A 72089-nucleotide genomic window follows, 5' to 3' on the forward strand; every position below is an offset into this window, starting at 1 on the left:
TCACTTTCACTTTTCACTTTTATGCATTGGAGAAGGAAATGTCAACCCACTCCAGTGTTCTTGCCTGGAGAATCCCAGGGATGAAGGAGCCTGGTGGGCTGACGTCTATGGGGTCGCTTAGAGTGGGACACAACTGAAGCGACTTAGCTGCAGCAGCAGCAGTGTTTAAGAATTCACCTTGCAATGCAAGGGACACCAGTTTGATCCGTTGTTCAGGAAGATTCCACATGCCGCAGAGCAACGAAGCTGCATATGCCACAAACTGAAGCCTCTGTGCTGAAACTGAAGCCCAGTGCATAGAGCCCATGCTCCACAATGAAGGCCCCACTCACCACGATAAGAGAAAGCCCTTGCAGCAACAAAGACCCAGCACAGCCAAATAATAGAATAAATCTTATATATATATGTGCATATATATATACTTCAGTTTTTCAAAAAGTGGTTGGTATTCTTTTCCTGTAAATTTTCTAATCCTGCCAGTATGTTTGCCTAACCCAGGGGCTACTTTATGTTTTCCCTGTTTCTGTCTAGATCACTCATTTCACTATGGTTCTGTCTTTCTAAGAATTAGTCATGAGGGTATTTGGCCAAATGTCAGACTTCTATCTTACAGATCTCAAATATGATATAAAAAGCTTCTAAAATGCTCTCAAGCACACAGTTTATAAAAATAAGTAACTCAAGAGGCCTAGAGATTTGGAGTCCTGCCTGGACTTCATGCACGGAAGCTTGGGCACCTCTACTGCCCTCTGCACTCTGCTAGCCTCCCAGGCCTCCTCCTTGGCCCACAGGAGCAGCAGACCACAGAGAAGAATGTCTTAGCGAGCTGGGTGCAGGAAGCAGGTTTGATACCTTGATGGTACATGAACAATCCAGGGCGCAAATGGATGACAAACACTGCCTCGGGTGAGCTAGGGGCAAGTGTATCATGCCTGAGAACCCAGAAATAATCCCCTCCTGCCTCATTCACTCTTAAAATGCTGCTCATCTCTATTAGTACCACTCAGCCCTTCCCTGGGCCCCTTTGCCATTTCTCTGTTCAGCCCTAGGCTCAAGCCCTTCTCTGAGCTTTGGCTTTTCGTACAGACTCTATCACCCAACCTCCACCTCAGCACAAGGAACCCTTTCTTACACCCCTGAAGCTATAGTGAGTTCACTGGTATAATAGAAAACAAGAGCTGAGTATGCTTTGGACATCAGTTAATGCAGTGATTTTTAAACAAGGTTCAAGAAGCCCTGGGGATTCCTCAGTGGGGAGGCCACTGAGTATGTGCACGTGTGTGAAATAGCAAGTACTCACAGCAGTAAGTACATCATCCCTCGGTCTCCGCAGGGGATCCGTTCCAGGACCCACAAGGATACCAGAATCCTGAGATGCTTACATCCATAAACTGGCGAAGTTCTGACCCTCTGCAACTGCCAGTTCAGCATCCACTGATTCTACCAACTGATCCCCAGTTGGTTGAATCTGTGGATGCAAAGCCCATAGATATGGAAGGGTGACTCTATATGGAAAAACAGAGGCTCTGAAAGTGTCTTATCTGTGCATACATATTTATCAACCAGAACAACAACAATAAAAAAAAACTTGTCTGTTTTCTGTCTGGGGCTACTTCATTGTGTGATAGGGGATTCTATTACTTAAAAAGTGGTTCCTATCTACCCTTTCATTACATGTAGGTTTGTGCCTTGGTGGGGTTTCCATGCCTGCATTACTCCACACAGATGTGATTACTCCTGGTTCTAGCCCCAGACGATGAGGATAAAGCCGCATGACTCCATCCAGGCCAAGGTGGATTATTGCCAAGAATAACCCAGCATCCAGGGACTCAAACCATTTGCCTAAAATCTCCTCCATTCCAGTAAGGGTTGAGATGGAGCTGTCACAGGGAAACTCAGCAGGCTGAAGACAGTAAATGCAGTCTAGCACTTGGCTGGAACTAGAGCATGGCTCAAAAAAAAAAAAAAAAAAAAAAGGCATGCAATGAATAAACCATGGTAGCAGCAGCTTTATTTAAACAAACATGCATGGTGCTAAATCCTTTTGCATTAGGACTTGAATTTTGTTTCCGTACACTCTTGAATTCTTAAGACTCACAGGAATCCACCTCAGCTTGTACCTTTTTCTTCAAAAAGTATTTCCTCAGGAGCCTAGATGCCTGTGTATTATTAAATATACCTGCTATTCTTTGGAGAAGGATATGTATGTTCTTTAGTCTCAAAGCAACTCACACAGAACACTATGTATACTAAAGAGAACCCTCATGCACTGCTGGTGGGAAGGTAAATTGTTGCAGCCACTGTGGAAAACAATATGAAAGTTTATCAAGAAACAAAAAATAGAACTACCATATGATCCAGCAATTCCACTCCTGGGCATGTATCTGAAAAAAATAAAAACACTAATTCAAAAAGATACATGCACCCCAATGTTCACAGCTGCATTATTAACAATTGCCAATATATGGAAGCAAATGTGTATGTGTATGTATGTGTGTATATATATATATATATACACACATATATATATACACACACACACAATGGAATACTACTCGGCCATAAAAAAAAGAGTGAAATTTTTCCATTTGCAGCAACATGAATGGACTTGGAGGACATTATGCAGTCAGACAGAGAAAGACTAATCTTGTATGATCTCACTTATGTGTGGAATCTAAAAAATGCAGCAGACTAGTGAATATAACAAAAAAGAAGCAGACTCACAGACATAGAGAACAAACTAGTGTTTACCAGTGGGGTGCTCTGGGGGTAGGGGACTAATAGGTACAAAGTCTTGCTGCCGCTACCACTGCTGCATCACTTCAGTCGTGTCCGACTCTGTGTGACCCCATAGATGGCAGCCCACCAGGCTCCGCCGTCCCTGGGATTCTCCAGGCAAGAACACTGGAGTGGGTTGCCATTTCCTTCCCCAATGCATGAAAGTGAAAAGTGAAAGTGAAGTCGCTCAGTCGTGTCCGACTCTAGCAACCCCATGGACTGCAGCCTACCAGGTTCCTCGGTCCATGGGATTTTCCAGGCAAGAGTACTGGAGTGGGGTGCCATCACCTTCTCCAACAAACTCTTAGGTATAGAATAAACTACAAAAATATATTGCACATCATGGGGAATATAGCCAATATTTTACAATAACTACAACCTTTGAATCTGTGAATTATTATGTTGTATACATGTAACATATAATATTGTACATTAACTGTATTTCATTAAAAAAAAAATAAGACCACAGTCCCTAAGGGAATCCCAGGCTCACCCTGGATCTGTAGTGATTGCTAATTCATGAAACTCAGAGTATGATCATAATGATGATCCTAATAATATCTATGGAGCCCTTCTATGTACTTGATGCAATGCTATGTACTGTATATTTAACATAAGAAGAAACATTTCCAAGGTCAAAGCTTAGATGTGGCAGAAATGGGATTCAAGCAAAAATTTCCTAATTCCGGAAACCATATTCTTTTTTTGATTTCTTGAGCTTTTTATTTTGTATTGGGGTACAGCCAGTTAACAATGCTGTGATAGTTTCAGGTGAACAGCAAAGGGACTCAGCCATACATACACATGTATCCATTCTCCCCTAAAATCCCCCTCCTATCCAGGCTGCCACATTACATTGAGCAGATTTCTAGGTGCTATACAATAGGTCCTTGTTGGTTATCCATTTTAAATATAGCAGTGTGTCCATAACCACCTCAAACTCCCTAACTGTCCCTTCCCCCCAGCAACCATATGTTCATTTTCTAAGTCTGTGAGTCTCTTTCTCAAAAACCGTATTCTTAATTTCAGCACTATGTACTGTATTGTTACACTGCCCTCACTGGAACCAGAGACAGTCCTCACTAAATGGTGGTGATCAAAATGAATGTGTGAGAGAGGAACCTCACCTTGACTTAAACTTCTCTGGACTTCTACTCTCAACAGAAGACTCCATCATTGACTAATAATGAGGAGATAAAGAGCAGCATGTGCTCAAGAGATTTATTTCAGATCCAGCAGCCCTTTGGCATGTCCTGTTGAAATAGTCAAATATCTAAGGCATTGCTCAGACCCAGCTGCCAGGGTCTGTCCCACAGTCACTAGATCATAAAGCAAAGAGATCCCACCTGACACAAGCTAAGAGAGCCCCTCAGCCAAATTAAGGAGAAAACAAGGCTCAAGAAACATGGATGGCATCTGAACAGCTCACACATTCAGCTGTTGTGCATTGAGTACATAATTGAGTGCTGAGCTTTGACATCTGATGCAGCTCCTCCCTCCCCCATCCTCACCCCTCCATCAGCCAGTTGTTGTCTGGCCAACTGCAGAGACAACTGGTGGCCCCTCTCTTTCCCCATAAATACACACACACGTATATATACATATACACATATAAATTTGACTCTGAATATACATTAATTTCACTTTGTGAATGACATGAACAGGCTTTATGGTAAAGAACTAATAACCTCATTTCTTATGAGATAAAAGAAGGACGGAGTGCATAATAAATATCCTGGTGTCAAGGCCTTTTCAGGCATATATCCCTGAAAAGGAAAAATGCCTAAAAAGGGGATCTATGTAGAGGTGGGGTAGAGCAGTGGGCCACAAATTTTAAAACACACAAAAATCACCTGAAGATCTTATTAAAGTGCAGAATTTGATGCATTAGGTGGTGCCTGGGATTCTGCATTTCCATCAGTGAAAGTGAAAGTTGCTCAGTCGTGTCTGACTCTTTGTAACACCATCTGTAGTTCAGCAGGCTCCTTTGTCCATGAAATTCTCCAGGCAAGAATACTGGAGTGGGTAGCCATTCCCTTCTCCAGGGGATGTTCCTGACCCAGGGATTAAACCTGGGTCTCCTGCACTGCAAGCAGATTCTTTACCATCTGAGCAGATCCTTTACCACCTTTCTTTACCAAAGGAAGCCCTATTTCTATCCAGGTAATGGCACTGGGGCTTGTCTGAGGACCATACTTTAAAAAGCAGAGGCTTAGTCTAAGAAGGGGGTGATAGGGATCAAACAAATATGGAGGAAAGAGATGGGCGAGCGGCCCCCTAAAAGACTCCCGAATTGCTACAAAACAGGGAAAGTAGGACAGGACTGATGTGTGCTGTCTTATTCTGGCAAAATTACATATAAGAGAATTACAGGAATCTAATTGTCTTCAGAATTTGTAGGCTAATCTTATGTCTTGGTCCTATATGGAATATTACTGTAGAGTGGTCTAGACCAGTGCTTCTTAATCCCAGTTGCATTTTAGAATTACTCGAGTACTGAAAATTTATTTGTGTTAAATTGTCGCTCAAATAATTAAATCTTAATACTGGAGGAAGAGCCCCAGCTCCAAGTTTGTTGGTTTGTTGGTCTAAGTGTTTCATGTGGCAAAGCTTACTCTGGACAAAGAAGTCCATATTCTGGCTGGAACAGAGTTAACCTCAGAGTCTGACTCAGTGGAACAAGCCCTACTTAGCTGAAGAACTGAAGCTTGGTCATTTTTCTATTTTGGGATTGCTTGTCTGTACTTTCCGATGATTTTCAGAGTGATACCAGGTAGGCTTATGAATGTAACATTCCAAGCCCAAGTCTGGTGACAAGACTCCCATGCCTTTCTTGGATAGTCTGTTTTTCCCTTTATTGTTTTATTTGTTACCCAAAGTCATGCTGTTTGAATAAATTTTCTCTTAAAAGTCTGGGGGAGACTACTAAGTCTTCAGTCATAGGAATATCACTCACATCCAATCCTTGGCCTCCAGATCTTATTGATCCAGATTTATAGGAATTCCTCCCATTCCAGATCAGACCTAGAGATTTGAGAGGGCAGGAGAGCCCACTCCTCGCTCTGGACTCATACCCTAAGGAGCTGTATGACTAGGGAGTGAGAAGATAGTTGAACTCCCTGATTCATTGCTTCATCATGATCAACCCACAGAAGTTCTCCGGAGAACTCAAGGTTCACCAGAGAAGCAGAACCGATAGAATGTATAGGTATACAAGAGATTTACTCTGAGTTGTTTCACAGGATTATGGAGGCTGAGAAGTCCCAAATCAGAGACCCAGGAGAGCTGATAGTGTGTGTGCGTGTGCTTAGTCATGCAGTCGTGTCTGACTCTTTGTGACCCCGTGGACTGTAGCCCGCCAGGCTCTTCTGTCCACGGAATTCCCCAGGCAAGAATACTGGCGTGGATTGCCATGCCCTCCTCCAGGAAATCGTCCCAATCCAGGGATTGAACCCAGATCTCCCACATTGCAGGTGGATTCTTTACCAGCTGAGCCACAGTTTAGTCCAAATCTGAAAGCAGGAAAAGCTGATGTTCCAGCTCAAAAACAGGCAGACAGAGAAAGCATGAATTCTCCCTTATTGACCATTTTTTATTTCATTCAGGCCTCTAGAAGATAGGATGAGGTCCACCTGCAGAGGAGAGGGCAATCTTGTTTAGTCATCCTACCAATTCCAATATTAATCTCATTCAGAAACACCCTCACAGAAATATCTAGGGTAATTTTTAAATTAGATATCACCCTGTGGCCCAATCAAGTTGACACATAAAATTTACCATCACACATACATAGAATCTCATAAAAAGAGGATCTGGAGCCAGCTCCACTATTTACTGTTCCCTGAGAAAGAGCTGCCAGGAAGGACTGAGCAATTTGCAACGAGACTGAAGTTTAAGTATTGGGTTGGCCAAAATGTTTGTTCAAGCTTTCTATAACATCGTACATGAAACCCAAATAAATTTTTTGGCCAGCTCAATATTATTTTAGACATTATCTTTAAATCTTTAAATACCTCCAATAGGAATTCTATCAAAATATGTATGTCTGTATGCATTTGGTCTTTTACCCCTAATTTGGTCCAGCTTCTAGGATATCGTCATGAAAAGACCATAAACCTCTGCTGCAGCCAACATTCCTGGTTTTTGTTTATGCCCTATATATGCCTTCATCTCCCTCTCCCTGCCGCTGGTCTAAATCCTATCTGTCCTCCAAGGGCAGCTTGTATTTCCTCTTTATGAAGCATGTACCAGTTACTCCAGCTCACTATAATCTCTGTTTCGTTGGATCTCATAGGCAATATTACTGTCCGTATGGCTTTCTTGCCACTGTCACATACTACCTGATCCTTCTTGTACTGAAGCAGTAAGTCAGAATTATTAAAAGCTTATTTGACATTGTAGTCAAATACGTGCATGCCTGCTAAGTTGCTTCAGTCGTGTCTGACTCTTTGCGACCCTATGGATTGTAGCCCTTCAGGCTCCTCTGTCCATGGGAATCTCCAGGCAAGAATACTGGAGTGGGTTGCCGTGCCCTCCTCCAGGGGATCTTCCCAACCCAGGGATCAAACCCCGCATCGCGTATGTCTACTGTATTGGCATAAAGGTTCTTTACTACTATCGCCACCTAGGGAGCCCCTGGAGTGAAATACATCTAGGTTCAAATCTGACATTGCCAATTAACTGGTTATATGACTGTGGGCATGTGTTTAATTAACTTTCTTAATTTCAGGCTGTGTATTAGAAAACAAGAATAATAATGACCTGCCTTACAGAGTAGTAGAGAAGGTTAAATTAACGAGAATAACGATTGTACAACCTTACTTTATATGTGATTCATATGATTCACGTGTGATTCATATAGCCCTATCTCAGAATGTAATTATCAAAGAGCAAGGTCCAATTAAAAAACATTAGCTTCAAAATATCTCAACTTTTTACTCACATTTCTCTATACCTGGAAGGAATATATAGTCCACCAGAAACCCTTTATAATCCCCCCGTTTCCCTATATGTTTCCCTTACACCCCACAGCTGCTTAGAACCCTTCTTTCCATAACTTTCAACTAACTCCACTCCAAGTTTTAGACCATAATAATCTGGCATATTACTCGTACCCCTTTCCTCTCTTCCAATTCTGTGTCTGTCTCCCCATTCCTACAGGTCTCCAGAACAAACACAGTTGATATGACAAAGGCCGGTACTTTCACACACACACTTGGAGGGGAGGAAGGGGGAAAGGCCAACAAGCACAGGGAGAAGGCCAAACACTCTCGGGTTATTTATGTTCTGCCACATGCGTAAAGAATTTAGCACGACTTGGCACATCATACATGCTCCCCAAAGGGCAGCCCCTCTGATTTTATTACTGTCATGTATTGCTGAATAAAACAAGAATTATACTTTTATGTATATATGCAGTCTCCTCAACTAAATTGCAGAATCTTTTAAAGAAATAACTTTGTCTTATACTCTTTTTTTTGAAGTATAGCTGATGTACAACATTTTGTTAGTTTTAGGCGTACAACAAAGTGATTCAATCATATATATCCTGTTTCAGATTCTTATCCCTTATAGGTTATTACAAAATCCTGAGTAGAGTTCCCTGTGCTATATAGTAAGACTATGTTGGTTATCTATTTTATATATAACTGTGTATATATGTTAATATCAAGCTCCTAACTTATTCCTCCCCCCCATGCATTATACATTTTGACACTCTATAACAGTGATGCTCAGTAGACCTTTCTGCAACGATGAAAATGGTCTACTATCTTTGCTGTCCAAGATTGTAGCCACCAGCTACCCTTGAGTGTTGGGTACTTGAAACACAGCTAGTACAACAAAGGAATTTTATTTATTGAATTCATCCAATTTACATTTCAAAGTCCAATGTGGCTAGTGGCTCCCATTAGCCACAGAGGGCAGAGCAGATAATGTCTGCACTTTTTCACAAAGTAGACACATAGTAACATTTATTGGCTGGGAGGATGGATAAGTGATTATATGAACCAAACTCTAAACTATACACATTACAGTGCTGATACTTTTCTATTAGTACAAGCAGATAATTTTACAATCTACTGACCTAAGTGGGCAGTAGCTACTTTCCAATTGTTTTATTCTTTGGAGTAGCTTTCTTGCTGTAGGAAAATTATTAATAACAAATGCTAAAACAAATAAAGCAGATTCTACATTTAGGCCTCACTTTGTCTCTGCTCACTATAAATTCATTCTGACTGTGAGGTCATCCTCTTTTGTTTTTCAGAAAAAAAAAGCAAAAAAACCTGTGATGTACATGTTTTATTTAATGGTGGATTCTTGTTATGACATTTCCCTTCAGGAATGAAAGAGGAAGAGATAAGTTATTGTCGATGCAGCCACAAGCAAATTCAACCATCTTCCTCGGCACTGAAGAGAAATGTCAAAAAAGATTAATCATGCATTAAAGATGCATGGACATGTTAGCCCTCTTATATATTGAAGGACTGGGTTGTGTTTAAACACTTATAGTCCATCATGAGATAGTCAGGGACTTGGCAGCCTTGAAAAAATATTTATATCAGTAGCTCTATGACCTCAACTGTCTCAATACAAAGATAGAAGAAAATATTTCATTGATAGTTCATCTGAATTACGGTTGTTAAATTTTAAGGCTATTGAGATTTGTAAAAGAGTATCTTCACATAGTTGAATTTATTTCTTCATCATTTTATGTTTTTAGAACATCACATTTGAAGAAGGCCTTGTGTGTTTAGGTCAATTTCTCTTCCAGGATGACAGTTAAGAAGTCACAAAATGATTCCTAAAACAGGAAGGGAAGGAAAACATATCCAATCTGAACAGAAGTTCAGTTCAGTTCAGTTGCTCAGTCGTGTCCAGCTCTTTTCGATCCCATGGATTGCAGCACACCAGGCTTCCCTGTCCATAGCCAAATCCCGGAGCTTGCTCAAACTCATGTCCACCGAGTCCATGGTGCCATCCAACCATCTCATCCTCTGTCATCCCCTTCTCCTCCCACCTTCAATCTTTTCCAGGACATATCAAGAATTGAGTACCCAAAAACATTATGCTAAGTGAAATAAGCCAGTTGCAAAAGGACAAATATTGCATTTTCTACTTACGTGACATACGTACAATAGGCAAATTCTTAGAGATCGTAGATTCCAGGTTACCAGGGACTGGGGAGAGGAAGGGATGGAGCAGTATTGCTTACCGGTTACAGAGTTTCCATTTGCAGGGATGGGGGCGGGGGAGGATGAAAAAAATTTGATAACAGTGGTGACGGTTGCACACTATCATGAATGTAATCAATGCCACTAAATCTTACACTTAAAATTTGTTAAAATGGCAATGTTTATGTTATATTATTATAATAACAGAATAAAAAGAATTGGGTAATGCAGAAAATCCCATGGGCAGAGGAGCCTGGTAGGCTGCAGTCCATGGGGTCGCTGAGAGTCGGACACGATTGAGCGACGTCCTCTTTTCACTTTCATGCATTGGAGAAGGAAATGGCAACTCACTCCAGTGTTCTTGCCTGGAGAATCCCAGGGACGGGAGCCTGGTGGGCTGCCATCTATGGGGTCGCACAGAGTCAGACACGACTGAAGCGACTTAGCAGCAGCAGCAGCAGCAATAGGTCTCACTTTAAAAAAAAAACAAAACACTCTTTGGGAGAGGCCAAAAGCCAAGTTTAACCCAGGTATTTAGCTCAGCAAAGTTATATTGAAAACATTTAACTTCCAGACTTTGATTTTGACAAGTAACAGTTTACAGGGAAACAAGGATGTCCTCCAAACAGCAGCAATGAAATGATATCCAAAGGCACTACATAGGAGGCAGAGAAGGATGTTCATAGGGTTTGGAAAAGGCTGCTGGAGGGCATCCTTCACCTTTAGGTGATACACTGGAGTACAACTGTATCCTCCCACAAACAGCTCTTAGGGCCACGGGAAGAAAAAAGAATCATGGGCTGGAACCAGTGAACTGACTTAATGTGGCATTTCTTGAGTCTTTATGTGGTTGTGGTATGACATTAGTACTGGAAAGAACTTTCACAACCATTTATTCATCCCTTCACTTGAAGCAGGATTGCAATTAAGCCATCTCAGCTGAGAATTTACACTTATCTTAAAGACCTCTGAAATTCCCTGGCTATCTAATTGACATCCCCTATGGCACCCCACTTCAGTACTTTTGTCTAGAAAATCCCATGGATGGAGGAGCCTGGTAGGCTGCAGTCCATGGGGTTGCTAGAGTCGGACATGACTGAGCAACTTCACTTTCACTTTTCACTTCCATGCATTGGAGGAGGAAATGGCAATCCACTCCAGTGTTCTTGCCTGGAGAATCCCAGGGACGGGGAAGCCTGGTGGGCTGCCATCTATGGGGTCACACAGAGTCAGACACGACTGAAGTGACTTAGCAATGAAAGCTTGGGGCTTCCCAGGAGGCCCTGGTGGTAAGGAACCCTCCTGCCAATGCAGAAGATGTGACAATCGTGAGTTCCATCCCTGAGTCGGGAAGATCCCCTGGAGAAGGGCACGACAACCCATCCAATATTCTTGCCTAGAGAATCCCATGGACAAGGGAGCCTGGAGGGCTATAGTCCATAGAGTTGCAAAGAATAGGACAGCACAGGAGAGTGGTTAAATAAGTTATGGAGCAAACATGCAATGGAATACTATATGGCCTTTGGGGAAAATGAGGCACAGTACTATATGGAGCCAACCCAGTGTTATTTTGTTAAGTGAAAAGGGCAATGTGAGAATAGTGTGTATGGTACCATTAAACAAGGGATGCTCATAACGTCTCTTGTCTCTGGGGAAAATGAAGAATGTATGTAACCTTTGAATTTTGTGCTATTTATTTGTATTGCTTATTAGATAGATAGAATAGGTAGATAGATAGACTCACATTTTAACAATGATATGTTCTGTGATACAGTGTGATCTGGAATATATTACCCCGAAATCCTCTGCTCTTGGTAACAAAGGTGCCCAGAAGAAAGAAATGGTAGTTATCATGCTCAGACACTCAGTTATGTCCGACTCTTTGTGACCCCATGGACTGTAGCCTGCCAGGCTCCTCTGTCCATGAGATTTTCCAGGCAAGAATACTGGCTGCTGCTCCTGCTAAGTCGCTTCAGTCGTGTCCGACTCTGTGCGACCCCATAGATGGCAGCCCACCAGGCTCCCCCATCCCTGGGATTCTCCAGGCAAGAATACTGGAGTGGGGTGCTATTTCCTCCTCTAGGGGATCTTCCCAACCCAGGGATCAAACCCACATTTCCTGTGTCTCCTGCATTAGTAGACAGATTCTTTCCTACTGAGCCTCTTAGGAAGTTCATGAGTTTAAAGATAGATTCAAATTACCTGTTAGAAATGGTTCTTTCTTGAGACACCACCTATTCAAACCACAGAAAAAAGTTCGCTTTTCCAATCATCAAAATCACTTATTAAAGAGGGGAATATTGTTACTAATCTAGATCACTGAAGAGGCGTATCCTGTACCCTGTCTTTTTCCTGGACTGCCTGCTACAGGAGGAGTGGATTTACTGTGCTTCTCCTTTGTAATTCATTGTCTCTAAATTACATTTTCCTCTTTCATTCCGCCCATATGTCTGACAGGTGCTTAACTTCTGGAGTCCCTCACCCAGTCGCCACATGTTCTCTCTTGTATGTAGTTGTCCAAGGCTCAGAAGTGAACTACATTCTGTTCAAGAGTACAAGCCATTCTTGTGCTGCACAAATCATGGTTTCCAGAAAAGAGCACATCCCTGTGGGCTTTGGGTTGATACTAAATTCCTGGGAGCAGGGAAGGATCCTTCCAGCTCTACCTTTTCATTTACTCCTAGCTGTTTGGTAGCTGATGTCCTCACTTCAAATCCTCGGCTATGATCATTGCAAAAAGGACTCTGGGGCACAATCACATAACAGGGGTGTTCTCTGGGATGACATGGACCATCTCTTGATCAAGATTCAGAATCAAAGGCACTGGAAACTATGACTATGTTGGCATCTTTTATTAACTGGTTTTTATCTTAACCATCTTTTATTACATGGTTATTAAATTTCTTCCTTCCCAGTCTTGCATTTTCTTCCCTCACTGACCCATATGTGTGCAAAAGGACATTCACACTTTCATGGAAACCTCAGTTCTCTCCCCAGCACTGTGAGCTATCAGTTGCTTGATAGAGAACAGTGCCCTGGAGGTGAGGATTGTACTGGCACTTTCACACATTTGGGCCTTCCATTTGCAACCCTGTCTATAATTTCCTGTTATTCTTACAGTGAGCAACTGACGTATTCCAGATTTTATCCCATTAGAAATGGGTCATTTAGCGATCACTGTGGATCACAATAAACTGTGGAAAATTCTGAAAGAGATGGGAATACCAGACCACCTGATCTGCTTCTTGAGAAACCTATATGCAGGTCAGGAAACAACAGTTAGAACTGGACATGGAACAACAGACTGGTTCCAAATAGGAAAAGGAGTACGTCAAGGCTGTATATTGTCACTCTGTTTATTTAACTTATATGCAGAGTACATCATGAGAAATGCTGGACTGGAAGAAACACAAGCTGGAATCAAGATTGCCAGAAGAAATATCAATAACCTAAGATATGCAGATGACACCACCCTCATGGCAGAAAGTGAAGAGGAACTAAAAAGCCTCTTGATGAAAGTGAAAGCAGAGAGTGAAAAAGTTGGCTTAAAGCTCAACATTCAGAAAACGAAGATCATGGCATCTGGTCCCATCACTTCATGGGAAATAGATGGGGAAACAGTGGAAACAGCGTCAGACTTTATTTTGGGGGCTCCAAAATCACTGCAGATGGTGACTGTAGCCATGAAATTAAAAGATGCTTACTCCTTGGAAGGAAAGCTATGACCAACCTAGATAGCATATTCAAAAGCAGAGACATTACTTTGCCAACAAAGGTTCGCCTAGTCAAGGCTATGATTTTTCCTGTGGTCATGTATGGATGTGAGAGTTGGACTGTGAAGAAGGCTGAGTGCCAAAGAATTGATGCTTTTGAACTGTGGTGTTGGAGAAGACTCTTAAGAGTCCCTTGGACTGCAAGGAGATCCAATCAGTCCATTCTGAAGGAGATCAGCCGTGGGATTTCTAAAGAAGGAATGACGCTAAAGCTGAAACTCCAGTACTTTGGCCACCTCATGTGAAGAGTTGACTCATTGGAAAAGACTCTGATGCTGGGAGGGATTGGGGGCAGGAGGAGAAGGGGACAACAGAGGATGAGATGGCTGGATGGCATCACTGACTAGATGGACGTGAGTCTGGGTGAACTCCGGGAGTTGGTGATGGACAGGGAGGCCTGGCGTGCTGCGATTCATGGGGTCGCAAAGAGTTGGACACGACTGAGCGACTGAACTGAACTGAAAGAATGCCCAGGTGGTGCTGGGGTGAAGAATCTACCTGCCAATGCAGGAGACACAAAAGACGTGGGTTTGATCCTGGGTCAGGAAGATCCCTTGGAGAAGGAAATGGCAACCCACTCCAGTATTCTTACCTGGAAAAATTCAATAGACAGAGGAGCCTGGTGGGTTATAGCCCATGGAGTCACAGAGTCAGACATGACTGAGCACACAGTCTTCTCTTCTCGTTATAAATTCCATGAAGGCGGGGATTGTTGTGTCTGTTCCCTGCTGTATCCTCTTTGTCTGGTTCAGAGTAGGCACTCTGGAATGGAGGCATGAATGAACAGTTGTGTAGTTCTCCTTCCTTCATGTTAGATGGGCTAACCTACAACTTTTCCCTGAGGCATGAAAATGGGTCAATTCAAAGGAGTAGGAACCAATACTTAGGTTTCAATGGCTGTGTTCTAAGCATTTTGCATTTTGACTCTCACTGTGTTGTCTTCCCAGTACCATCCCCACACCCACCATCCCCACACCCACCGTGAGCAGTATTTGGAGACTGCTTTCCCTTCCTCTGGAAACTTCACCAGGCCAGCTCCATCTGTCTGACCACCTTGGAGCCTCCATTTTAACACAGCATGACCTTAGATCCAGCCCTCATTTTGTTGGGTATAGGAGTCGACTAGACTTCTTGTTCAAGCTAGACAAAAGATCTCCCCAGAAAACTTGGAATCCAGACCAGGGGATCCAAACTCAGGCTGGTTGTGCTAATGAACTGAGAAAATAGAAACCTGGGAGCTACTGAGAGCGACCACCTTTTCAGTTATGCAGACTGGCAAACAGAAAGCTGGTCTGCAGTAAAGAGAAGAGTAGACGGATCATGCAGAGAGTCACAGAGATGTCAGACCAAACGTGGTCCTGATGCCCTTGGAGTCCCTGATTACAATGTACTCTTGAGAATCAGCTATACTCCCATCTTCGAATTTTAAAAATACCCTTATATCCATATACTGCATTCTCTCTTTCTTTTTAAAAGCTCATTAAAGGTGATTTCTGTCCCTTATTAAGAAAACTACTCATTAAGATAAGGGTAGAGGATTAAGAGGTACAAATTATTATGAATAAAATAAATAAGCTACAATGATGTATTATATAATACAGGAAATACAGCCAGTATTTTGTAGAAGCTAATGGGATAGAACCTTTAAAATTTGTGAATCACTCTGTTGTACACCTGTAACTTCTGTAATATTGTACAGCAACTATGCGTGTGTGCTAAGTCGAGTCAATGGTGTCTGCCTCTTGGTGACCCTATGGACTGTAGCCCACCAGGCTCCTCTGTGCATGGGATTTTCCAGGCAAGAATACCGGAGTGGGTTGCCATGCCCTCCTGCAGGAGATCATCCCAACCCAGGAATTGAACCAGCATATCTTTGTCTCCTGCATTGGCAGGCAGGTTCTTTACAACTAGTGCCACTTGGGAAGCCCATACAGTAGCTATACTTCACTTTTTTAAAGAACTGGAAAAAAAATAAAACTTTATTACATCATTTAATGTTGAGAGAAACCTGTTGGGGTAACTAATCTCTCTCTGATTTTACAGATGAAGTTTTGGGATGGTTAAGCATCATGTCCAATTACTACAGGAAAGTAGCAGAGCTGGGATTTGATCCCAGACCAGACAGATTTCAGAGCGTGAGTCAAGATTTCCACTTTGTGATTCTGTCAAGTCCATTTGTCTTTTAAAAATTTTATTCTATAGATTTTACACTCATAACGCAGACAGACTAGTATGATTCCCACATGAACTGATTGACCAACTTCAACCATTATACACGTTTACCACTCTTGTTTCTTGATTGCCTTGTAAGCTGGGGGCTGTCAGAGAGAAGAGAACTCTTTAGGGTTTGAGGCCTTGGAGTGGGGTCCACAGTATGGTTGTGTGGTGATCCTCCGTGGAGAACTGCAGAAAAATAAGAGGTGTTGAACTCAAAGAAGCACGGCCGCGGAGAGTAGAGAGGTCTACAGTGCTGTCAGAGGCAAGAAGGTGGGTTGCATCACCCCAGATGGTGTTTTTCCAGCCTCAGAGGAAAATGCTACATATTGGAAGACCCTTTAGAGTTAAAAGAAATGCAAAATGTAGACCCCACCCCACTTCTAAACATATGGCCTATTTGTGATAGCCAAGTATGATTTATGCTCAATTGTTACCACTGAGATAAGGTCTTGAGAGGCCTCAGGATCAGGATTCATTTGTTTTAATCTTGCTCTGGTTCCTCTCTGCCCTGGTTAATGATTTACAAGCGACACCTTGGTAACAGCTAAAGGACTCTCTCTCCCTGTTCTCGTTAAGGGCAGGGAGTAACCCTGAGCCTGGGGACAATCCCATCACCCATGATTAGAGATGCACCCAGGACACTGTAGGAACTGACCGGAGCTTTGTTCAATGAGATGGCAGCTCCACAGCCTGACACTCTGCTGACAGCTGCTGTTTCCCTTCTCTCTCTCTCTCTCCCTCTTGCCAGAAGGACATTTATGTAAGCGCCACTGGCTGGGTACTGAGTAAACCAAGATAAGAAATGAAATGGCTGGACTCAGCAGGGTAGCGGAGTGTGTTTTCCCACACTAAGAAGCCCAGCCCCAGAACTGCCAAGATGAGCTAGAGTCATTCTCAGGAGATTCCCATGCTGGGGGCTTCTTCCCCATCACGACTCTTTGGGCCCACGAAGTTATTCCTGGGATGGAGGCAGATGACAGCCCTAATACTCATCTCACAGGAAATTTAGGAGATCAAATAAGATTGTGATGGGGAGGCATTCTGTGAACCTCACAATACCATGCAACTGTAAAGGACTGACATTTCTACTATGGTTTAACATCATACCCGGGGAACCAGCCTCCCACACTCAGACCTTTTTCAGCCTGAAATCCAGGTCTCATTCTTGGGGAAGAAAGCTTCATTCAGGATCTATTTCTAAATGACAGTCACTCCTGAAAAGAATCCATCAATATTTATAATTCACATGCAAAATGTGTCAGGCATATTTAGTAAGCTTCTCATGAGTTCCTTGTGCCCAGCAACCCAAACAGAAAAAGCAACATATGGAATTCATAGTTATCTGGTACCAACTCGATCTGAATGAACAAACTTGTCTATTTTTCCAAATGCGAACCTGGTACAAGTATTACTGCTTGTGTGGGGGGTAAATTATGCTCTTGCTACTTGCATTTCATTATCTCTATTTTCCTCAGAATGAACTATTTGTATTCCTGGCAAAGAGAGACGACCATTGAATCTAGTGTGTACAACCTCTGATGTTCCAACACAGCTCTATGCCCTGCCTTTTCCAATTTCAAACCCTCAACTCCAAGAGTTTCTCTTCCCTCCTGAGTGCATTGTATCAGGCACCATCTCAATAACAATTTTTTCCAGTGGAAAGCATGTAGCTATTAACTCCACTACTAGCAGTGAACCATGTGAGTCTGAATGGGAAGAAACTAGAGAAGAAAAAACAAGCACCTTTTCTGCTGGGCTCTTGTCTGAAAGGGTAGATTTCAACTCAACACAAGGAAGAACTCTGAAGCAATCAGAGATGCAGAATGGACTCTCTTGAATGAAACCAGTCCCTCACCAGCAGATGTGAGCAAATACTGAAGAAGGATGCTGTGTAGGGAATTCAAATATCTGAGAAGAGGCTGGACTAACTGCATACAATACCACTGCCACCCCGGGAGCCTGTGAGTCTATGAGCGTTCTGAATGGCTGATAAAAAGTAGGAAGACCTCCTACACTGTGGGTGGGAATGTAAATTGGTACACCCACTCTGGAAAACAGTATAGAGGTTCTTCAAAACACTAAATATAGAGTTGCCATATGATCCAGCAATCCCACTTCTGGGCATATATCCAGACAAAACTTATAATTCAAAAAGATACATGCATCCCGATGTTCATAGCACATTTAGGGAGTTGTTGACCGAAACCACCCGCCTTGGCCAGGCACAATGATAACAACTTGCCTGAGTTGTCTCACAACAGGAGGTCCCAATAAAGAAGGAGGTGCTGCCAGTAGAAAACTAACCGGGAGAATTCAGGAGGGGCTGAAAGGAGATGGGGAACATGCCAGCCCACAAGAGGGAAGAGACAGTACATCTTGCCAACCTCCCAGAAATCCTCACGGTGGCTGAGAGATGCTCATGCCACCAGGAAGGACTGTGAGTCAGAATGACTGGCCAGAGACAACCCAGAAACTAACCCAATGACCATACAACCTGAGACTGTGAGCCACATGGCAGTTTTCCTGCTTGGTCAGCGTGTGTGTCTCCTCCGACAATCCATTTCTACGTGTTAGACAAGAACCCCCTCTCAGGCCCCGGAAGGAGCCCCCTTTCCTAGCAGCAACACTATCCACATTAGCCAAGACATGGAAGCAACCTAAATTGTCATCCACAAATGAGTAGATAAAGAAGATAGGGTGTGTGTATAAAATGGAATACTACTCAGCTACAGAAAAGAATTAACTAATGCCATTTGCAGCAACATAGATGGACCTCGAGGTTATTATACTAAGTGAAGTAAGTCAGAAAGACAAAGATAAACGCCATATGGTATTACTTATATATCGGAGAAGGCGATGGCACCCCACTCCAGTACTCTTGCCTAGAAAATCCCATGGATGGAGGAGCCTGGTAGGCTGCAGTCCATGGGGTCTCGAAGAGTCGGACACGACTGAGCGACTTCACTTTCACTTTTCACTTTCATGCATTGGAGAAGGAAATGGCAACCCACTCCAGTGTTCTTGCCTGGAGAATCTCAGGGAGGGGGGAGCCTGGTGGGCTGCCGTCTATGGGGTCGCACAGAGTCGGCACGACTGAAGCGACTTAGCATTACTTATATGTGGAATCTAAAATCTGACACGAATGAACTTATTTATGAAACAGACTCATAGACATGGAGAACAGATTTGTGGTTGCCACGTGGGGGTGGGGTGGTGAGCGAGGGTTGGACTGGGAGTTTGGGATTAGCAGATGAAAACTATCATATATAGAATGGATAAACAACGAGGTCTGCTGCATCACACAGGGCACTGTATTCAATGTCCCATGGTAAACCATAATGGAAAAGAATATTAAAAAGAATGCATGTATATATGTACACACACACACACATGTATATATACGTATGTATACACACATATATACATGCATTCTTTCATGGTTTTGTATATATATGACTGAGTCACTTTAGTGTACAGCAGTAATTAACACAATACTGTAAATTAACTGTACTTGAATAAAATAAAAAATAAAAGTAGGAGAGGCCCCTGTGGTATTGCTTGAGTGAGTTAGAAAATTCTGCTTAAAAAGACCTTCATTGACACCTGAAATTCCATCATCAGTAATATCTTCTTTGGGGTCAAATATTTTTCTTTTACTAAGGTGTTTTTCTTTTTTTAAAGAAATAGTAATTTTAAAACTTCATCCTTGGAGTGAAAGAACTTAAAAAGATCTGCCCCCTCTACCAAGAGAGAAAAGATGGAGGCCCCATAAAATTATGAACAGAGAGAAAAAAGGAAGGAAGGAGAGAGGGAGGGTGGAGAGCAGGCCTATGAGAAAATCTACCCACACTACAATCGTTTGGGACAAAGTCTGACATGGGCTGAGACATCTTTAGAATTTCTCAAATACTTGTAGAGTATCTCTTACAAATATTTCCGCCCCAGCATCTCAAACATCTAGCAATTTTACCAGGGCACTTTCAATATAGATTCCAACCTTCACAGCTGTGCACTGCCTCCCTGACCTTACCCCTTACTCCACCCAACTAGCCCATGCTCAGTGTCAGAATCCTAAGATCTTCAGTGGGAGGGTAACTTCAACCAAGAGCCTTCCTCTCTTTACCGGTCAGTGACTTGCGCTTTTACCTCTGCCCTTCCATCTCCTACTGTTCCCTTAAGCCCATTATAAGAGTCTGGTAAAGACAAAATCAGCAAAAGGCTTTGTAATGAGGTACCCTCTCTCTGCTGGCTCAGTTGGTAAAGAATCCTCCTGCAGTACAGGAGACACGGGAGACGTGGGTTTGATCCCTGCATCAGGAAAATCCCCTAGAGGAGGGAATGGCAACCTACTCCAGCATTTTTGCTGGAAAATCCAATGGACAGAGGGACCTGGCCAGCTAAAGTTCATGGGGTCACAAACAGTCAGACATAACTGAAGTGACTTAGCACTTACACATTCTCTCCTTGTAGCCTTGGGCAAGATAGCGACTTACCTCAGTTTTTCCACCTGTAAACTGAGTCTAAAAATACCTTTCTCACAAGGACACTGCATTAGCACAACATAGAATGGATGCTTGTGTCAGTCAGGGCCCAGGTTGGATGTTGGTGGCATATTTAATCTGCGTGTTTTAAGAAGACTTCATGAATAAACAATTGACAAAAGCCACAGAAGACCAGACAGTGTTAAACTTCATACTTTTCTCTAAATACAGTAAGCAAAAATTCCTGAAAATTATAAAATTAAATATATCATAGTCATATCTTATTAAAGTATCATATATTAGAATTGTTTGTGGAAAATCTGTAAGTGGAATTAAATTTAAATTTGTCTACCACTCAGGAACAGTGGGATTTTCCTGGTGGTGCTAGTGATAAAGAACCCACCTGCCAACACAGGAGATGCAGGAGACCCTTCTGGATCCCTGGGTCAGGAAGATCCCCTGAACAAGGATATGGCAACCCACTCCAGTATTCTTGCCTGGAAAATTCCATAGACAGAGGAGCCTGGCAGGCTACAGTCCATGGGGTCACAAAGAGTTGGACAAGACTCAGCATGCACAAGCATGAGCAAAGAGAGGCAAATTCCTTGCTGACTTCTCTACATGCAAATATATACAGCCAAAAATGAGTTCATACCACACTTAGTGCTTTGGAACCTTTCTGGGCCTCAGCTTCCTCTTCTCTAAAATGGGCTCATTGGGTTGTTTTGGTTACTAAGTTCATTATTACATGTAAAATTCCTAATAAGCATTCAATAAATAAAACACAACTTATTACACAACAATACAGGACTCCATTGAGGACATGCTACATGCCAGACACTGTTCATAAAAGTTTCACATCTGTTAATTCAATAAATGAGTCCATGAGTAGTGCCTCAACAAAAGCCAAGGTCAAGGTCATGGATAATAAGTAACAGTAATGCTCAAATTTTTCTATAACTTTAGACTTTAGTCTCTACATGCTTTGCTATGTCTACAAAAGTTGTGCTAATTTTATCATGTTCTTCTCTGGCCAAGGTTAAACTAAGCTTCCCTCTGCCCAGAGAAGGCCTCAGAAGAGCACAAATATTCATGTAAACTGTAAAGGGGTCAGTATTAGGAATAGCTGAACATTCTAGTAACAGGAAATTTGGGTTTCGAGCAGCTTTGATTCAATCCTGACTCTGGGCCTGGCTGTTTGGTATTAAAGAATAAGTGTCTCTAGGAATCAGCGAACTGAAATGGACTGGAATGGGTGAATTTAACTCAGATGACCATTATATCTACTACTGTGGGCAGGAATCCCTTAGAAGAAATGGAGTAGCCATCATGGTCAACAAAGAGTCTGAAATGCAGTACTTGGATGCAATCTCAAAAATGACAGAATGATCTCTGTTCGTTTCCAAGGCAAACCATTCAATATCACAGTAATCCAGGTCTATGCCCCAACCAGTAATGCTGAAGAAGCTGAACGGTTCTATGAAGACCTACAAGACCTTGTAGAACTAACACCCAAAAAAGATGTCCTTTTCATTAGAGGGAACTGGAATGCAAAAGTAGGAAGTCAAGAAACACCTGGAGTAACAGGCAAATTTGGCCTTGGAATACGGAATGAAGCAGGGAAAAGACTAATAGAGTTTTGCCAAGAAAATGCTCTGGTCATAGCAAACACCCTCTTGCAACAACACAAGAGAAGACTCTACACATGAACATCACCAGATGGTCAACACTGAAATCAGATTGATTATATTCTTTGCAGCCAAAGATGGAGAAGCTATATACAGTCAACAAAAACAAGACCAGGAGCTGACTGTGGCTCAGATCATGAACTCCTGATTACCAAATTCAGACTTAAATTGAAGAAAGTAGGGAAAACCATTAGACCATTCAGGTATGACCTAAATCAAATCCCTTATGATTATACAGTGGAAGTGAGAAATAGATTTAAGGGTCTAGATCTGATAATGAGAGTGCCTGATGAACTATGGAATGAGGTTCATGACATTGTACAGGAGACAGGGATCAAGACTATCCCCATGGAAAAGAAATGCAAAAAAGCAAAATGGCTGTCTGGGGAGGCCTTAAAAATAGCTGTGAAAAGAAGAGAAGCGAAAAGCAAAGGAGAAAAGGAAAGATACAAGCATCTGAATGCAGAGTTCCAAAGAATATCAAGAAGAGATAAGAAAGCATTCCTCAGCAATAAATGCAAAGAAATAGAGGAAAACAACAGAATGGGAAAGACTAGAGATCTCTTCAAGAAAATTAGAGATACCAAGGGAATATTTCATGCAAAGACGGGCTGGATAAAGGACAGAAATGGTGTGGACCTAACAGAAGCAGAAGATATCAAGAAGAGGTGGCAAGAATACACAGAAGAACTGTACAAAAAAGATCTTCATGACCCAGATAATCACGATGGTGTGATTACCGACCTAGAGCCAGACATCCTGGAATGTGAAGTCAAGTGGGCCTTAGAAAGCATCACTACAAACAAAGCTAGTGGAGGTGATGGAATTCCAGTTGAGCTATTTCAAACCCTGAAAGATGATGCTGTGAAAGTGCTGCACTCAATATGCCAGCAAATTTGGAAAACTCAGCAGTGGCCACAGGACTGGAAAAGGTCAGTTTTCATTCCAATCCCAAAGAAAGGCAATGTCAAAGAATGCTCAAACTACCGCACAATTGCACTCATCTCACATGCTAGTAAAGTAATGCTCAAAATTCTCCAAGCCAGGCTTCAGCAATATGTGAACCGTGAACTTCCAGATGTTCAAGCTGGTTTTAGAAAAGGCAGAGGAACCAGAGATCAAATTGCCAACATCCGCTGGATCATCGAAAAAGCAAGAGAGTTCCAGAAAAGCATCTATTTCTGCTTTATTGACTATGCCAAAGCTTCTGACTGTGTGGATCACAATAAACTGTGGGAAATTCTGAAAGAGATGGGAATACCAGACCACCTGATCTGCCTCTTGAGAAACCTATATCCAGGTCAGGAAGCAACAGTTAGAACTGGACATGGAACAACAGACTGGTTCCAAATAGGAAAAGGAGTACTTCAAGGCTGTATATTGTCACCCTGCTTATTTAACTTATATGCAGAATACATCATGAGAAATGCTGGACTGGAAGAAACACCAGCTGGAATCAAGATTGCCGGGAGAAATGTCAATAACCTCAGATGTGCAGATGACACCACCCTTATGGCAGAAAGTGAAGAGGAACTAAAAAGCCTCTTGATGAAAGTGAGAGTGGAGAGTGAAAAGTTGGCTTAAAGCTCAACATTCAGAAAATGAAGATCATGGCATCCGGTCCCATCACTTCATGGGAAATAGATGGGGAAACAGTGGAAACAGTGTGACTTTATTTTTCTGGGCTCCAAAATCACTGCAGATGGTGACTGCAGCCATGAAATTAAAAGACGCTTACTCCTTGGAAGGAAAGTTATGACCAACCTAGATAGCATATTCAAAAGCAGAGACATTCCTTTGCCAACAAAGGTCCGTCTAGTCAAGGCTATGGTTTTTCCTGTGATCATGTATGGATGTGAGAGTTGGACTGTGAAGAAGGCTGAGCACCGAAGAATTGATGCTTTTGAACTGTGGTGTTGGAGAAGACTCTTGAGAGTCCCTTGGACTGCAAGGAGATCCAGCCAGTCCATTCTGAAGGAGATCAGCCCTGGGATTTCTTTGGAGGGAATGATGCTGAAGCTGAAACTCCAGTACCTTGGCCACCTCATGTGAAGAGTTGACTCATTGGAAAAGACTCTGCTGCTGGGAGGGATTGGGGGCAGGAGGAAAAGGACGACAGAGGATGAGATGGCTGGATGGCATCACTGACTCGATGGACATGAGTCTGAGTGAATTCTGGGAGTTGGTGATGGACAGGGAGGCCTGGCGTGCTGCGATTCATGGGGTGGCAAAGAGTCGGACACAACTGAGTGACTGAACTGAACTGAACTGAATGCATACATGTAAATGTATGGTTGAGTCCCTTGGCTGTTCAGCTGAAACTATCACAACAGTGTTAACTGGCCATACCCCAACACAAAATAAAAAGTTTGAAAAAAAAAAGAATAAGTGTCTCTAAATGTCATTTTCTCATCTGTAAGATAGGGTATTTTCCACTCTGTCTTAGAAGGCTGCTGACAAAGGTTCGTTGGAGAATGCTGATGATAGCATCTTGTAGGATAACATAGAAGTCTACACAAACAGAAGCTGCTTATTTAGATCTTGCAACAAAGCAGAGTTCTAGGTAAATAAAAAGGCATTTCCAGATCTTCCATATCGCTTTCTAACTACTTCTTCAGCAAGGAGCCCCGTGTCTTGGCAGTGTGACCCACCTTCTTTGGTGTCAAAGCTGGATTGCATCATGTGCTGCCTACACATCACCTTCTCCTCCCATCAAATTGACTCTAGGAGTCATGGCATTGGCCTGAGACAAACTGTGGAATGAGAAGAAGCTGATGTCCTTGCCAGATCCCTCTTTCTATATTTCTTTTCTCCTTTTTCAGTATCCTCTTCAGATAGGGCTGTGATGAACTCCAGATACCAATAATCACATCCAGTCACCTCAGTTCAGTTCAGTTCAGTCGCTCAGTCGTGTCTGACTCTTTGCCACCCCATGAATCGAAGCACGCCAGGCTTCCCTGTCCATCACCAACTCCCAGAGTTCACTCAGACTCACGTCCATTGAGTCAGTGATGCCATCCAGCCATCTCATCCTCTGTCGTCCTTTTCCTCCTGCCCCCAATCCCTCCCAGCAGCAGAGTCTTTTCCAATGAGTCAACTCTTCACATGAGGTGGCCAAGGTACTGGAGTTTCAGCTTTAGCATCATTCTTTCCAAAGAAATCCCAGGGCTGATCTCCTTCAGAATGGACTGGTTGGATCTCCTTGCAGTCCAAGGGACTCTCAAAGGGTCTTCTCCAACACCACAATTCAAAAGCATCAATTCTTCGGCACTCAGCCTTCTTCACAGTCCAACTCTCACATCCATACATGATCACAGGAAAAAACCATAGCCTTGACTAGACGGACCTTTGTTGGCAAAGGAATGTCTCTGCTTTTGAATATGCTATCTAGGTTGGTCATAACTTTCCTTCCAAGGAGTAAGCGTCTTTTAATTTCATGGCTGCAGTCACCATCTGCAGTGATTTTGGAGCCCCCCCCCCCAAAAAAGCCTGACCATTATTATAATAAATCAATAACATTTTTTAAGTACTTATTGGGTATCAAACAATGAAAAGAGCTCTTTATAAACGTAATCAAATTTGTCACTCCCAACAACCAATGAGATAGATGGCTTTATTATTTCCATTTCACAGACCTGGAAACTGAGGTTTAGTAAGGTTAAGTAACTGGCCCAGATCCCACAACTAGAAAGTAAGAGTCATGAAGCTAATTCAGTGTCTGATCCACAGCTGTGTCTCAGTAAATATTTATAGAATGAATGTGAAAGTCGCTCAGTCGTGTCCAACTCTTTGTGACCCCATGGACTATACAATCCATGGAATGCTCCAGGCCAAAATACTGGAATGGTTAGCCTTTCCCTTCTCCAGGGAATCTTCCCAACCCAGGGATGGAACGCAGGTCTCTCACATTGAAGGCAGATTCTCTACCAGCTGAGCCACAAGGGAAGCCCATAGAATGAATGTGTCACTATTAATCAAAGATGGTCATGGGACGCTACTAAATTGCAAGTTACTATTCTATTTGTAGGACATTTGACTCTAAAGCTTGCGCTTGCAACTACTTGTCAGCTATCTGTCATTCTCCTATATATTCCTCATTTATTATTATTCCTTTGACCCTAGAAAGCCCCCGAGCACATGCTAGATATGAAATCTACCCCCACATACAAAGTATGCAGACAAGTGAAGTTAGTTTAACTTTCCATTTATTTAAAACGATACTTTTTCTACCCACCACTCACCTCTCTTGTTCCCTCTCTTGTCCTTAAAAAAGAAGTCATTACGTCATTGTATTTTCTCACCTAAGAAAGTCTTTTTAAGTACCAGCCACTCTCATCTCAACACCCTAGGACCCTCGGAGCACCAGAAAGAGGTGTGGTGAGGAAAGAGAATTTATCAAAGTGAAGAATCAATGCCTGTCGAGCTCATTAGCACCCAGGCACAGAAAAGGAAACTGCTATTTTTATCAAGTGCACCTACATTTAAATGAATTCCAGAGTGATTTGATAAAGAAAAAGGGTTTCTTTGGAAATAAGTTTTCCTTTTAATAAGGACTGGTTATATTATTTGCCCGTTCTAGCCTGCTTTTTATCCCCAGATATGTAACATGTAAGTCTTGACACTTGTTCCCGTATCAAATCTCCATCTCAGCCATTTGTCCATTTGGGTTCTAGCCCAAGCATAGGCCTGAGTGGAGGCATGTGAAGCCTTGGTGGGTGAGTGGAGTGCCACCTCTGCGACCAGGAGCTAGGGCTTCACCCCTTCCTTGGGATTCCCCAGCTGGGTTTTGATCACTCAGCAATGGTTTTCAAACTGTATGATTCTTTTACCGAAGACTGCTTCATGGTTCAATGTGTGAGCTGGCCTTCAGTATTTAATTCTATCTGTTGTTTTCTCACTCACAACTTTGCCATCCTTTTATGGATACTCCAATTTGCTTCCCTGATCTGGCTGGGCATTATGCTCTTCCTCAACCTTATTTTTGTCTCAAACTCAGGAGTCACAGCTTCCCAGAGTCTCAGTACTGACATCTTGTATTTAGAGCAGCTGAGACTATGGTGGCTCAGACCGTAAAGAATCTGCTTGCAATGTGGGAGACCCAGGTTCGATCCCTGGATCAGGAAGATCCCCTGGAAAAGGGAATGGCAACCCACTCCAATGTTCTTGCCTGGAGAATTCCTTGGACAGAGGAGCCTAGTGGGCTATAGTTCATGGGGTTGCAAAGAGTCAGACACAACTGAGTAACTAACACACATGTAGAGCAGCAGTCTCCAACCTTTTTGGCACCAGTGACTGGTTTTGTGGAAGACAATTTTTCCACAGACTTGGGGATGAGGGGATGGTTTCAGAATAATTCAAGTGCATTACATTTATTGTGCACTATATTTCTGCTATTATTACATCAGCTCCATCTCAGATCATCAGGCATTAGGTTGGGGATCCCTGATTTAAAGGGTTAGCTCCCATTATTAACACATCCCAGGTGACACGAATGGTAAAGAACCTGCCTGCCAACACAGGAGACATAGGTTTGATCCCTGGGTCAGGAAGATTCCCTGGAGAAAGGAATGGCTACCCACTCCAGTATCCTTGGCTGGGGAATCCTGTGGACTGAGGAGCCGGACAGACTACAGACCATAGGGTCACAAAGAGTCAGACACAACTTCAGTGACTGAACACACACACATACTGATTGTTCTCAATAAGAGACAAAAATGAGCCTTAACTTTTTCCTTCACCTCCCCCCCCCCCGCCAAAACAAATTTGAAGAGATTTTCTGCATCTTCCTGTCTTGTAAGTTAGTTTTGCCTGAATCTCAGAAATATCTGCTTCTTAAATTTTCTCATTAGCTACCAATATCTACTAACATTTTCATATTCATCTTTTGAAAATTTGGCAAAATGTAGCAACAAACGTTTGGAGAAAGCAATGGCACCCCACTCTAGTACCCTTCCCTGGAAAATCCCACGGACGGGGGAGCCTGGTAGGCTGCAGTCCATGGGGTTGCGAAGAGTCGGACACGACTGAGCGACTTCACTTTCACTTTTCACTTTCATGCATTGGAGAAGGAAATGGCAACCCACTCCAGTGTTCTTGTCTGGAGAATCCCAGGGACGGGGGAGCCTGGTGGGCTGCCATCTATGAGGTCGCAGAGAGTCGGACATGACTGAAGTGACTTAGCAGCAGCAGCAGCAGCAAATGTTAAATGCCTGCTCTGTAATCCAGTTATCCTGAAGAAGCAATCTAGGAAGTGTGTGTAAATTTACCCCACTATTGTGTAAGACAGAGACAACTGGTAACAAGCTAAATGTCCAAAACTAGGGAATTGTCCAAGTAAATTGTGGTTCCACCGTATTACAAAACATGTATCCACTAATCAAAAGCTTGTTTCCACTATTTGATATGTGAAAAATATTGGCTATCTATTTCTAAGTGGAAAAAAGCCTACAAAACAGTATGGACCCTGTGATGTTACCTCTAGGAACTCCATATCCAAGATCTTATGTGCACCCATCTCTCTAGCTACTGAACAGAAGTCTTATACCAAAGGACAAATGATGATTCTCTTTGAGTAACAAAATGTCTTTGTTGTGCTTCTCTCTGCCCTGAATTTGTTTTATTTTGGCAATTAGAGGAAATAAGTGCAGAGTGTTTTTTAAAAGAGAAAGTGCTGCTTTTTATTTCTTCTCTCATCTCTGGAATCAAGGAAAATAGATAAGAGGAAGAAACCATGTCAGACCTGGCTGCCTTGCCAGGATTCTCACTTCACTTTCTCTGGTTTGCAGTCCAAGGTCCAGAAAAATTCAGTTCTAACTTTCCTGAATGAATTGTAGTTCCCAGGAGACCAAGGCAATGTCCTTCCCTAAAGACTAGCCTGCCACATTTCCCTGAAACTTCTTTAAAAATATAGGAAGCCACTTTCTAAGAATATATTCATTTCCCTCCTATCATTTCTAGATCTCTCTCTTGACAAGTTAAAGCTTAACATTTGACTAGTCAACATTTGACTGTATCAGATTACAAGGCAGAGAAAAGGGCTCTGTCCTACCATATTAAAACTAACTGTAGTTTTGGACAAACCACGAAAACTGAAGTTCTACGATTTTGTTCCTTTAAGGAGAAACAAGTACCACCTGTTCTGTACTCTGCCCACTCCTAGACAGGGCTGCAAAGACCAAATAAGACAATACACAAGGAAGAAGTGAGAAAACGTATCTACTCAAATGTTTATTCTCACTATCATGATTGTATCATGGTCATTAGTATCACTATTACAGTTCTTATAACTGAAGAAAATCAGTCGCTGATCTTAAAATTTGAATTTAGTTTTTGGAAAAGGAGAAACAATATCTCCATGCCCAGCTCACCAAGTTACCTTTGGCCTATAGCATCATTTGAGGTTATATTATTATATATTTTAATAAAAGAAAAGACTTGACTTTATGTTTTCAGATGCATATAGTCTGTTTGCTTCTCTGGAGGAAGGGCCTGGAACTCTAGTGTTCATGCTCTTTTCCATTGTGCTTGGATATCTCTCACCTCTGATTTTTTTTCTTATAAAGCAAGACCAGCCCCAAGCTGCTTCCTTTGGTTTTCTCTGACATGTCTTCTGTATCCTTAGTGCCTAGCTCAGAGCTGAACATGTATAAACACTACATTTAGCTTACATGTGCAAAAATAATAATTTTCTGAGTACCTTTTATTTTTAAAGATTTTTTATGTGGACCATCTTCAAGATTTTTACTGAATTTGCCACAACATTGCTTCTGTTTTGTTTTTGTTTTGGCTGTGAGGCATGTGGGATCCCAGCTCCCCAACATTGGAAGGTGAAATCTTAACCACTGGACCACAAGGGAAGTCCCTGAGTGCCTGGCTTCAGGCAAAGCAAAGTGATGGGAAAAAATGGGGCAGAAAGAGAAGCTTCTACACAGAACTGGGAAATACTAGCTAATGAGCATGCAGCACTGGTCATCTATCCATGGGCTCCTGGAAGAAACAGAGAAAAATCTGCAGAGAAGCTGCAGTTAGGATGGGTGAGGGTCAGGGGTCTTCTTCTAGCTAGGGAAGCCTGAGTTCCATCTGTGAATGCCCCCTGCCCCTCCCCCCGCCCCCCCCCCGCCCCGCCCCCGCCACACACACATACACTACCAGGGGTCTGGAAGAAATGTTCAAGAAGATGGTTTCTCAGAGTAAGGGGTGTGAAGTTGCCCAAAGTGTTCCCAGAGATAGACACACACGCATGTGCATAACTGGGGGTCAAGGCCATGAGTCTGTGACCTTGAGTTATCCTCTGACCAGGACTAAGCTCAGGAATATGGTGCCTAGAAGCTGGATGGGCTATGTGCTAAACCAAGACAATGGTTCATGGTTCTCCAACACCGTTGCCAACTCATGGTTCCCATGACCTGTGGTTGGAGAAACTGGACTAGGAATCAGAGGAGCTCTGACATTGCCAGCCACTGCTAGCGACCTTTGTCCACCCAGGATGTCTTTTCCTGACAATTTGATGAGCTACGTCTTAATCGCACCCTGCCTCAACGTCTTTCTAACCTGGAGCTCTTTATTTAGGTTTTCTCTCTGGATCTAAGTTGTCTCTACAAAATGAAGGAGTGAACGGAAAGACCTTTCCCATCCCACCTCAAGGTCCTGTAAATCTATATTTTTATTTATTTATCCAATCAGTAGACATGTATGAAGTCTTGCTCTATCTGTACCAGCAGAAACAAAGGTGACTATGATGTGGTAACACCTTGGAAAACATCACAGTCTCACGTTGCACTGAGACATACCAAGAAAAGAACATTCTTCTTGGGGAGGAGAAACGTCCCACTGAAAAATGTACTGAGAGCAAAGTAACAGACCAATGTGTCAGGTTTCTCGAGACCTCATCCTGCAGAGCTTTCTTAATGGCAAGGTCAAGAAGTGTTAAATCTTGGCTTCAAGGTCGCATTGCATGGGCTGAAGTCTAAACATAGCTGTGGACTAGCTATATGCCCTAGGAAATTGACTTAACATCTACATATTTTGGTTTCCTCATCTGAAAAATGGATGTACTCATACTTAGCACTCTTCTTACAGGGCCGTTGTGAGGGTTAAGGGGGAAATGTTTAATACGTCTTTGCTATTATTGAGATCAGAATTTCATAATAAAAAACCTTCAGAATTTAAAAATTATATTTAAGAAAATTAAAAATATGAAAGGAAGAAAGTATAAAATTATGCAAAAAAAAGAAGTTTTTTGGAGAAAGCAATCATTTGCAAAAAGCTTGGCCCCGACCTGGAGACAGGTACAACAGACAAAGTTCCCCAGATTAAGCGTCTCAGAGGTATCAAAATTCACCAATTCTATATTTAGGTGCCCATATGTTCCTGCTGGTCAGAGTTGCCCACAAATACAGACGTTTCAGTGAACAGAACAGCAATTTTCAAAAAGATTTCCCTTTTAGGAGAGAGATGCTACAAGCTTAATCGGTTCTAAGTGATTCTGAAATATTGTATCAATTTACAGCAGAAAGGTCATCCTGGTGAATAAACATGAGGATTCTGTTCAGTGTCTAGGATTTAGCAGACTAACTCCCACTAATGTTAATGGGGCCATGCTGCCAAATCCCCAACCTTCACCCTGGATATTTGCTCCAATCCGTTACTGTTGAGATTGAAATGTGTTTTCCAAATCAAGGCTGATCCTGAGATGGAATTTCTGCATGGTCAGAAAGGGACAGTGTGGCTGATGCCTGGGGACCTAAGTGTACTCAAAATGATGGCATGAAGGGGCTTTGTTGAAAGGTGTTTCTTCACATTTTTTCCCAGTTTAGTGCAGATTTCTTTGCCGAATATACCACGTGGTCCACTCTCCTCACCTTCCAAACTCACTTCCCACCACTTCTCTCTGTGAACTCCAAACAAAACAGCAATCTCCCAGTTCTCCACTATGTCCCAGTGGGCTGGTGTTCAGTCGTGTCTGACTCTTTGTGGCCCCATTGACTGTAGCCTACCAGGCTCCTCTGTCCATGGAATTTTCCAGCCAAGAATACTGGAGTGGGTTGCCATTTCCTACTTCAGGGTATCTTCCCAACCCAGGGATAGAACCCTTGTCTCTTTTCTCTCCTGCCTGGCAGGCAGGGTCTTTACCACTAGCACCACTTGAGAGATAAATGGTTATGTTGGTCCATACCTCTTTTATTCTTCAAGGAGACCCAACTCAATACCAGTTTGTTGGTGATGTTTTCTGTAGCTTCCCACCTTCAACAAACACACACACTGGAGCGATGGCTTCCTTCTTAGATCTCAGAAAACTTTGAGCTTTGAACATGACACTTCATGTTCTTTATGAACTTGATTTGTTCCCCTCAGATAGACTGTAGGACCTGTGAGGGCAGGGAGGGCATCACACCTATCTGTAAATTTTCTTTAATACCTAATCCAAGCCCTTGCATACCATCAGCATTCAAGAAAGCACTGAATTGAATTGAATGAATTTCTATTGCTTGATGTTTGGAGGGACTGAGACTTTCAAGGAAGGGACTGGGGACTGGGGAGCTGGGGTGTAGTTATAGATGATAGGTCCTTTATTTTTTAAGTTAGATAGACTTATCTAACTTAAAGAGCATCCTAGTCTTTGGAGTCAGAGAGAACTGGCCCACTCCTCAGAACTGGGTTTGCCCCAGCTGCTGCTGCTGCTGCTGCTGCTAAGTCGCTTCAGTCGTGTCTGACTCCGTGAGACCCCAGAGATGGCAGCCCATGAGGCTCCCCTGTCCCTGGGATTCTCCAGGCAAGAACACTGGAGTGGGGTGCCATTGCTTTCTCCAATGCATGAAAGTGAAAAGTGAAAGTGAAGTCGTTCAGTCATGTCCGACTTTTAGCGACCCCATGGACTGCAGCCTACCAGGCTCCTCCGTTCATGGGATTTTCCAGGCAAGAGTACTGGAGTGGGTTGCCATTGCCTTCTCCAGCCCCAGATGCTAGAGACTTAGAATACTGGTCTGGGTGAACCAAGGATCTGATTCACAACAGCAAATGCTGCATAGATATTTGGTACCAGTATCCTCTTAGACAAGGATCTATATAGTCAAAGCAATGGTTTTTCCAGTAGTCATGTAAAGATGGGAGAGTTGGACCATAAAGAAGGCAGAGCATCAAAGAATTGATGCTTTCAAACTGTGGTGCTGGAAAAGACTCTTAAGAGTCCCTTGGACTGCAAGGAGATCAAACCAGTCAATCCTAGGAAATCAATCCTGAATATTCATTTGAAGGACTGATGCTGAAGCTGAAGCTCCAATACTTTGGCCACCTGATGCAAAGAGCTGATTCATTGGCAAAGACCCTGATGCTGGGAAAGAGTGAGGGCAGGAGGAGAAGGGAGCCGTAAAGGATGAGATGGTTGAGTGGCATCACCAACTCAGTGGACATAAGTTTGAGCAAACTCCAGGAGATAGTGAAAGACAAGGAAGCCTGGCATGGTTCAGTCTATGTGATCATAGAGTCAGAGACAACCTAGCGACTGAACAACAACAAAAATCCTCTCAGAGGCCTCTATTTTTTCTTTTTTTCGTATTTTAAATTAAATTAAATTTATTTATTTTGGCCATGGCGCACACCATGTGGGATCTTAATTCCCCAACCAGGGATCAAACCCATGTCCCCTGCAGAAAAAGCGTGGAGTCCTAGCCACAACCAGGGAATTCCCAGAGGCCTCTATATTTATACACTGTCCTTGCTTACAGCCCCAGGACCCTAAGATGACAAGAGCCACTAAACACATTTTAGCCACAATATTCATTTAGGCTGTGTTCCATCAGGTCTGTTTGAGCTAAAGTACATTATAACCTGGTGTATAATATGCCCTAAATGAACATAAGCTTTGAGTAGTCACAAAGCTGGCTTGCCATGCCTGATTGAGTCTCAGAGCCCTGGCTTGGATGGGATGGATAATTTTCTGTTCACCTGCTCTGACTTTAACTGTTTCAGTGAAACCGCAGGAGGTCTGGGAAGTATCCAAAACAAAGGACAGTCTGTGCTCACTGCTTTATCACTTCCCACTCACTCACCAAGTTTAGTGGATGGTTTGGAAGCTTTAATTAGCTTCAATTTAGCGTTTTAGTCTAACGGAATGCTTACTATAAGTTGAATACTCAGAACAGACCTTCTTCCTTGAGATTCCACCTCCTTGAACTTTATGAAACCACTTTGCAACTTGCCCTGTCAGCCCTTAAACTGGGCCTCTCCTCTTCCATTCACTCCAGGCTCTATCCTTGGTTAGCCTCTCTTACCACCAAGGCCACTGTTTCTACTCTTAAAGCCCTGAGAATTGCTGTTAGTCCTCTACTTAGAGCTTCTCATCACTAACTTTTCACATGACATAAGCAAGGGCAGCACTGAGAACCTCACACTTCTCTTCTCCCCCTTTCCTAACTTCTCCAAATATCTGATTCTCGTTATTTTATGCTAATGTATGTCTCTGATGTCGTGGCCCTCCATCCTGACTACACATTCAATCCCCTAGAAATAGGGAAAGAAATGCCCAGGCTACAGCATCAGAGATTCTAAGTTAGGTTGTCTGGAGGGCAAAGACATATGTATTTTTAAAAATATTATTTTCCCATTATTGAGTGATAAGTCGCTTCAGTCATGTCCAACTCTTCGAGACACTTGCACTGTAGCCCGCCAGGCTACTTTGTCCATGGCATTCTCTAGGCAAGAATACTGGAGTGGGTTGCCATGCGCTCCTCCAGGGAATCTTCCTGACCCAGGGATTGAACCCACATCTCTTATGTCTCCTTCATTGGCAGGCAGGTTCTTTACCACTAGTGCCACCTGATTATTACTGACATAAATTTTTATCTCTGTCTGACAGCAGTTCATAGCCCTTCTCAAGAGCTGAGACTTAGGTGTCATTATCTCCAGGGTTCCAGGCCCTGGAGCAAGAGCTCAATGATTGTTGATTGTCTTAAGTAAAGCAGCCACACAACTTGGTTTGCTTAAGGACAGATCCAATTTACACTCACAGGTCTGGTGTTCCATTCAATTAGATATCCTGCCCCTTCTATTCTCAAAGATAACCCATTTTGTACAGTAAATTATGTAACCACTCCCAAGCAAAAGGGTACCTAAAGGTTTGAAAATATTTAGTATTATGGGCTAAACTGTGTCCCTTGCATCAAAATGCTACTGTATTTAAAGACAGGGTCTTTTGAGAAGTGATTATGTTAAAAGGAGGCCATTAGGGTCGGCCCTAATTCAATGTGACTTATGTCCTCATAAGAAGAGCAGATTAAGACACAAGAGAGACACTAAGAATGCACATGTACAGAGGGGTGACCACGTGAGGACACAGAGAGAAGGTGACCATCTGCAAAACCAGGAAAAGCCGCAAAAGAAACTAATCCTGCCAGCACCTTGATCTTGGACTTGCAGATTGCAGAGTGGTGAGAAGACAAATTCCTCTTGTTCAAGCCCCCCCATTCGTGATATTTTGTTACAGCAGCCCAAGTAGATGAATACACCTTGTAAAATACAAAGTAAGTAAAACCAACATAAATATTGATTTCCTAAATATTACAGTTCTCCAAGATGAACAGTTACATCATTTTCCAAGAAACTCCATGTCCCAATTATAGATCTTTCAGTTTTCTCAACCATATAATAAAGAGTTTGACTTAATGTCTCTGTAAGGTGCTTTTAGCTTCCATACACTGAGTCTGTAAGGCTGTTGCCAGATGGAACACTGAGCATCCATCTCTCTTGTAGTAGATGTAGCGATGATGATAAATGCCACATATGGTTACAATGGCTAAGGCACAGTTCCCATCCTCAAGGACCCACACACTGATCTAGAAACATCTCACCTCCAAGCAGTAAGCGGCAGAGAGACTTTTATGGAGGCTCACCACAGGCACACTAAGCCAGCCTGGAGGAGAGTTTAGAATAGGTTCCTGTGCGAGAATTTTTAGGGAGTGAAGAGGAACACACTTAGTGAAAGAAGGTGGTGAGACAGGTATTCACTGCAGAAGAAACAGCATTAAAAAAAAAAAAAAAAAAAGAAGAAGGAGGAAAGAAAAGCAGAGGTGAAAGAGAAACCATGTTCTTTCTGGTACTTTATTTTCTACACCCTTGATTTTGAATCCAGTCTTTTTCCTCTGCTCTCAGAGGTCAGTAAGTACAGCTGTTATCCCTTATACTTTTTAACCCTTTAAATATTTGAGGACTTAAAAATGACAAATTCTGTACTTCAGGCTTTCCTTTCCCCAGGCTAAGTAACTTCAGTCTCTCCAGGCTATTCTTCAAACTTTTAGACTCAGTTTATGCCTTAGCACCCACCCCCCACCCCCACCAACATGCGCACACACACACATACACACATTATGCACACGCAGGCCAAAAGGGCCTGTGGTTCACTAGTGAGTGAGTGAAAGTCACTCAGTCATGTCCGACTCTTTGCAATCCCATGGACTATACAGTCCATGGAATTCTCCAGGCCAGAATACTGGACTGGGTAGCTGTTCCTTTCTCCAGGGGATCTTCCCAATCCAGGGATTGAACCCAGGTCTCCCACATCGAAAGCAGATTTTTTACCTGCTTAGCTATGAGGGAAGCCCAAGAATACTGGAGTGGGTAGTTTATCCCTTCTTCAGTGGATCTTCTCAACCCAAGAATCGAACAAGGGTCTCCTGCATTGCAGGCAGACTCTTTACCAACTGAGCTATCAGGGAAGCCCTGTGGTTCACTATAGGGCTCTTAAATTTATAAGAAGAGATTGGTTCTGTCCTCTCAAAAATACAGATTAAGATCATACCCATCACATAGCTATGTGAACCATCAAATCATCAGTGTATTTCCTTCATTAAATAGAAAGCGAAAGAATCAGACTGACACTCATCAGTAAATCTGAGGAATGACTCTATAAGCCTAGTGGAAGGCATGTTCCCTTCTCTACTACCAACAAGTGAATTAATCTTGAATTTGCAGGTGTTTGGAAACATCACAGAGCTCCACTGATACGGGATGCATTTCTACCCGGAAACACTATCGTTCTCCCAATCTCACATTGTGGCATAAATACAACAGCCCTTGTTTTCCACACAGCTTCCTACTTCTTTCACACCCAAGCATATGCTAAGAGCTCTCAAGCAACACTCTTCCTCCATCTCTGGGAGGCATCTTAAAACATTTTTAGCTCACCAAACACAAAACAGAGGAGGATCTGTTTCTTTACTCAAGAATAATCCTTTTCAACTGCCTATTTATACTGCAGATGGAAACCTATAGATTGAAATAAACAGATTTTCATTCTAAAATTGGCATCCACACTGTCATAGTTAAAGGATGCAACAATCGTGTTTGAAAAGCAATCATCCAAGAAATTTCACGTTGCTTTGCAATATTCAGATGAAGGGCGTATTGGAATTAGAAGGTGAATAGCATTTAAGAGCTGAGGAAGAGCATTAGTTTACGGAACTAAGGGGACCATTAACGTAGACAGAAAATGCCAAACACGAACAGATATGTGTATATCTATAACTGAATCACTTTGCTGTATACCTGAAACTATCACAAACACTGTTTATCAACTATTCTGCAATATAAAATAAAAAGGTGTTTTAAAAAAAAAAAAAACTAAAAAAGAAAGAAAATGCCAAATATGCTAGTAAAATGTGTTGCTAAAAAGTAATATCTTAGGACACATAAGCAAAGGATTAATCTCTTTTGGAATAACCCAGTAAGAAGTGCTTGATTAAAAGTCTATAATTGTGCTTTATGATACAGTAGCAACTAACCCTATATGGTTATTTAAATTAATTAAAATTAAATAAAATTAGAATTTCAGTTATTCAATTGTCCTAGCCACATTTTAAGAGCTCAATAGTCATTGTCATATTAAGCAGCAAAGACAACAGAAGTTTCTGTCACTACACCAAGTTGTATTGAACAATGCTGGTCTAGAAGGTTCTGTTTGACTACTGGATTAGCATCATTTAAACATCAGGTCTCAAATAGATGAGCACAGGGAGCATGGCCTGCTGCCAAATGTGACAGCTGAGAGCAGGAAAGTATGGTAAAATGGGAAAAATAATTCCACTCCTGGAATAAACTAATATGTTGCAGCATTGACATTTTATTACAAGAAATATCCTTAGACAAGCAGAGAAATCTTGGACTAAAATGGAAAGGAGTTAGTAAACACCACTATTTGAATACCTCATCACAGTCTTCTAAACTTTCACAAAATATACCAGTCTTGTCTCATCTGTTAGTGACTAGACATTATCAGTCATCCCCCAAGTACTATTCAACCATCCATCACTTCCTGCCCTTACAGTTCCGATTTTTAAATATGTGACAAAACATTTTTGAACATATATTTAAATAAATAGAATCCAAATCAAAACATAAAATTGCAGACTCTTCCCATTAAAAAAAAAAGGCAAGAACTTTATTTTAAACATATCCTCAGTTGTGTATTACATCACGTCTGTTACCTAAACCAAAAATCATAATGATAATGCAAAGGAAACGGAGGGCTTCATAAAAGCACATTTATCCAAATATTACTCTTGGCCAATGCTTTAACTATATAAACAGTGGATATGAAAGGTACAGTATGGCACTTAAATAAATAAGAGCAAAGAGAAGGAAACATATTCACAGTCCAAAGCAACAGGTTTTTGAACCTTTGGTATATGTATATGTCTCAAATAAGTATCCGTAAACGCATGTTAGCCAATAGTGTTTAGTTTCAGGTTTCTTAAGCCAGTGATTGCATGTGTTTCAAAAATAACTGATAAAATTATAAATCAGGATTGACATGGACTGATTAAGGTCTCTGGTGTGAGCACACAGGTAAATTCAAACCATGGCAAAATGAAGTGCAGCTGTGTTGCACAACAAAACTATATAAGAAAATGAATTAAATACACCAGTTAGAGATTCTGTGGCTTGGGTAGACACCCTTGATATTAACAAGAACAACAAAATTGTTTTTAATGTCCAAAGTCCACAATCTGGAAGGCAGAAATATCCCAAAGCTCATAACCACATGCCTAACAGTGCAATGACCATCCCATAGGACTGTTATAGTTGCATATTGCAATCCCGTCCCTCCCACCCAACCCCTGCCCCTAATAAACAGCACCAGTGCAGTTTGAGTTAGAAAACTGGAAATATTGAGACATTCCTAAGGTTTTCATAATGACTAAGGGCCAATCAGGTGGGGCTATGATGCAAACCTATGCCATGGCCATTCTCTGAAAAGCACCCCACAGAATTCCCTCTAGCTTGCAGATAAACCATATTAGGTTTACTGTAAGGCCAGATTGAGGAGAAAGCTGGCATGCTGTCCTGGGTTGAGGGAGAGGGGCATGCTGATGGGGGAGGTACATGAAGGATACCCCAAGGATGTTTGTCCTGCAGCCCAGGAGGAAGGGATGTGTTGAGCTGGTCACAAATTTTGTACCAGTAAAATAGTTGACTCATGCCATTCACCAGAATACAGAGCTTAGCAGAGCTAAGTCCTACTTGGTAGCTGTTCAAATCCACTATGGGATCAAACTGGACCACAAAAGAAAAGGGCCCAAAGGAGTCCAACTCATCAGTCTCATCACTTTGTCCAGTTGTCTCTGGAACCAGTGGTGTGATGTGGTAACGGTTCTATTTTCTCTCCTCTCCAACTGATGCAAGATCTTCTCTTAACCAGCCTCATTCTATATCTCAATGATGACAGTCACAAAAATGAGGGCCGATAGAGCCACCCTCCATAGTCATCTGCCTTGGGGCTACTTGTCATCCCCTAGGCCTTCCCAAAACCTGCCCTTTCACACATAGGCAGAGTCACTGGACTGAGTCCTGCCAAAATTGGGAACACTGACCCGGGGCAGGTCCTTGTTGCGGATCTCATAGACTGACTTTCTCTTGGCCTGGGCTCCTCGCACAGCCAGCTTGATCTTGCGCCATCCTAGGTGGTTGAGTTCAGCCAGGTTGAGCACAACACAGATGCCACTCACCGCAAACATGAACACTAGAAAAACAGTCTTCTCAGTAGGCCGGGACACATAACATTCCACCTCCTTGATACAGGGGTAGCGGTCACATTCGTACAACCCCGGGACACTGAAGCCATAGAGAAAGTATTGGCCCACCAGAAACCCAATCTCCAGGGCATTTCGGAATACCACTTGGATAATGTAGAAGCGGGAGATGCCTTCCTGCCTTCGGAGCTTGGATCGAGAAGCAGTGCGCAACCCTGATGGGTGTGGGGTCAGCTCCTTCACCTCTAAACAATCTGGCTCTGTCTCCTTGCTCGTGTTCTCTGTGTTCTGCAGCACTCCATTAACAATGGCATTTTGCAACTTCTTATCTTCTCGTTTGCCACCACCACTGCCTCCACCCCCAGTTCCTCCAGGACCCCCCATGGACTCAGGAGGATCTCTGTCCAGAGCCAGGAAGACAGTAGAGTAGCGGCGTTCTCGTTGCTTGGCAGACTGGTGCACAGAGTAAGTGATGAAGCAGAGACTGGGGGTACATACCATTATGATCTGGAAGACCCAGTAACGTATGTGGGAGATGGGGAAGGCGCGGTCATAGCAGGCCTGGTTACAGCCGGGCTGCAGTGTGTTGCATACAAACATGGTCTGCTCATCATCGTACACCGTCTCCCCCACAATGGCCACAATGAGAATCCGGAAGATCACCACCACAGTCAAGAGGATCCTGAGCAGGGGAAAATGGAGGGAGAGAGGTTCTCAAGGGTTAAGTCACTGACTCAATAGAAAAGCCCTATTGCTCAGTTCCCAGCTGTGTCCTTGACTGGGGAGCTATCCATCCAGCGTGGTCCTGAACTGGGAATTCAGCAAACCTTTTGGTCTCTTCCCCTTCTGCTGGGTGTTAGTAGTCTGGGAACACTTCATACTACAGGGATCTTAAGCATGTGTATTTCCATACACTGGACGTGCTGTATTTGCAACAGATGGAATGTAGAGAGACACAAAATATAACTTCCCTCTGGATATGGCAAATGCACATGGAATAGCTGAATACAGCAAATACAAAGTCTACACACAGAGTATGTATATGTAAGTACTCCAACTGGATATTTAGTTTATCCTCAATATGAATACTGAACTTAAGCTTTACATAAACAGTTATAATTATATATACACATATATACACGAATATATATAGTATATATAGAGACAAAATGTATCAACTGGGCGTGTAGGTTTCTGACACTGTAGGTCTTAACAGGCAAATCAGTTTAGCTTGTTAAATATTTGTTGGGGAAAGATATATCTGCTCCGAAGAGCAAATCCATCTCCCCGTTTGCCCTTCTCTGTCCAAATACAATCCTGCCTTCTTTGTAGATTCTATTTAGGGAACTGGATAAAGATTGGCTCTGACTCCAGAGAGTGGGGGTACCACGACTGAGCCAATAACTCCTTTGCTAATGGAAGAAAAGTGAATCCCCTGGTGGTGCTTCATAGGGAAGGGATGGATTCCTGATGAGGAGCAGCTGGAGGAGGGGGGCCTCACTGGGCGTCAGGCAATCCCTCAATGCTGGGAACACAGGCGCATGGACCAAGGATGATGGGAAGGAGACAGAGGATGGTCTGAGGGCTGCTGGGGCTCGGTCTGGACGTTAGAAAGGACTCCCGGGAGCCGCCCGACGGGGCCCGCTGATGGCCGGCTCGTCGCCCTTACCTCCCGATCATAGTGGAGTGCTGCTGCACCGCGGCTTCCAGCAGCCTCTCCAAGATGGTCCATTCCCCCATCTCTGTGCATCCGGAGGCAGCAGACAAAGACGGGGCAGCACCGGGCACGTTCCCGCTTCGGGCCCCTCCCCGGGCCGCACCTCCCGACTGGGAGCGAAATGCCCCCCAATTAAAGAATCAAACAAAATTTTTAAAAATCCAAGATCCCCCTCTCCCTTTTATTGTACTTAAAACAGGGAAAATGGGGAAGGAAACCCAAGCGCGTCCAACTGATGGGCAGCTGGCGCGATCCGGAGAGCGGGCACGAACCTCGGGCGCCGTCCGGGGGTCAGGTCTGGAGCCGGGGGATGGCCGGGCGAGGGGCGGGGCGGAGCGGTGGTGGCCGCGTGCAGGTCCGCGAGCTCTCGCCCGCCCGAGCGAGGTGTTTGAGCGCCACTCACTCCCGGGGGTTAGGGGCCGAGGAAAGGTCCGGGCACCAATCCCCGCGCCTGGCACTTCAGCGGGCACCGGGCGCTCCCGCGCTGCCGCCTGCGAAGCCGGGGCGGAGCGCGCGGAGCCGGTTGCAGGGCTCGGGAATCCGCGGCCGCCGCCTCTAATCCGGCCTTAAGTAGTCTCCGCCTGCGTCACGCCAGGTCGGCGGAGGGGAGCCGAGCGCTGCGTGCGGCTGTCGCTGCGCGCCGGAGCCCGAGGGGCAGGGGACGCGCGCAGGGGGAGAAGGGGCCAGAGTCTTGGGGGCCCGGTGGGGAATGGGGCGACTTCGAAAGGAAGGATCGCTGCGCCCCTCAAGGCTTCTCGGGGCGCCCAGGTAACCTCACCTGACCGCCAGCCCGGGGCAGGAGGAGGGGGAACCGGGAGCCGACGCGTGGGTGAGTGGGGAGGGGTGTTGAGTAGGGAGTTATCCTCTCTCCCTGCATCCCTCACCTTTTGCTTTTCGTGTTTGGTGATGCAACTGAAATTCCCTCTCTAAATGAAGATGCTGGTTGGGGGAAGGAAAGCGGGGGCAACAATAGGACGTTTTTCAGTCTCTCGTAAGAGAGGACTGCGTGACTTAAGAGTGAGTCCGCGGTCGGTGCCATCGTGAATCGGATACAGGAATGAGGAAGGCTCGATGCGTGTCCATTTAGGCTGAAGCTTAAATGTAGGAGTGAAGCTGTCTCTGAGGATGGGGGTTTGATCATCCTCAAATGCTCAAAGTCTTTGTGCAAGACTACCAAATAGGTGCCTAGTTTGAGCGAATGGATGGCCATGGTTAAAGGACTCGCTTCCCCAGCGCAAACCCAGACGTTCTGCTATTCTGTATCTATCTTTTATTTATTTGAAGGAGTGGGTACTTCTCGGGTAAACTGTGAGCTAATCGGATCATAAGGAAGCTCAGTATTCAACTAGCTAGAAGAGCCACTCACAGTCTTACTCCACCATCACTTTTGTTTTCCAACCTTGACTTTCTATACTGTCAACCAGCAGCTCCTGGTTTCTGTTTTTAAATTTACATATTGCTGACAGTTCTCTCTGGAGCAACTGCTTAATTGGTAGCTAGAAAATTAAGACAATCACACTGATACTAATTAGCTCAGGGGTCAGTATTAGGAGGGGCTTCCCAGGTGGCTTAGGGGTAAAGAATCTGCCTTGCCTGCCAATGCAGATGTCGCGGGAGATGTGAGTTCAGTCTGGGGAGGAGGAAATGGCAACCTACTCCAGTATTTCTTACCTGGAGAATTTCACAGACAGAGGAGACTGATGGGCTACAATCGATGGGGTCACAAAGAGTCCGACAGGACTGAGTGACTGAGCATGCCTGCACAGAACTAGGTATTAGGAGACATAGAAGTTGAGACTCTCTTATATATATGTACAAAAAGCACAGTAAGTGGTTGTCACCCTTTTAAAAAACACAGCTGTGAAAGAGCTGCTAGCTCCCTTCTAGACAGGTAACGCAGCCTTAATTATCCACAGGGATCATCGCACATATTATTATGTATGTATTATGTAAGCTACATCATGATGAGCCTTCAGTTTGTGACCATACAAGTTAGTTGGCTAGTTGGTGGCGCAGAGACTGGGAAGAATTGGGTACAGGGCATGGGCTTGAGTCTACTCACAGTGCACCTCTACATCAAATGACATTTAAAGGCACAACCTAAGCTTCAATGAGAGAGGAATCAGTGAGATCTCTCCTAGACTTGACACCTTTAGACCAAGGAAGTTGGTTTTCACTGCAAAGAAGGAAAGAGTCCACTGAAAATGGAGAAGGTTGTAGGTTGAAAATGGAACATTAAGACTGCGGCAAATGCTCCTTGTTTCCTGCAGGGTAGAGAAGAGGTACAAAGATGGGAGTGGTTGGATAGCCTATTACCTAATCTGCCTCCAGATGGAATGGTGATCCCCCAACTCAGACTTCGTGTGTTTGCTCCGACTTCCATCTGCTCCCTTTGGCTCTAACTCCCTGTAGTTCCTCCTTCCCTAGCAGATTCTTTGGAGTGAAGGGTCTCAGACAAGGAGTGAATGAATTAGAAAGTCCCTAAGGAAATCTGTTTCACGTATTTAAATGTCCCCAAAATAGGCTGCATGATGTTCTATACATGTGGCTTTCCCAAACCCTTTAAGATGGTGAGCCTAAGGATATAGATCACAGGAGAGACATTTCAAACGTTCTCACAGTGCAGTTTTGAAATTCTGGGCTATGACTAAATTGTTTATCATTTAATTAACTTTTAAAATTACACTAACATGACATATAGATTTAACACATGAGCACATGTGTATACATGTGTAAACACACAGAAACACCTATATACAGAATCTGTATTTTTAAAAGACTCATTTATTAGATTCAGTAGTCTTCTTTTAGATAAAAACCTTATTCTCCCCACTACACCTTGAAAAAATGAACTCTTTATTTTTAAAAATCATTTATAAGTTGTGTTACATTACTATGCTATGTTTCCTTTTTTTAACCTTTAAACATTTTTTTGACATATAGTTGATATACAATATATACATTACAGGTATACAATATAATGATTCACAATTTTTAAAGATTATACTTCCTTTATAGTTACTATATAGACTACATTGCTCATGTTGTACAGTATATCTTTATAATTTATTTTATATCTAATAGTTTGTACCTCTTAATCTCCTGTCCCACATTGCCTCTCCCCATTTCCCCACTGCCTATTGGTAACCACTGACTTGTTCTCTGTATCTGTGAATCTGTCTCTTTTTACATTATATTCACTAGTCTGTTGTATTTTTTAGATTCCACATGTAAGTGATATCACATAGCAGCGGTCTCCAACCTTTTTGGCACCAGGGAGCAGTTTTGTGGAAGACAGTTTTTCCACAGACAGAGTGGAGTGGGGGAGGTTGGTTTCAGGATGATTCAAGTGCATTCCATTTACTGTGTACTTTATTTATATTATTATTACATCAGCTCCACCTCAGGTCATCAGGCATTAGATACCAGGGGTTAGGGACCCCTGTCATACAGTATATCTTTCTCTGATTTATTTCACTTAGCATAAAGTCCCCCAAGTGTATCTCTATCAATGCAAATAACATTTCATTCTTTTTTTATGTATTTTTTTGAGCCCAATACTCTTAATTAATAAATTCTCCTGGTTGTGCTGCAATTATATGAAAAGCTTCTGTGTAGAGCTGGGAATCTGTTTCCTCAGTACATTGTCTCAAACAACTGGATTCTGACTCAATTCCCGCCTGATTGAAGATCCCCATTTAAGACAACTGGGAAGTTCTTTAATTCTTATTTAAAACTCATTCTACTCTATTAAAATAATAGTTTTGCATGAAAAAAAAAAGAACTTGAAGAATAAACTTTGGTGTATCTTAACCCATCTAAGGATACTCAATACAAATACAGATGCTGGAGTCCTCTCCCAGATCTGCTAAATTAAAATCTTATAGAAATGAGGTTTAGGTACCTGCATTTTTATCAAGTTCTCACCAATAGCTCTGATAGATGTTAAAACTGATCCAAAGATTAGGTACCTAAAGTCATGCAAGACTTAAGGAAAAAGCTATGAATAAAGTGCTATTTAAGGGTCCTAGAGAGGAGGAACAAATAATTTCAAAAGATGAGAAAAGGTGACTTTTAAGAAAGGAAGAAGAAATTAAACATGGTTTGGGTCATGGGGACATAGCCACCTGAAAGCATCTAAAGTAAAATCATACCTGGATTGTTGGCTTTCTGAAGCTAGGTCTTTCCAAGCAGAAATGTCCCTTGGTAGACGAGGCAAAGACTCTCCATGTCTAGTGGGAAAAAAACTGTAAAGACACATAGCAAATGGCCTAGTTAAATATTCTAATACAGGGTGGAAATGAAGAGTTACTAAGAATAATCCAATTTTCTACATGGATATATCTGGATTTGTTCTTATCTTTATATATGCTTAGAATTTTATTCTATTTCTTCTAGTTTTTTACAAATATAATTGACATACAGTTCTATATAAATTTAAGGTGTAGAGCATAATGATTTGACTTTACATACATCATGAAATAGTTTTCACAAGTTTAGATGTAGTTTAGATTTAGTTCACATCTCATATAGATACAAAATAAAGGAAATAGAAACAATTTATTCCTGGTGATGAGAACTCTTAGGATTTACTCTCTTAAACAACTTTCATATGTTACATACAGCAGTGTTAATAAAATTGATCAGGTACATTCTATCCCCAGTACTTTTATCTTACAATTGGAGGTCTGTAGCTTTGAGCACCTTCATCCAGATTCATTCTCTTTTCAACCTCAGATTCCCAGGCATAGTAGCTTAGTAGCTTAGCTTAGTAGCTTCAAATACTTGGTAAATGAAACCCCCTAGGAACTTTGTAAGGTGTAAGAATGATAGTGAATCCACTGATCTGTCCTCTCCTGGATCATAAATTCTTGGAGAGCAGAGGGCATGCATTATACCTCACAGCACTTTCCATAGTGTTGTGGAAACTAGCATTATGGAAACTTAAAGTTTGTTAGAGGAGTAGGGTAGCTATTCTGGCTCTCTATTACCATCAACCCGGGAAAGCTGCATGTTCTTTGAACAGAGGCAGATCCTGGCTCCTGCACAACTATAGATTACATTCAAATCAAGAAAAGAAAGAAGTTCCCTTTGTTCAGTGAAAATCCCACACACTTAGGGCAGCCAGACCCCTCACTAAAAAGCTTTCTTGCTGACCACTAGTCCCCTGCTCTCACCTTTGTGCTGCTTTTACTCAGTGTGATCCCAACACCCACTGAACTAACCCGGAAAATGCTGCTGAGTGTGCAAGATTTGGGCTTCAGCATCAGAGAGGCAGCCTCAGAAAGCTGATCTCAGCTCTGGATACACAGCCTCTGGGAAGCGCCAGCATCTGTAGCCTCCGGGATTTGTGAGGGACTGCATTCGGTTTGGGATTGGTCTCTATGTTAAAGTCCTCCACATTTCATTCACAAACAGCTAGGATTAACTGAGCTTTATCTCCCCCAGTGGCCTACATACATCTGTTTACTAATGAAGCCATCAAATTTGTCTTCTGACAGAACAAACCCAAACTGTCTTGTGAGACTTGAAAGAACATAAGTGGCAGGTGAAACAGACTCTTTATGCCGCAAAGTGATTTTTCTCGTCTTTTGTGTGTGTTTCCTTCCCTCTGTTTAAGCCCTGGCTTATATGTTTAGGGAAACACCTTTTGGATTTTATTGTCCAGGCAAAGTAATAGAAAATCATATTCCATACAGAAGTAGAACTGTCCAATCCACCAATCATAAGTAACCCTAAATATGGTAGCTTACTGTGTACCTTAGGATTCCCCTGAGCCTGTTACCATGGAAACTATTCTGCAATGTCACAGACACAAACGCCAAGTTATGTTTTAGCCTCAAGAGATTGTATATCCAAATAGTGGGGAAATCTAACATCTGCCTACTAGTCCTTTGCATTAAAGGGTGTGTATCCCTTTAAGAAACATCACATGTACTAATTTCCCATTCCCCACCTTGTGTATAGAAAATATAGTATGTGTAGTAATATCTCAGGATTAATGTAATATGACATTGTGGCCAAAGCAGATGTGTGAAATCACAGCAAATAAATTAACACTCATTAAGAATCAAATCAGGCCTGCTGACACATAATCTTTCATGTTTATGTCAAGTCGTGATCCCCATTCACATCAGGAACTTCCCAGGGGGGCTCATTAAACCTGCAGGAAGAGATTTCTTTTAAGTCAACATTATTCAAAAGTCATTCAGCTACAGTGCAGAAGAGCCTGCCTGGGTGGTGAACATCCGCCTCTTTACACTGTCATTGTCATGGTCCAGATAGAATCCCAGCCACAAGGGATATAGCTGGGCTTCCTGCTGAGTGCATTTCTAGTCTATTTAGAAGAGATGAGGAAATTGTAGGGGAAATGCACATGGGTAGGACCTACCCTGGACAGAATCGTTAAGCTGAGAGAATATACGTTAGTTCCCATAGGTGCCCTTCCTGCACTTTTGCCACATCAGAGTAGGCTGCTAAAAGCTGGATTCATCCTGTTGCCTCATATCTACAGCCAAGATAATTATGCTGAATTGATATTTGTCCCCAAAGGAATCCTCTCTAAGACCTGGAGCTGATTTTCAAGGTTCTTCAATCAATCATGCATGGATACTCCTGGCTGCCTGGTATCTTGACCTCCTGAAATTTAGCCAGTTCCCATTTTTGTCAGAATTCTGGCAACTCAGGCATGATCAACCCAGAGGCCTTTGTGATGTTCCAGTTCTTGTCAATCTACCTGCCTTCTCATCCCTCTTGAATATCCAAGTCTGGTCCAGAGAACCTCCTGTTTCTGGAGATGGGCGAGACTGGAAAGGGGCTCCCACTTTCTTGTCATTCACATGTTCAGCTCCCTGGTTGCAGTGTTTGGATAGGCAGCCAAGGGTTTGTCAAGGCAACTCTCCCACTTGTCCATTGAATTTGGTTCACAGTCTTCTCTGACCTTCAGAATCTCACACAAAGATTTATCTTTTTGGTCTAGACTCATCCTTCCCTCTTGCCTATAGACTGCCTTTGGTCATATCCCCCAGCCCTGGAACTCACCCTGAATCCACATCCTATTGACCTTTGAGCTTCCCACCATCATGCTTCACTCATTCCCTGCCCCCTGATTCCCCCACCATTAAGGAAAGTAATCCGATAAACAGGCACACCAGGGTGTTAATAACTGATAACCACTTAATGTATTATCCTTCTCAGAGGAATTATCCTCATTTAAGTTGCAAAGCCTTCATTCAAAGAAATGAATTTTTCTAGGGAGTTTTCCAAACACTGAAGGAGAGAATAGCTATTCGAGGGCCAGAGATGTTCTGTGCTGTCCCAAATCATACCATGCAAGAACTGGCTTCTTTTATTGATCTATGAAGTGGGCTTATTTGTATAAATACAGGAATTACACTAATGCAATGGTTCTTAAATTTTACTGCACCTTTGAATCACTGGGGGAGCTTTGAAAAATTCCGGTGCCTGGGCTGGACCCCAGACCAATTAAACCAGCATCTCTGGAGATGAGCCCCAAGCATTGGTATTTTTTTTAAAGAACTCTCCAAGTGATTCTAATATGCAGTTAAGTTTGAGCACGAGCGCACTAGTGCAATTATAACCACCATCAACTACTTATACACAATTGCCCCATAGGACTCCCATAAGATGGGCTTTCTCCTTGTGCTGGGAATGGTGCTTCTGGAGACAAAGCCAGAATTTCATTCTGAAAATGTGTTCCTGTGATTCTGTAAGGACTTAGTATAATCCATACAGGCTAAGTAGTTAGTTGCTAAACTGCAAGCACCCATCTCATTTCATCTCAGTCCATTCCTGGCCATCTGGTCCCCTGTCTTCCCATTACAGAGCCATGTGTGTATTAATGAAATGATTGCATCCGATTACATCTTTTATTCAGAGCACAAGAAGAGTCCGTGTGTTTTCTCCAGCATCACCGTTTCTGTCATGATGTCACTAATTAAGTTATCCTTTCTACTTCAGGCAGAGGTGGCGTGGTCTTCCATTAAGGTAAGAGTATAAATCAAATAATGTTGTTGCTTTCAATAAACTTTTAATTTTGCTGCCTGGTATCTGTGATATAGATATTTCAGTGAAGAGCATAAACCACTTGTTAGTAGTCTCTGTTTTTAAATATCCATCATATATTTCATATTAATAACCAACTTGTGACAGTTGGTACACAAGAAGGATCACCTCAGAGCTAAGTTAATAACTTTTTCTTAGTTTGTTTAGGCTTTGCCTCTGCAACAGTACAGGTGGTCAGAAAGTCACATGCTTAGACTATATTTTTTTGCCTTCTCAGTTGAGGAGGAAAGGGTTGCAGGTTGTGGAGGGTAGGGGGGACCAACTTAACCTGAATACTTACCATAGTCTTTTGTGTAACAAGCAATCAAGACACTTCTTTTCCAAAGGGAAATTTGAGTGCCAACTGTTCAAATAAAAAGGAAGTCTTTCCATATTGTGACATCTGAATGAACAAAAATGAGTGAAATATGAATGAATGGATTAATTAACATGCTATTCACTCTTTATTGGTGGCTCAGTCAGTAAAGAATCTGACCGCAATGCAGGAGACTCAAGGTTGATGCCTGTGTTGGAAAGATCCTCTGGATGACTAGTCATTCCAGTATTCTTGCCTGGAGAATTCCATGGACAGAGGAACCTGCTAGGCTACAGTCCATGGGGTCGCAAAGAGTTGCTCCTGACTGAGCAACTAACACTTTTACTCTTCACTTCATTCTGTATTAACTAGTCATGTCCTCGCCTGCCCCTTTACCTTCCTAGAACATACATTTAAAAAATTGACAGAGATGCAAGTGTATCTACCATGTAGCAATATATGCTATGCTACAACCAAATTCTACCAACCCATTACATTTCATCTTTGCACATAGATTCCTTTTTTATTTGCACATAGATTCTTGGCCCTGTCATTTGAGTGAAGATTTATTCATTTCCTGCTCTGTGCCAGGGGGATACAAAAGTGAGTAGAACAACACAGACTTTGACCTCATGGAATTTAAAGTTTATTAGGAGAGACAAACTAATTAATCAAATAATCTCAAATACTAATGTATAATTTTAAAATTGAGCTAAGTGCTACTAGATAACTCTGAGATAGATCTGTAGCCCTGAGTAAAGAATGGGGCAAGGGGTCTTCCCTGGTGGTCCAGTGGTTAAGAATCCACCTTGCAATGCGTAGGACACAGGTTCAATCCCTGATTGGGGAACTGAGATCCTACAGGCCACAGAACAACTGAGCTGGAGCGTAGAAATGAAGATCCCGTGTGCCTCAACAAAGATCTGAAATAGTCAAATAGATAAATAATTTTTTAAAAAAAGAATGGAGCAGGGAGGGGCTGACCTACTTTGTGGTAAAAGGTAGGGGTAGAAGGTAGTCTATAGCTGAGATCTAAAGAAGGAGGAGTAAACCAAGGGCAAAGGGTGAAAGCGTTGCTTCTCGGCTGGGGGAACAGGAGTGAACAGGCCCTGGGGCAGGAGAAAAGTAGCATCTTCAAAGAACTGCAAGAGCTAATATGGTGGTCCATGAAGCAAGAGGGTAGGGAGTGGGGAGGCTGGAGATACTGGCAGGAATCGGATCAAGCAGAACCTTACAGGCCAGAGTAAGGTTGTTGTTAGTTACTCAGTCGTGTCCGACTCTTTGTGACCCCATGTACTGTAGCCCACCAGGCTCCTTTGTCCATGGAATTTCCCAAGCAAGAAGACTGGAGTGGGTTGCCATTTCCTTCTCCAGGTGATCTTCCTGACCCAGGGATCAAACTCAGGTCTCCTGCATTGCAGACAGATTGTTTACTCTCTGAGCCACCAAGAAAGACCCACAGGCCAGGGTAACAGGCCAGGGTAAAGCAGTTGCCTTTTTCCATAAAAATAATGTGCCACTTTTGAAGGCTTTAGAGGAGATTGACATAATTAGGCTTGTTTTTGAAAGCTCAGTCTATTTGCATTGTAGACATAATAGTTTGGAGGGGCTGGGCAAGGCTGGATGCAGGGAAACCAGTGACCACACCACCACTGCTGATGGGCTACACTCAGTAAAACCCATATGCATTTGCCTGCCTTCCTGTGGGAGTGGGTAGCTATACCAGGGAAGTGCCTCCAGTATATAAGCCTGTCTGCTCTCAGTGAAATGATCTAGGGCAGGGGACCCCAACCTCCAGGATCTAATGCCTGATGATCTGAGGTGGAGCTGAAGTAATAATAAAAGTGCACAATAAACATAATGCACTTGAATCATCCCCTTGTTAACATGTAAGAAAATCATATTTGAAAAATCACCCCTTGTTTTATACTACAAGGTATATGAGCCACTTAGATTACCCAATTTATTTTCATTAGTAGCTTCTAAAATACATACTTTAATGAGTGAAATTTAAAAGAGGGAGACAAAATGATTTGCACCTGCATCATATAGAGTTTCTTGCCAACTGTGAGCTGGGATTCAGGTTCCTTCTGCTTCTTCAGCATTCAGGTTTGGAAGGTTTCCTTGTGTTGTCCATTAATGACTTTCAGCTATTTACAAAATCAAACTCCCCTTCGAAGTGTGGGTTTGCCATCTCTGAAAATATTCATACACACATTTGCCAGCTCCAGAGCAAATAACATCAAGCAAGTTCCTGAAATATTCTGTGTACTGGGGCATGCTGTGAAGCATACTTGGGACCTTCCAAGTAGTAGACAGAGGAGCTACTTTGAAATACGTCATGGTTCACACTGTCAAGTCTGTGTGTTGATAATATGCGGTGAGAGACTGCGTAGCTTTTCTTGATGAATGGATAGGTCATACTGGATAGATTAACCTTTGACTCAAAGTGTGTTTACTGGGAATATTATTACAGTAACAAGCCAACTACAGTTCTACAGTGCTTCCTGTGGCCTTCTGGGTAGGTCAGACTCTTTAGCAAACTCTTGGGTTCCACCCTGTAGGGCTGCACGCCTTGCAGTCACCCAGCCTCAAGTCCCATGGAAAAGCCTGGATATGGTGATGGTGACATAAGTGGTGCATCAGAGGGGATTTTACATGTCTGAAACAGGGTCCTGGAGTGACACCCCACCATGTACGGCAAATGCAGGCAGGACATGACAACAGTCTTCACTCCTTGGAGAGAATGCAGCAACTGTTTTTAGCGGGACTTGACTTCAGGTTGGGCTTCCCAGCAGGAGCTAGTAGTAAAGAACCCGCCTGCCAGTGCAGGAGACAAAAGAGATGCAAGTTCGATCTCTGGGTTAAGAAGAGCCCCTGGAGGAGGACACGGCAACCCACTCCAGTATCCTTGCCTGGAGAATCCCATGGACAGAGGAGCCTGGCGGGCTACAGTCTGTAGCATCGCAAAGAGTCGGACACGACTGAAGCCTCTGAGCATGTAGTACGACCTCAGATTGGCTTATCCGTTACCAGGGAAACCAGCAGCTGGGGCAGGGAAACCTGCACAGCCCCTCAGATTAACGATCATCACAAGGGCAGATATTTCCCTTTAATAAATTAGCTGGTGGAACCATTCTGGCCTAAGGATTAGAACAATCACTGGCTGGAGCTGGGGGTAAACACATTCATGTGAATAGGATGCAGGTAAAGAAGGCACTGGTCAAGTAGGGGATGTACAGAGAGCAAGAGAACAGCCGTCTTAGTGGCCTGACCATACACAAACCCATAAGAGTTCCTCAGATCTGGTTTGTACCTGCCTCTCTGGTGGCTCAGAGGTTAAAGCATCTGCCTGCAGTGCAGGAGACCTGGGTTCAATCCCTGGTCAGGAAGATACCCTGGAGAAGGAAATGGCAACCCACTCCAGTATTCTTGCCTGGAGAATCCCATGGACAGAGGGGCCTGGTGGGCTACAGTCCACGGGGTCGCAAAGAGTCAGATGCAACTGAGTGACTTCACTTCACTTCACTTCTCTAGTTTAAAGGCCTGTCCTCTTCCCACACAATGTCCGAACTCCAGCCCTGCAGATCTCTGTGCACTTCCCCAATCCACCATCCTCCAATGGAAAAACATTTCCATTGTTTTCATGTCTATATTTCACATTAAAGGCTTTCCTCTTCAGGTGTCTTCTGACTTTTGAGTGTCAGCTCACATTGGAAAGTGAATGAAGCACTAAGGAAGTGATTGAAGACCAAGTGCATGAGTTGGGCCCTCTAACTGTGGGCTTCAGTGCAGAGTGGTGCATTTAGCATATAGTGGGTAGAGGCCAGGGATGCTGTTAAACATCCTATAAAGCACAGGACTGCCTCCACAACAAAGAGTTACCCTGTCCCGAATGTCTAGTTTTGGTTGAGAAATCCTAATATAGAGTATCTCATTGGACCAGTTAGTTAGGAAAATTCCTGATTGTTTTTTTTTTTTTTCCTCTTGGTCTGGTCAGATTCTGCAGACAAGAACCTACCAGCCTCCTGCATGGTGGGGATAGTCCAATCTTCCAGTATTCCAAAAACCAGGAATAGTGGGCTTATGGTTTTAACAGTTGGTGGGCAATCACTCTGTTGACAATATTGTCTCCTTATCATCAACTATAGCCACTGTTCCCCCAGTCCAGAGAAACCCCCCTCCAGAGGCTAAGCATCCAGTTTTCTTCTAGGCTGGAGGAAAGGGAGTCACTTGGCTGTATGAAATGGGAAATGGAAACATAGAATTTTAGTTTCTTAAATAGATTTTTAAGCAATCATCCTGATTTTAGCTACGTTCTTACCTCCCCTTCATGCCCAGTTTCTAAACCTTCATTGTGGGCAGAGGTGGGTTTCTACTAAACAAAATACTTGTTGCTCAGCTTTTTCTATATCTGAGCTTAATTATTATCACTGTGTATCTATCTGCTTTCCAGTTTCCTTTTCTCTTTGCCTGTATAGACTATGACTTCTTAAAAGTCCTTTTAGTATCTTATTCGTGAGACTTCTGAAGGGACAGAGAGCAAATGAAAGTAAATGCATGTGGTTTCTTTCTTAAATAAATCTACTGACTAAATGTGAGGAGAAGCTAATTTGGAGCCCATTTAATCTGTAGGATGCAGTGTGATAGGAGCCAGGAAAAAACATTTTTTTAAACCTAAACCCAAGAGAAAACAAGAATCCAAACATAATTTACTAAAAATAAAATAGCAGTGTAGACTAATTGACTAACTGAAGTTCTGTGTGAAAAGAATTCAGATTTCTCCAGCTGACCAGCTCCTTGAGCAGCTGGAAAATGATCTTAGCTCAAGGTCACTCAAGATCTGTTGCTCTCTAGAAATCTAATTTTCACTTTTGTCCTTTGAAATTCGGTGACTTTGGAGAGGACCTGGATTGTGCTCTGGATTTCCATCTCATGCACAGATGCTGCTCTCAAGGCCAAATGGAGCATCATTTGCATTTTAAAAAAAGAGAAAAAAAGCGCCTGCTTTGAAAGCAGAGAGGGCATGTAGCCACACTTTCCAGGTATAGTGGGTGCTGGTCTGAATTCTTTTACACTCTAGCTTCAAGTCTTGCATGAAGACAGACATTACATTCCATCACTGTGAAGAAGAATTTCTAATGTCAAGTAGAAAGCAAGATTAAAGGCACATTTGCATTGAAGGTATGCAAATAAAACCAGCCTAGAGCAGCTGAAACCTGAGCCTAGAATGAGGAGACTCCTCCATTTCAATATCTCAGGGGACTACTTCTATGGTGCCATGGCAACAGCATCACCTTCAATGGCTCCCCTGAAGAAAATCTTGCAGAAACAGGATCAGAATACTTGAAGATTTGGCATTGATTGGATGAGGCACCAATCAAAGGATTTTCACACCCTACTGCATCTTGGTGTGTATTTTTTAACTTTTGAGAAATTACACAAATATTCAACCTAGAAAAATTAGAATGCGCAAGTAACTGAAGAAAACTGCCAGTGGTTTTTCCATTTAGATATAAGCACTACCTTGCAGTTATTTTTCTTCGCCTATATGCCCAACTATCTTAAAGAGGGAGAGCAAGATATTTTTTTCAGACAAAGAATGAGTTTCTGATACACACATCTGCACTGAAAGAATAGTGAAGAACTAACAGTCAAGAAAGAAATTAAACCTAGAGCGGGGTATGAGAAAAAAAAATATGAAAGATAGTCTTGTTTATAAAGGTAAGTATCTACTGTAAATACTTAATGTGGGCAGAATGGGGATAAATCAAGGCGGGAGGGGCTTCCCTGGTGGCTTTACCCCTGATGGTAAAGAAACTGCCTGAAATGCAGGAGACCTGGATTTGATCCCTGGGTTGGGAAGATCCCCTGGAGGAAGGCAGGACAACCCACTCCAGTATTCATGCCTGGAGAATTCCAGGGCCAGAGGAGCCTGGTGGGCTATAGTCCACGGGGTTTCAAAGAGTCGGACACAGTTGAGTGACTAAGAATGCCCACATAATAGGAGAGGCATAGAAATTAATTTTAGGTTGTGTTTATTTTAATGTATATTAAGAGCTTTAGATAAAATTTAAGAAAGAATAGAAATGGAATGTAAAAAACTTCCAGACTAGTAGAGAAAACATCAACTCAGTAGAGGTCAGTGTTTTAGTCTGCTCAAACTGCCGAAATAAAATATGATCAACTGGGTGGCTTAAACAACAGAAATATATTTTCTCACAGTTTTTGAAAGTCTAAGATCAAAATGCCAGCTGCTTTGTCTGAGGGATCTTTTCCTGCAGTCCAGGAATTGCAGATGGCCACCTTCTTGCCATGTCCTCAAATGGAGAAAAGAGAAAGCAAGTTTTCTGGTGTCTCTTCTTGAAAGTGAAAGTGTTAATCATTCAGTCGTGTCTGATTCTTTGCAAGCCCATGGACTGTAGCTACCAGGCTCCTCTGTCCATGGGATTTGTGGGCAATAATACTTGAGTGGGTTGTCATTTCCTTCTAAAGAGAATCTTCCTAACCTATGGATCAAACTGGTGTCTCCTGCATTGCAGGCAGATTCTTTACTGTCTGAGTCAATCTTATCATAAAGGTCCCACTCTCATGAGCTCATCTAACTCTAATTACTCACAAAGGCCCAGCCTCCATCACAGTGAAGTTAAAGGCTTCAACATATGAATTTTGTGAGGATACATTCAACCCATAACTGTCAGTAAAAGAAGAAAAGGAAACAAAGCAAAGCAAAAAACATAGTAAGTGAAAAACACAAAACTCAGTGATAGAAGTATCCAACTGTGATTTAGTCATCTCACAACATAATACTCAGAAGTGAGGAATGAATGAAATTGATCTATATATCTCAACAAAGATAGATTTCAAAAACTAAATATTGAGTGAAAAAAGCAAGATGCTGTATAGTAAGTAGACTATAACTCCATTTGTATAAATGTAAAACATAGGAAGCAGTAGCCTATACTTTGTACAGGAATATTTAGTAGGTATATAGATAGTTGGCAGATGTATCAGTTCAGTTCAGTTCAGTTGCTCAGTCATGTCCGACTCTTTGCGACCCCATGAACCGCAGCACGCCAGGCCTCCCTGTCCATCACCAACTCCCGGAGTTCACTCAAACTCACATCCTTCGAGTCGGTGATGCCATCCAGCCATCTCATCCTCTGTCGTCCCCTTCTCCTCCTGCCCCCAATCCCTCCCAGCAGCAGAGTCTTTTCCAATGAGTCAACTCTTTGCATGAGGTGGCCAAAGTACTGGAGTTTCAGCTTCAGCATCATTCCCTCCAAAGAAATCCCAGGGCTGATCTCCTTCAGAATGGACTGGTTGGATCTCCTTGCAGTCCAAGGGACTCTCAAGAGTCTTCTCCAACACCACAGTTCAAAAGCATCAATTCTTCGGCACTCAGCCTTCTTCACAGTCCAACTCTCCCATCCATACATGACCACAGGAAAAACCATAGCCTTGACTAGACAGACCTTTGTTGGCAAAATAATGTCTCTGCTTTTCAATATGGTGTCTAGGTTTGTCATAACTTTTCTTTCAAGGAGTAAGCGTCTTTGAATTTCATGGCTGCAGTCACCATCTGTAGTGATTTTGGAGCCCAAAAAAATAAAGTCTGACACTGTTTTCACTGTTTCCCCATCTATTTCCCATGAAGTGATGGGACCGGATGCCATGATCTTCGTTTTCTGAATGTTGAGCTTTAAGCCAACTTTTTCACTCTCCTCTTTCACTTTCATCAAGAGGCTTTTGAGTTCCTCTTCACTTTCTGCCATAAGGGTGGTGTCATCTGCATATCTGAGGTTATTGATATTTCTCCTGTCAATCTTGATTCCAGCTTGTGCTTCTTCCAGCCCAGCATTTCTCATGATGTACTCTGTATATAAGTTAAATAAGCAGGGTGACAATATACAGCCTTGACGTACTCCTTTTCCTATTTGGAACCAGTTTGTGGTTCCATGTCCAGTTCTAACTGTTGCTTCCTGACCTGGATATAGGTTTCTCAAGAGGCAGGTCAGGTGGTCTGGTATTCCCATCTCTTTCAGAATTTTCCACAGTTTGTTGTGATCCATACAGTCAAAGGCTTTGGCATAGTCAATAAAGCAGAAATAGATGTTTTTCTGGAACTCTCTTGCTTTTTCAATGATCCAGCAGATGTTGGCAGTTTGATCTCTGGTTCCTCTGCCTTTTCTAAAACCAGCTTGAATATCTGGAAGTTCATGGTTCAGGTAATGCTGAAGCCTGGCTTGGAGAATTTTGAGCATTACTTTACTAGCGTGTGAGATGAGTACAATTGTGCAGTAGTTTGAGCATTCTTTGGCATTGCCTTTCTTTGGGATTGGAATGAAAACTGACCTTTTCCAGTCCTGTGGCCACTGCTGAGTTTTCCAAATTTGCTGGCATATTGAGTGCAGCACTTTCACAGCATCATCTTTCAGGATTTGAAATAGCTCAATTGGAATTCCATCACCTCCACTAGCTTTGTTTGTAGTGATGCTTTCTAAGGCCCACTTGACTTCACATTCCAAGATGTCTGGCTCTAGGTCAGTGATCACACCATCGTGATTTCTGGGTCATGAAGATCTTTTTGTACAGTTTTCTGTGTATTCCTGCCACCTCTTCTTCATATCTTCTGCTTCTGTTAGGTCCATACCATTTCTGTCCTTTATCGAGCCCATCTTTGCATGAAATGTTCCGTTGGTATCTCTAATTTTCTTGAAGAGATCTCTAGTCTTTCCCATTCTGTTGTTTTCCTCTATTTCTTTGCACAAATATATAAAGAATACCAATTCGTGGATTAGAAGAGCAAGAGCCCATTTCAGGAGATTGGAGGAAAAACAGAGAAGGAGGTTAAGGCTGAGTATAAAAAAAAAAAACTTTTCACTGTATCTGAAATATACATGGCTCCTGGCATGGGGGATAAGGGCCTTGAGATGAGAGGCTCTCTTGGGTAATAACCCAGTTCCCACTCCTAGGGTTCAGTTTCTTCATCTATAAGACACAAAAGTTGGACTGAGTGTTCTCCAGTCCCACCCAGCTCTACTTTTCTCTATTCTGTAAGGGGGCTGGGGACAAAGGAGAACATCGAACTAAACCAGGAGACATCACTGACTCTAGGAAAAGCGCAGAGCCCTGGGTACAAGCAGCATCTGTGAGATTTGCCTCCATTTTTCTTCCAAACTTGTTTTCCCCAGTAATTAACCTCTCAGGAAGGCTCCTAATTGACTTGAAATAGTCACAGCTTGAACCTTTAGGAAAGATAACTTCAGTTCTACCTGAAACCTCCCCTGAATTTAGTAGTATGGAGAAAAAAAAAGTTTTAATTACTGAAGGAAATAAATAGAACTGTAGTATCTACAAAAGACAATTTGGAAACTAGATGATGATGTACAGGGTCTATCTTACTATATTGCTATTTTAGGTAAATTTGCTATTATTATTTATCTATATTTTCCTACTAAAAAGTTTTTAAATAATATATGAAAATTGATCATTGTAAACCATTGATTTTAAACTTTTTTTTTACCATGATCCACAAAATACATTCCATATTACAACTTAATACATACACATAGAGACTAAAACAGTTTCACAAAATATTATTTACTCTCACTACATACAGTATACTCTGATATTTTCTGTTCTCTGCCCTGCTTGTTTTGGGAGTGTATGTGCTAGCTGAAACCTACTCAACTGATTCAAAACTCATTTAATAGATCTTGATCCACAGTTTGAAGAACACAGGTCTAAATGGTATTAGATCATTCTGGAGGCAAATCAATATTTTCCTGTTGGCCTGAATTAAGAGACAAGTGGGAGCAATGGAAGAGAATGAATGAAAAATTTCCCAGTGTTCTTGGGAAAGCCTGACCCTCCTCTGGTGTCATCGGGCTTAGAAACGAAAGAGTTTGACAAGCTCCCACTTCTTTGTACATCAGCCCATTGCCCAACTTCTCTATTTGATTTTAGAAACTGTACTGCTAGCCAGAGGTCATGGCCTGGGCTGCTCTAAACAGCTTTTCATTCCACCTGTCTTCTGGTTTTGCCTTCTCTGAGGTTCAAGCCCATCCTCGGCATTCCTCTAACCTTGTCTGAGTTATGAATTTATATCCTGTCCCCTCTTGCCTCTTCCCCATCCCTGAATAATCATTACTGTCCTCCCCAAACTCAAGGGTCATCAACCAAAGCTGCATCTTCCATAGAGGAGGGATGAGGACATGGCTGAGATCTGCTCAGCACTCAAATCTCATTAAAGCAAAGGTCAGGCCCGGCAAATAGGGGACAGACGGAGCACCTGATGTCTGGCAAAGAAGAGGTCAAGGGAACATTGACTACAGTGTTTGAGAGAGAAATGTCAGCTCTTCTGTCCTGCAGCAGGTACCAGTTGAATATCCACTGGGAAGGAAGATGAGAATTTCAGGACAAAATTGTTAATTCAAAGGACATGAAGAAAACACAGAATAGACAGCATCTTGAGCTCCTCCAAAATCACCTCAGGGCTGCAATTTTACAAGGCTGTATCAAGGTGCCCACAAATCCAGAAATATCATCCATGTGAAATTATCAGTGACTGGATGCAAATGCGTGTGTGGGATGAACTACCACCTAAAAAACCCATCTCCTTGGCTCACACTGGTGCCACTATTTATGCTGAAAGGAAAGGCATTTTCACTTCTCCTACTGCAAAAGCTGTATTTCTTTCAATATTAAGGTTAATGAGGGCTGGGGCCCTGTAATCTACATGAGTAGGTTAATTCTCATGTGTCCTAGATAGTGAGAGAGAAAGAGATTTAGAACTTGGGCTGAAGGGGGATGCAGACACTGCCAAACCGGAAATGAATGCACGGAAAGAAGCAAGGAAAAGCAGCCCTTAGGAGTCTCTGCCTCAGCTCCTGCCTCTGTGAGGAAGAGACGCTGAGCATGACCCGTTCCTCTCCTGTGCTTGAATGAGAGAGGCCAGTTCACAGGTATGTGATGAGGCTTGATTACAATGCACTGAGAGAAATATCTTGCCAAAAATTCACAGAGCTGCTATGATTTTGCTGATAGAACACAAATCTCAGCTGTATTTTCAGAGACTGAGATCCCATTTGAGTGAATCTCGTATCTTATCAAGGGCACAGATTTAAAATGTCTTCATCAAGGAAATCGAAAGCTCAAAGTTGAAAGTTACAAAACAAATGAATGAAACTATTTCTACCTGTTCATTCAAAATGGTAACACATTTTGCCCAAAGGCAAAGGAATGTGACTCCTAACACAGCTTTCTCTCCCATCCGAGGCTTCCTTTGTCCTTGTTGTGATGAAAAGGGGAAAGGTAGGGAAAGAAAGAAAGCAAACAAGATGAATAAGACTCCTGTTCCCTAACCCTTGCAATCAAATCCTCACTGTTACACTGTTACTCTCAAATATTTAGCTGCTTCAATTTTTTAAGTTAAAGCTGATAAATAGAATGATTTGGCATTTATTCATTCTGGCATTGCCTGGCCTTGTGCTAGAAAATTGTGAGTAAAAAAATAATCTATGTTGTTAAGCAACTCTACTCTAATATCAATTTACAGAAAAAAATAGATAATCAACAAGGACCTACTGTGTAGCACAGATAACTATACTTAAAATTTTGCAATAAATTATAAGGGAAAAGGATCTGAAAAAGTATGTGTATATATATATATATATATATAAGAATATATATATATGTGTGTATATATCACCTGAATCACCTTGGTATACACTTGAAGCTAACACATTGTAAATCAACTATGCTTCAATAAAAAAGAATTGTATAAAAAGATCTAGTTGTAGAAACTGAAAAGAAATGAACAATTTAAATTATTATGATTATTATGAAATTTGAGAACAGACAAAACTAATCTATAGTGACAAAAAAGGTTCTCTGGCGTTGAGATGGAGAGGGTTAAATCTGGAAGAGGAGCAGTAATTTAGGGGCTGATGGAATGTACTATACTTTGATTGAGGTGGTTACTGGATTATAAGCATTTGGCAAAATGAATTGCATGCTTAGGATGGCACATTTTATTTTATTTAAATTACACGTTAATCAAGTTAAGTTGAAACAAACATAATATGAGATATAAAACAAGCAAACAAAGAGTGGAGGCGAAGCAGGAGTGCAACCAAGAAGGGTATCTCAAGAAGGCTTCTCTGCAGAGGAGGTTCTTGGCCACCAGGAGGAAAGAGGCTGATGCAGAAAGAATCACATGAGCAAAAACCTTGATCATTCTTTTTATGTCTCTTGCAATAGAGGACTTTATTAAGACAAGAATCCTAATTTTACTCTCCCATGGAGAGAAGATACATGCAAGCAGATCATCCCACTAATTCCTTGTGGAGGTGAGAGAAGAGGGGTGGGTTACGATGGAGTGAGAGCTATAGAGTCTGAGGCTTCTTCCTTTTCTTCTCTTTTCCCTTTTTAGTTTTTAGTATTGAGTCTTCTTTTTAAGGTGATGAAAACATTCTAAAGTTGGCTGTGGCCATGGTAGCACTTACATGTGAAACTACTAAAAAACAGTTGAATTGTATTTTTTTTTGTGGTTCAGTTGCTCAGTTGTGTCCAAATCTTAGTGAATTGTATATGTGGATGATATTTTGAAGCTGTAAAACAATAAGGTTATATAATTCCAAGATGAGGCCAGTTCAGGTGCAAACTTTAAACATAGATTAAGCAAAGTAACCTGGATGAAACTCTTCATTTTTAGCCTCCTACTCACATGTTGAACCAACAAGATGTATATGGGGTAACTTCAGATACATTTTCTATTTCATTCACATGCCAAAGAAAAACAAAATTCCATGCCCTCCCTCCAAACATGGAATAAAATTGCCCAACACTAAACTCATTTTTGACAAGTGTGGCACTTTGGACACCCTGAACAACCATCCTGACTGAAATAAAAACCGTGCAGGATTATGTTTGTTATTCGAAATGTATTGCTCATCATTGGCATTCAGTCACCTCAGAGCCCCAGCGCAAAGTGAAATCGTCTAGAGGTGAGTGAAAAGCTGGTGATAATAGCCAGAACTGGCTGAGTTGTGCAGTGGTAACAAGCACAGTCTCAGTGGTCAGTTTGTGTCTGACTCATGCTTTCAGTCTGCAGAGGGTGCTGCTCATTCTAATCTTGTGAGGACCCAGGCTGATGGAGGCTTCAATTTCAGCAAGTGAACATTACAGTAGATTTTTATTCCTTGTATCGTACTTTATTCTCAGAGTTTGGATGCATACTTTTATGTCCTCCAAGTTAAGATTTATGTTTGGAGTAAACACTAATCAAATTCTTCCTATTGAATCTCTTTTCCCTACCAACCTACACTTTTCTTTTTAAAGACTGGAATCCTCAGACTATATTTCAGTGCTGGAGTTTCCTTTTATGTATTAAAATCAAACCAGTTATTAGAACACAATGGAATTGACACTCTAGGGTAATGGGTATAAAAGAAAATATGGCTGCCCTTTGCTGTAGGATTTAAACAGTTTTAAAATAAATTCCTTCAACTTGAAAGGAGACTCAAAAGTGTATAAAAAGTTCTTCCTGCACTGAGCATTCAGGAAGCCAATTTAGATTTTCTTAACAGTTTCTATAATGGAAGGCCATGATGATTGTTAATCAAACTCTTTGTATTCTGTATCATGAAGCCATACTTTCCTGACTTTCTTCTTTGATAGATGAAGGAGAATCTAACTCCACAGTCTCAGTCTTTGGAATATGCGCTCCCTACTTTCTCTAGTTGCTCTTGGACTATTGGGTGGTTCATAAGGTTCTCTAATCACTAGACTGCTCTGGGCCCAGGTGCCAGAATTCAAATATCATTCAGTGAACCACTTCTCGGGAAGTGTCATCAGCAGAACCACGCACACTTTCTTATCAAATACAAATTTCTACATTTGTCTTTCAATTCTTCTACAACACACACACACATACATATGCATGTATATTAACATACAATATATATGTGCCAAATATAAATATATGCAAATACAACAATATCAATAACTATAATTATTGAGCATTAGTTAAACTCCCAGTATGTGCCAAGGCCTGAGCATAGTGCTGACTTTATCCCGTACCAGCAACTTCAAAGAACAGTTCTATCATCATTTGTGTGTTATAGGCAAGAACACAGCCCACCTGTGTCTGTAAAATCCATGCTGTGGCCCTTACCCTATCAGGTCCCAATCCAACACACACTCTCCGCTCGGTTCACCACCTCCCTGTCCCCAACACCACTCCCTGATCATTCAATCTCTCTCCCTTTCTCCCAGAAAGCAGTTCCAAGACCCAGAGCAGATCCCATTTTTGAGGTTTGAGAGAGCAAAACATTCCTTTCTAATGCTGGGCTGAAGCTGCATTTGAATTACCTTGAAATCTTAATTTCCCTGAAGACTCATTGTCCACTCAAGACCACAGCCTGGGCAGCCTCCGTGGCACTCTCTCTTCTTGCCTGGCCCTCTCTAGCCCACTAGTACATCCTGTCATGGCTTCTTAGGAGATCCATCTGGACCCTGTCCACACTGCGCTCCATCTTCACAGCTTCCTCTGGGTCTGAGACCCACAATATCCCACCTGCATCAAAGAGCTTCTCAGTGGTTTACTTGTCTCTATTCTTGCTTCTCAAATCCTGTCTCCACTTGGTACCTAGAACAAGCTTTTAAAATATATGGTTCCTATTTCTATGTTTTAAACCTTTTAGGATCATTCTGTTACACTTAGAATCTAAACTTTCAGAGTAGTCTAAAGGCTCTGTATGACGGGTGTTCTTTTTATTATTTGGCTGTGCCAGGTCTTAATTGTGGCATGCAGGATCCTTTTTTCTTTTTTAATTTGCAGCCTTCGAGATCTTTAGATGTGGCCCAAGAACTCTTAGTTGCAGCATGTGGGATCTAGTTCTCTGACCAGGGATCAAACCTGGGCCCCCTGCATTAGGAGCATGGAGTCTTAGCCAGTGGACCACCAGGGAAGTCCTTGATGGGTGTTCTGATCACCTCTCTAGCATCACTTACCCCACTCCCCACATCCCCCCATCACTATCCATCCACTTGGGTTCTCCCACATCTTTGAACATGATAGATTTTCCTACCTCCAGGTCTTTGCAGGGGTTGTTTTCCCTGCTTGCTTTTTCCCTTCTTCAGTTCTCAGATTAAATGTTACCTTTTCAAAGAGGCTTTTCCTGACAGCCTTATCTAAGTAAAACCCTCCTCTCAACTAGAATCTCCTTTCTCTGCACTCTGTTATTCCTTCCATGGGCTGAGATCATGTTCTATCTGGGTAGCTGTGTATTTGCAGATTTATCTATTGCTTGTCTCCCCTCCGCCCACAACACACACACATGCGCCCTGGACCACTCTACTGTAAGCCACGTGAGTACAGTGGCCAGGTCTGTTTTGTCCCCAGCACCCAGTAGACAGATCTCAATGAGTAAACGTTGGTCTAATCAATTAGTCAATCAAACAGTCAATTCCCCTAGCCAGATTTAAACTGTTTGGCAGGTTATGTTTTTTTAATTGGAGGGTAATTGCCTTACAATGTTGCATTAGTTCTTTCTGTACAACAACGTGAGTCAGCTGTAAGTATATCCGTACATCTTCTCCCTCTTGAGCCTCCCTCCCACACCCCACACCCCACCCCTCTAGGTCATCACAGAGCACTGGGCTGAGCTCCTTGTGTTACACAGCTGCTTCCCACTAGCTCTCTGTTTTACATGTGGTGGTGTATATATGTCGCTGCTACTCTCTCACTTCATCCCACCATTTTTCCACCTTCTCCTTAAAGCTCCTTTCTAAAAAAAGAAAAAATATATATATCCTTTCTGAACACAGAGAATATGACTGGAATTCAGAAACTCCTTACTGGACTAGTATCTGGCTGCATGCTGAGAGAGGGTGTCCTCTGGTTTCTAGCTGTCCTCACTGATGCTGAGACCGTCTGGACTGCTGACGGGGGACTTGGAGCCACACCCCAAGAGTGCTGATGCTCAGCTCTGCCACTTACTAGCAGCCTGACCTAAGGCAAATGGCCTCTTCAGCTCTCAGTTTTCATCAAAAAGGGTGGGGAGGGGGATAGTAATTCATTGTTTGGTTAAATTAGATAATAGATTTGAAGGGTTTAAGTGCAGTGGAGGACATAGGTAAGGGCCTAGTCATTGTTAAATAATAACATTAGTATCCTCATCATTATTTTAGGCACCCAACCTTTTGGTGAGGTCAAGTTGCTCTGGTCTAAAGGTGGCCAATGTGGGAAGCACAAAGATAAAAAGCTGCCTCCCGAAAGAAGAAGCCATGTCTACTTCATTCCAGGGAGCAGTAAGGATTCCCACTATGTAAGCTAAGTTTCTAACCCAACTTAGTTCGGCAAAACATAAGTATATCCTGTATATCTGCTTTCCTTGCTGAGGACACCCACTGGCTGCAGAAGAGCGTGTATAAGCAATTGTTCGGGAAGAGGGTTGGGAAGAGCAGTGGGAGGCTGCTACCGCACTGCAGCTGCCTGCTTTCTCACCCACTCTGACTGTTCTAACAGCTTGTGGGAACTTAGCCACTGTAGCCACCTTAAGTGGCTCCCTTGGTGGCTCAGACGGTAAAGAATCTGCCTGCAATGTGTGAGACCCAGATTCCATCCCTGAGTCAGGAAGATTCCCCTGGAGAAGGGAATGGCACCCCACTCCAGTATTCTTGCCTGGAGAATCCCATGGACAGAGGAGCCTGGTGGGCTATAGTTCATGGGGTTGCAAAGAGTTGGACATGGCTTAGCAACTAACACTGACTTCTTATAGCTTGTAGGAACTAGTCAGAAGGGAGGAACAAAGGAAGACTATGCACCATGTATCTGATGCTAGAGATGAAAATGTTTCCCCAAAGGTTTGGGGTCAAAGGACATTTCAACCCACCATCACACTGCCAGAGACTGACCCCTCTTGCTTTCTATTTGAAGTTGTTCAGGGGATAAAACTGTCTGGCCAGCCGCCTAATAAGCTCTGGGAATGGAATAATTTCTTCCTTATGCAAAAGCAAGGATGAGGGCACAGAGCCAAATCCGTAGTTTACTATAAAAAAGAAAATATCATCATACTTTTTGGTTAGTTGGGATGAGCAGCCCAGAGTAATGTATAAATAAAAGTACCTTTCAATGTCTTTAATGAAGAAAACTTTAATGTCTTATTATCAGCAATCCCTGTTTGAGTAATAGGATTGGATACTCATGTGAGTAACATGGACTTCCCTGGTGGTTTAGATGGTAAAGAATCTGCCTGCAATGCAGGAGACCCAGGTTCAATTCCTAGGTTGGGAAGATCCTCTGGAGAAGCAAATGGCAATCCACTCCAGTATTCTTGCCTGGGGAATTCCATGGACAGAGGAGCCTGGCTGCCTCCAGACAATGGTTCACAGAGTCAGACACAACTGAACAACTAACACACACACACACACTAATAACATAGATCTCTCCCCCGAGCTCAGTCTAAGGAGATTCACAAGTGCACCAACTGTTGTTGTCATGTGCTGTAAATGCTTTGTAGAGTCAGAAACAAGGCACTGTGAAAGCACTGAAGAGACACCCCCTGACCCTCATGCTTTCTCTATGACTGATGGTATGTTTCCCAAAATGGATACATGAGCATCTGGGCAAGTTTGGATCTGAGTTTCAAACATATAGGAGCTAGTCTGGAGGGCAGAGGAATGAAGAAAAGTTCTAAGTAATAGAATTAAAAGATCTTACCAGGAAATACAGGCTTCCCAGATGGCACTAGTGGTAAAGACCCCTGGCACCACCTGCCAGTGCAGGAGACATAAGAGACGTGGGTTTGACCCCTGGGTCAGGAAGATCCCTTGGAGGAAGGCATGGTAACCCACTCCAGTATTCTTGCCTGGAGAGTCCCTGGGCAGAGGAACCTGGTGGGCCCCCGTTCATGGGGTCACAAAAGAGTTGGACATGGCTGAGCGGCTAAACAGCAACGAATAGAGAAACCACTGCAGTGTAAAGAGACATTTACAGCTCACCTCCCTGTCTACCACCCAACCCAAGCCCCCAAAATCTATGCTAGAAACAAAAAAAAGGGGAGAGAGGGAAGTAAACTTTGTTGTTTATCTGGAGCCCAAATGCCCTCCTGAGGGGCACTGTGCTTAGTGTCTTAAATGCATGATACCATTACATTCCCATGACAACTCTTGGACCATGGTTTTAGTTACTCCTTCTGTTCTAAAGTTTAGAGAGTTTAGGTAATTAATTTACTTCACTAGTTGGCAACTAGTCAACAGCAGAACTAGGATTTGCACTCAAATCTTTTTTGACTGAAAGCCCATGCAACGCCAAAAATTATTGTTAAATTATGAGTGTGTTTTCTAGTGGGAATATATGTTCTAACTTTCCCCCAGGAACAGATTAGGTAATTAGGTAACTAATATGTTAATTAGCATAGCCTGCTTTTGAGGAATACCTATAAAGGTCAGGCAAGTGTCATCACCATATGAGTAGTAGGAAGAATTTCCTGGGTGGCCAGCCTTGGTTGAAGGCACTGGAAAAGAAGTCCAAAGCATAGATCCTAGAGTTAAAGATGCCTTGGGAAAATTTCAGTATTTTTTCTTAGGCAGGTTTGCTTTTAAATTTCCCACACGTTGCCTGCTCTATCATATCCTACCCAATATGATGTCACCATCCAGTAGTATTTCCAGAGTTCCTCAAATCATCTTTCTGTGTTCAGCACTAAACCTACTGACTTAATCTCTTGCTTACCCTTGACTCCAGAGTTCACTTTTCATTTGCTATTGATGCCACATTTTAGTTCAGCTTTACTGCAATCTTCCCTCTGCCTCTCTTCCCCAACCCCGATTCCCAAGGAAGCTGCAGTAAAACAGTGCACAGCAATTAGCAAATAATGCCATGGAGGAACTGCAGACCACCCCTGCTTACATCTCTTATGACTCAGCTCCCTTTCCCTGGCAGGAGAGATGGCCCAGGACTAGAGGACTCAAGAGAGCTATGCTTGACTAAAGCTCTTTATCCTACTAGTCAATCTTTGTTATTGCTGTTTAGTTGCTAAGTCGTGTCCGACTCTTGCAACCCTATAGACTCTAGCCCCTCAGGCTCCTCTGTCCACGGGATTTCCCCAGCAAGAATACTGGAGAGGTTTACCATTTCCTTCTCCAGGGGATCTTCCCAACCCAGGGATTGAACCCTAGTCTCCTGCAATGGCAGGGGATTCTTTACCACAGAGCCTCAAAGGAAGCTTGATTACATCTGTTGCATGCAGAGCCATTGTGTGAATTGCAGAAATTACTGTCTAGCATTGAGTTCACCAGTGACCAGAGGCAGACTTTTGCATTTTTCCCCTTCTTCCTAATATCGGCTTGGTTGCCATAGCAATGGCCAAGCTCTGCCTGAAGGAGAGACTCCTTCTATAATGAGCCTGGAAAAGCTCAAGTTGAATATAGACAACTTTTGCTATTTCAGGCCTAAAAGACTTGAAATTTCTTCCCTACCTATTAGTTCCTAGGAAATATTTATGGTATTTATGTAATTTTAATCATAAAGTGAGTCTGACTTTTTATTTCCTTTTCAACACCTGGCTAATCAAGTCTTACAGAGATTGTTGGGTTTCTGGATCCCCAGGCCACAGTGGAGTCTGGAGAGATTGTTGCCGCCAAAATCTTGGCTTTCTCTGCCCACCGGAGCCAAGTATGAAAATACGGAGACAGTTTGGAGGAAGCAGAAAAATGGCTTTAATCCTCAAGCCAGTAGAGGAGAGAACATAGTAGGCTCATGCCTCAAGAACTGTGTTTCCCCTCCATAGGGAATCCAGGAGAATCAAGTTGGAGCTTGCAGTCAGGGGTTGGAGATAAAGAACAAGGTGTAGGGATCCTGTGTTCTTCTTTCTTTTTGCACTGTGGCTGGCAGACAGTCACCTTCTTGCTGTGCCCTTACCTGCCCTTTCCTGTGTATGGGCGCACTCCAGGTAGCTCACCTTCTTATAAGAACATCAGTCCTGTTGGATTAGGGCCCCACCTTTATATCTCATTTAACCTTAATGACTCCTTAAAGGTCTTGTCTCCAAATACAGTCACGTTGCGGAGGTTAGGGTTTCAACATATGAATTGCAATTGTGGCAGGGGTCAAGATGGGTTGGGAGTGCCATACATAATTCAGGCCATAATAGATTCCATAGAAGAAGTGGAGAGGAAGGTGGAGACCCAGTTTTAGGCTGACATTGTATCTAGCTCAGGGTATAGTAAACTGATCCTACCTCTCTATTCCATTTTCTTCAGTTATTATCCTTTTCTAACTCTACACTTTAATTATTTAAACACATCTACATAATAACCATTGCTAAGAAGTGACCATTGTTAAGGAAAATAAAGACACAGTGTTTTAGAATCTTAGAAATAAATCCAACTACTTCTTTCATTTTAGACTGAGAAAAATATCATGATCAATATGGGTTGTTTTACATTGCATCTTAACCAAGATCTATTTACTGTAGACATTTCAATTTATACATGTGAGGGTGGCCTTAAGAAAAATCTTATTGCCTTAATACCTTTCTTAAGTATGATTATTAGAAGAGTCACTTGTTCTAATATCTTATACCCTATCAAGCCGAGATGAGGAAACCTCAAAATTCAATAAGAACCTGTGTACTTTCCACTTTTGATACAAATATCAGAAACTGATTCCAAAAACTTCCACTTTTAAGCAGAAACAATACCCATTTCATTTACATTCACACATAGAAAGAACCACAGGTGATACAGAAGCCAGTTGCCTAAACCTAAAGTATTAATACTGTATTTAGAGAATAAAATTCATAATTTACAACCTTTTCAATTTGAGAAAAAAGAGACACAGAGACTGGCTAAATAGTATCTTCCCATACATGCTCCAAATCTGTCTCTGGTTGATACTTAACTTTTAAATCAATCTATCTGTGCTACAAGAAATAGTTGGGGGAAGAAAGGAAAATCTACAGTAAAGTTTATTGTATCTTATGTAAATGTCACTAATTATTTATTCTCTAACCCTTAATGCAAAGAAAGACTTCCATTTAGCTGTGCTAAATATGGAGCTCTAAGCGCAGCCAATGTGCTCTGTTCCATCTTTGTGTCCCCCACACCTACTACTGTGCCTGGCCCAGAATCAAGGATCAAGAGATGTTTTTATAAGTGAATGAACATAAAGACATAATTACTACCTTGAATGATAATGACATTGGGAACTTATTAAGATTGTCTGATGAGCTATAAATACTCTGAATTTTGAACCCAGACTCTCAAAAGGGTGTGTGATAGAATGTGGTTACTTTTGATAAACTATGACTAAGTTAGAAAAGATTGTTGTAGAAGAATCATTAGATTAGATGCCAAAAAATCTGGGTTCCTGACTTGGGTATTCCACAAAGAAGCTATATAACATCGTGTGTGTGTGTGTGTGTGTGTGTGTGTGTGTGTGTGTGTGTGTGTTTGTGTGGGCATGTGCACTCAGTTTTGTCCGACTCTTTGCAACCCATGGACTATAAGTCACCAGGCTTCTCTGTCCATGGGATTCTCCAGGCAAGAAGTAAGTAAGTAAGCTGCCATCTCCCACTCTAGGGGGTCTTTCCGACCCAGAGATCGAACCTGTGTCTCTTATTGCCTGGGCAGGTGGTTCTTTACCACTAGCACCACCTGGAAGCCCATATAACATTGTACCCATTGCTTAATCTGTGTTTTAATTCTCTCATCAATAGATAAAAGTTTAATTAACTTCATTCAATTGGTCTTACATGGCTTCCCAGGTAGCACTAGTGGTAAATAATCTGCCTGCCAATGCAGGAGATGTAAAAGACTTGGGTTCAATTCCTGGGTTGGGAAGATCCTTTGGA

General features: G+C 42.5%; 1 protein-coding gene across 1 annotated transcript; it reads right to left on the minus strand.

Annotated features, from left to right (window-relative positions):
• Nucleotides 1-38200: 38200 nt before the first annotated feature.
• Nucleotides 38201-42357, minus strand: GJD2 (gap junction protein delta 2). The gene is made up of 2 exons (XM_027553473.1): nt 41799-42357; nt 38201-40811 (listed from the first exon to the last, which is right to left on the minus strand). Exons 1-2 carry the CDS (start codon nt 41867-41869, stop codon nt 39917-39919), a joined length of 966 nt encoding a protein of 321 aa, XP_027409274.1. The 5' UTR covers nt 41870-42357; the 3' UTR covers nt 38201-39916.
• Between the last annotated feature and the right edge of the window lie 29732 nt (nt 42358-72089).

Source organism: Bos indicus x Bos taurus, chromosome 10 (assembly GCF_003369695.1).
Source record: "Bos indicus x Bos taurus breed Angus x Brahman F1 hybrid chromosome 10, Bos_hybrid_MaternalHap_v2.0, whole genome shotgun sequence".
Taxonomy (NCBI): domain Eukaryota; kingdom Metazoa; phylum Chordata; class Mammalia; order Artiodactyla; family Bovidae; genus Bos; species Bos indicus x Bos taurus.

Coding starts and splice junctions, on each gene's coding strand:
- GJD2 (XM_027553473.1), bottom strand. CDS start 41,869: ATGGGGGAATGGACCATCTTGGAGAGGCTGCTGGAAGCCGCGGTGCAG. Junction 40,812..41,798: donor CACTCCACTATGATCGGGAG/GTAAGGGCGACG, acceptor TCCCCTGCTCAG/GATCCTCTTGACTGTGGTGG.